The sequence below is a fragment of the Eschrichtius robustus genome, chromosome 11 (genome assembly GCF_028021215.1).
Source record: "Eschrichtius robustus isolate mEscRob2 chromosome 11, mEscRob2.pri, whole genome shotgun sequence".
Classification (NCBI taxonomy): Eukaryota; Metazoa; Chordata; class Mammalia; order Artiodactyla; family Eschrichtiidae; genus Eschrichtius; species Eschrichtius robustus.
In genome coordinates this window covers 60,322,171-60,392,022 of record NC_090834.1, presented here as the reverse complement: position 1 = coordinate 60,392,022, position 69,852 = coordinate 60,322,171, and the positions used below count along the sequence as shown (strand labels likewise).

The 69,852-nt window shown below is 52.5% G+C and overlaps 2 protein-coding genes across 2 annotated transcripts; one reads left to right on the top strand and one right to left on the bottom strand.

Annotated features, from left to right (window-relative positions):
- Positions 1–2,128: 2,128 nt before the first annotated feature.
- Positions 2,129–3,094, bottom strand: LOC137772201 (olfactory receptor 2AT4-like). Its single transcript, XM_068556081.1, has one exon. The coding sequence runs from the start codon at positions 3,092–3,094 to the stop codon at positions 2,129–2,131; it is 966 nt and encodes a 321-aa protein (XP_068412182.1).
- A 31,596-nt stretch (positions 3,095–34,690) lies between these two features.
- Positions 34,691–69,555, top strand: SLCO2B1 (solute carrier organic anion transporter family member 2B1). Its single transcript, XM_068555770.1, has 11 exons — positions 34,691–34,730; positions 37,663–37,902; positions 38,136–38,234; positions 40,992–41,182; positions 52,637–52,739; positions 56,953–57,310; positions 59,433–59,598; positions 64,446–64,609; positions 65,528–65,592; positions 65,916–66,036; positions 67,062–69,555. Exons 2-11 carry the CDS (start codon positions 37,668–37,670, stop codon positions 67,240–67,242), a joined length of 1,683 nt encoding a protein of 560 aa, XP_068411871.1. The 5' UTR covers positions 34,691–34,730; positions 37,663–37,667; the 3' UTR covers positions 67,243–69,555.
- Positions 69,556–69,852: the final 297 nt, after the last annotated feature.

Here is a 69,852-nt window from a genome sequence, read left to right as displayed (position 1 = left end):
CAGAACTTTACAACCAATGGGGCAGCTTTTATTGACATTATTCCATCTGGTCCTCAGAACAGTCAGGGGGGACAGGCAGCCCAAGAAGATGAAACTGAGGTCCAGAGAAGTGAAATGACTTACTGATGCTTATACTGATGTTTAGTATCAGAGCTGCAAGGCAGACCCGGGGCTTCATTCCCAGGCCTGTGCTCTGCATATGGGTAAGGGCATAGGGTCTGAAGAGACAAGTCCTGGGTATGAATACCAGTTCTAATATATTTTAGCTATGTCACCTTAGGCATGTTACTTAACCTCTCTGAGTCTGAGTTTCTCCATCTGTAAAATGGAACATAACAATATTACCCATCTCATAGAGTTTTTGAGAGGATTTAGGACGTAGTGAAACATGATTTTTTGAAAATGACTCCAAGGGTTTGGTTTGTATTATCTAGCAATAGCCAGAGGAGAGGCTGCCTGCATCTATTCTATTTCCCAGGGGACTAGTGATGTTCATCTCCTGCAGGAGAAGATACAACTTTCACGGGCTCTCGGAGTCTCTAGATGCCAAACAGCTGGCTTCAACAGGTACTACTGTCAACAGCTGGCATCTAAGCTTAGACTGCTTAGTACCCAGTAGTTAGTTTTTTCTGCTTATAAAGTTACTCTCTTGCTCCCTTTCCCCCCAGAAGGAAAGCAACAAGGGTCAGGGCCATTATGCCTCTATCTTAGGGTATATGTGTGAGAGTTGTTAGCAGCCAACACTCAGCTGACAGAGGGAAGACCACTAACTGTGTCTGCTATAGTCTATCCCTTGAACCTCTCGGATTCATTCACTTTTCACAAGTTCACTCCATTTGGACATAGGGTTTCCAGGATTCTGATTAGTCACAGTTTCAAGGGAAATTTCTAAGAGAAGTATTAGTTGGATTAACGACTGCCCTCGCTGCTGCAGTCAGTCCCAAGGCTGCAGGTGACACTTCATCATCCCTCTCCTCTGCCACCCATTCTAGATTCCCTTCCCCTTTCCCTTCACATTCAGTCATTTCAGTGGGTCTAGATGGATTCCCTCCTAGCATGACCCAGACCCTCATCCCTGACAGTTCTGAGCCCCTGTTTACTCTGCCTCATCAAGCTATAGTTGCTTTAATTGTCCACTAAGAGTTAAAGTTGGCAGAAACCAGAAATGCTCACTTGCCTGAGTGCTGACCTCCCAGCCCCCATTATGTAAGAGTGGTTTTACCTCCTCCTGAAGATCACGGTCAATTGCCATTCTAAATATGGTAACTCCTTTTTCTGACTGCTGGTCTGCTTTCACAGTGGGCTTAAAATGACCAAGCAGAAGCTGTAGCTTTAAATTTAGTGAGATTTACTGTGTCTCCTGGTGAATCCGGACTGCTTAATCCACAGAGGCCAGAATCGTCAGGACTGGAAGTACAAATTCCCTCAAATAGGTCACTGTGGGTAATGGTGGATGGAGCCACTCTAACTTCCACCCACTGGTTCTTGGCAGGAAGCATCACTTTTTAATGGGCATCCAAGCTGAAAATGGATCCATCCCATTGGATGGGAACATGGACCCTATTACCGCTCCCTGATTGGAGCAGCTAGTGGTTTTCTTATGCAAACATTTCCAGCCTCCCACCCATCTATATTGCTGATACATGAGTATTTGCTAACAAACAAGTGATACCAATGCCAAAAATATAAAAACTTACAGGAGAAAATTTTAACATTGAATCAAATGCTAACTTCTTGGCTCCCACAGCCCCCTTTGCTTCTCTCTGCCCTAGCACCTTATATTATTTCTCTGGGTCTGACTCCCCAGTTAAACTATGGATACCTTGAGGGCAGCAGCTATGTCTGGCTTATTTCTGTCTCTAGCAGTCCTAGTAAAGATTTTAAATATAAATGATTGGATGATCAAATTTTATTCATCACATTAATGACTAATGAAAACTGTGAAAACCAATTATTCTATAGCACCAGTGGGAAGACTTCTTGATCCAGTATTTGAGGACCGGTTTTTAGCTGTCTGCTCAACTGAATGAAGTCGATTTGGGTTGCTGTAATTCATTTAAAAATATTTATTGTGTTTATTCTGTGCTGGGCACTGTCATTTGTGTCCAGGGAGCTGAATAATTTGCATCTAAGGATTAAGGGTCCCAGAATTCCCTGGGCCCTGGGGACATGCCATTTTGGTGATGGCTGCTTTGACATCCTTGTTCCTCAGCGTGTTGATGAGAGCGTTGAGGATAGGTGCGAGAATAGCATGCACCACGTTGCCCATGATGTGGAAGTCGAGGGGTAGGTCAGCCCTGTAGGCCACGTAGGCTATGGCAATGGATGAGTAGTAGGTGCCAACCAGGAGGTGGGAGCTGCAGGTGGAGAAGGCTTTCGAGCGTCCTTCTCGGGAGCTGATGAGAAGCACTGAGGCCAGGATGTGGGCATAGGAGAGAAGCACCAGGAGAAGGGGCAGAAAGGACACCACCAAGGCGATGCAGAAGCCCATGAAGGTCTGGGACGTGTTGTCAGAGCAGGAGGCCTGGACCACAACCAAGTGGTCACAGAAGCAGTGGCAGATGTGAACAGTGTTGTCAAAAGCCATGTGTAACATCTGCACCACTGCTGGGATGGGCAGAAGGAGGGCAGTGAGCTGGGCACTGGCTGCCAGTGCAGCATTGGTCTGTGGGGTCATGAGGACAGGGTAGTGCAGTGGGCGGCAGATAGCCACATAGCGGTCATAGGCCATGACCACCAGGATGAAGGCTTCAGAGCAGGAGAAGCTGTGGAAAAGGTACATCTGCAGGAAGCAGGCAGGGAAGCTGAGGTAGTGGTCCTCAAGCAAGAATAGGGACAGCATCTTGGGGACAGTGGTTGTAGTGGAGAGGATGCCCAAGGCTGAGAGGTTGATCAGGAAGAAGTACGTGGGTTTGTGGAGGCTGGGCTCTGCCACCACAGACACCAGGATCAGCTCATTTCCCACCAGGATGAGCAGAGAGATTAAGAGGAAAATCAAGAAGACAAGGAGGAAGAAGGATTCAAGCAGAGAGGGGATGCCCACCAGGTAGAAGACAGGTGAGGAGTCCTTTGATCCATTACAGGTGGCTTCCATAGTGGGTCAGGGCTGGTTATTTGCAGACAGACACTGGAAACATCAGTACATATCTGGAAACCAGAACAACCAGGGGAACATTAACTAGAACATGCATCTTTTTGTTTCCAACATGGATCTCAATCCTAACTGTTTCTTTGTGCCTGGAATTTCATTGCACAACTAAGATGCTCAGGATAGTGAGTTGTCTAATGAGCAATGGTTAAAAAGCTGGTCCTGTGTGGTGGGCAAGAGGGGTGAACATAAACACCTGAAGGGCTGTCAAGGGGCAGGTACAACACTTACAAAGACCTGGGGCCAGTATTAGCAGCTCCAGGGACCCAGAGAGCCCCACATATGGAATAAGTTTCTTACAATTAGAACTATCCCATAAGGCAAAAGACTGGCTTGAGAATGAGTGAATTCCTTATAACTAGAGGTATGCAAAGCTGGGGTCTTTTGAGCTGAAATGGTGCACAGGAGGTTTAATATTTAAATAGGAGCTACATTAAAAACCCTTAAGCAACCTTCTGACCCTAGATCCATTGGTTCTTTGAAAAAAAAAAAAAAAGTAACATAAATGAACTACATCAATCAGATTGTGGAGGATTCCCTTTCTATGATATCTTGTTGATAGGAAGAGCTGCTTCCCCCAAGGACTGCTACAGAATGCAGTCTGCTTCAGCCAAGAGCAGCTCCCCTTTCTGTGCAGCTGCTGCTGGGACTCTGTCTGTCTCAGTCTAACCTGGGTCCTTGTATCCGGTCTATTTGTCATATCCAGAGACCAGTCATCCTGATTTGCCCAGAACCGCCTGGTTTTAGCACTGCAAGTCCCATGTCCCAGGAAATCCCTTAGTCCCCGGCAAACTGAGATGTCAGTCACCTTGCGAGGGCAGAGGCATTGTATATGCCTTTGGTAGGAGTGATTTCCTGAAAGGAATCCAAGTGGAAGATAGATTCTCCCCCTGATGGGAAAAAAACAAACTCCAGGGCACTTCCTGGGTCACTCCATGGTCTTTCCCCCTCCTGGCTGCTGCAGCTCAGCCGGTGTCACTGTTAAGCCACTTCATGCCCACTGCTCTGGGCCCCAGTTCAGAGGGCACCACAGAGAACTGAAAAGTCTCAGAACCAGTGCCAGGAGAGAAGACCAAGCACTCTTCAGAGAGTAACTCCGCTCCCAGGAGGCTGTTGAAGGTTACTGTGCGTGCACGGCAGCCCAAGACCCCCGAAGTGAGACTTCCAACCCCCAGAACTGAGCTGAGGGAAGTGTTGACTCGCCCTTCACCTTGACTAAGTGATCCAGGGTCAGGTTATGTTGATGTTCAGATCACTGCCTCCCTGCCCCAGGGACCCCTGGAGCAGATCCACTTGGTTTTCCAGGACCACCTCCAGCTTCTCCCTCTTCTAACAAACACTTCTCACGCCACAGAATACGTAAGCGTGGAAATGGCCTGCAGATGATTGAGTCCCTGACCCTTTCTTTCACAGATGAAAAGTCAGGCTGGGGAATTCCCTGGTGGTCCAGTGGTTAGGACTCTGCGCTTCCATTTCAGGGGGCGCGGGTTCAATCCCTGGTTGAGGAACTAAGATCCCGAAAGCTGGGAGGCCAAAAAAAAAAAAAGACAAGTCAGGCCGGGGTGGGGATGGGGAGCAGCCCCCAGGTCAACAGCTGGTCTGTACCAGACTTGGTCCTGGAAACCAGGCCTCAGGCTCTGGTCTTGGACTCTTTCCACCAAGCCAGGCCACCTGGAGGATTTGGAAGCTCTGGTTTCCACCTGGGGAAAAAATAGGCCAAAAGTTTTATTTTCCTCTCTCCATTTCTTAGGCTGATGTCAGAGACAGTTATGGATTTCTGTTTGGTTCTGAGGGCGTTTTCAAACAGTTTCAGATGGTCTGGTTACTAAACAGAGGCGCTACATGGCTAGAAAAAACATGCTCTTTTCAAGAAATGACTTAAGGAAGAGGTGGATTGGGCACATCTGCGTGGAAAAAAGTCATGACAATCAGGTCCCGTGTCCTGAGCAGAACGGTTGTATACCTGGTGCCTGGTAGTTGTGGCACATATACACAATGGAATATTACTCAGCCATAAAAAGAAACAAAATTGAATTATTTGTAGTGAGGTGGATGGACCTAGAGTCTGTCATACAGAGTGAAGTAAGTCAGAAAGAGAAAAACAAATACCGTACGCTAACACGTATATATGGAATCTTAAAAAAAAAAAAAAAAATGGTTCTGAAGAACCTAAGGGCAGGACAGGAATAAAGACGCAGACCTACTAGAGAATGGACTTGAGGACACGGGGAGGGGGAAGGGTAAGCTGGGACGAAGTGAGAGAGTGGCAAAAAACAAAAAACAAAAAAACCCTACAACTACAGTTTCAGTAGTTGTGGCTCACGGGTTCTAGAGTGCAGGCACCAGGCACCTGGTACCTGGCTCATAATAAACCCTCAACAAATATTTTTTAAATAAATGAATTAGTTAATGAAAGGGTTCACCTGAGTTAAACTGAACTTTTTCCCATAATGGACTAGTCAGCAGGGATTTTTCTTTTCTTTTCTTTCAACATCTAAATTGATAGAATGCACATTTCCGGGGAAGCTGCTGCCATTCTGAGATTCTGTTCCCTCCGCTGGCTGGGCCCATGCAAGCAGGTTTTGCAAGGTCTGCGGGGCAATCACAGAACATCAGCGCCAGAAGGGTCCTTAAAAGCAAGCAACGTAGTCCAATCCCCACAGCCCTCCTCCCATTTTTCAAATAAAATAACTCAGAGAAGGGAGTGACTTGCTCAGTCAAGGTCACACAAGGAGCTGGAAGTCAGTCTCCGGGCTCCCTGCCAGGTCTCCCAAGGGTCCACCACGGGAGAGGCGCTGAAGCGCCCCTGTCTGGCAGCCCACATCATTCTTGTATCCCTCACCAGCCTGAGGATTCCTTGGGGCTGGAGACTGACCCTGACTCCTTTCCTATAAAGCCAGGATCTCAGTGTGGCCCAGCGCCTGGCTTCTTCGTGTTTCCACAGAGCTGTCCTGACCACCTCAGGGCTTTCCCTCCAGCATTGCTGCGGAATCAGACACTTCACCCTGTGGAAAGCTTCGGCCCTGCTCCCCTATTGTTGCTGATAGGCAGGAGGGGGCTCAGAGAGGTGCTATGCCTGGCCAAAGTCACACAGCCAGTGAATCAGCAGCCAGCCTGCAATGCTATAAATTGGGGCAGAACGATTTTAGCCCATCTCCCTTCTCGTAGGGCCCCTCTCATAGTGGGGTGATGGTCCCTAATTGCCTGTCCCCTTAAACTGTGCCCTTCCAGAACCCTGTCCCTCCTTGGGCTCTGACAGGCTCTGGGCACTTCCTTTGCAGCCTTCATGCCTACATAAGAGGGGGCTCAGCTCACCTGCAACCCAGGCCACTCCAGCTGCCCCTTCCTCTCCCCAAGCCAGCGCTGCCTCAGTGGGGAGGACACGTTGGGGCTGAGACTGGTTCCATTAAAACCCCAGGCCCTCCTGTCCCTAACCTGCTGGGTCCTCTCCCCTGAGGTCCCTTTCTAACAGGGCCCTGTGTAATGCTTTTCTGAGGACTCCCAAGTGGCTGGTTAGCAGCTACCACTGGGCTTGGCTGATATTAGAACAACAAGATTAATAGTCCTCACTGGGGCACAGAACTCTGTGGTCTATGGAGGTTTTCCCACCTACTGAGCAACAGTTCACAGCCCCACGTGACAGGTGAGGAACCCAAGGCTCAGAGGTGAAAGGAATTGCCCAGGTCACACAGCAGGCCGAGGGCCAGGCAGGATGGGGGTCTCAGATTTGCTAACTCTCAGTGTAGCCTCTGAGCCAACCAACCACACAAATGAGACGAAGTTTGTGAAAAATCTCTATATAACTGTAAAGTGCTGTGCTGTTGGCCAGGGGATGGGGGTGTGGGGACCCTTCAAGTGTTTTGAAGCTAGAGGAACAAGTATGACAAAGCAGAGAGCCACTCAGGTTCCCAAATCTTCACTCTCTCTCACTCGTTTGCCCTCTCTTACTCTCACTGTTTCTTAGATGCCTTATAACTCCAAGCCCAACCTCCTCCAGGGAGCCTTCCGTGACTTATCTTCCTGCAGCTCCCAGGGCTCTTGCTCTCCTCTGGATTAACCAGGCTGACTGCCTATGCCATCCACTTTAAAGATTAGGAGGGGACTTCCCTGGTGGCGCAATGGTTAAGAATCCGCCTGCCAATGCAGGGGACATGGGTTCAAGCCCTTGTCCGGGAGGATCCCACATGCCACAGATCAACTAAGCCCGTGTGCCACAACTACTGAGCCTGCGCTCTAGAACCTGCGAGCCACAACTACTGAGCCTGTGTGCCACAACTACTGAAGCCCACGTGCCTAGAACCCTTGCTCCTCAACAAGAGAAGCCACTACAATGAGAAGCCAGCGAACCGCAATGAAGAGTCGCCCCTGCTCGCCGCAACTAGAGAAAGCCGGCGCGCAGCAACGAAGACCCAACGCAGCCAAAGATAAATATAAAATAATAAATGAATTTAAAAAAATAAAGATTAGGAGAACTGAGGTTCATCATTCATTCCACATTGAATGAAGCTGGCTTCGTGCTGGGTGCCTGAACACAGTGAACTGACAGTCTAGTGGAGGTAGCCTATGGAAAAAATTGACCACCAATCATATCCAGTGTGATCTGTACTACTATAGAGTTGAAGGGCTCAGAGGAGGGAACAAAGTAGGTTTGCATGATGGAAGACAACTTTCGGGTGGGTTGTGAATTATAAGCAGATGAGGAGAGCTCTCCAGGCCAATAAGGCAGGGACAAAGTGAGGAAAGGGTGGAAAAGCAGATGTGTTAGAGGGGCAGATAGAAGTGTGTTTGGGATGCAGTATAGAGGGAGAGACTGGGAGTCTCAAAAGATGAGGTCTGCAGGGGCCAGACCAGAAGGGTCTCGAATTCCAGGCCAAGGAATACGAAGCCAGCATGAGGACATTGGAGAACTAGGGGCAGCCTTCAGGCAGGGGGTTAACAGATGCTTGTTTCAGAAAGATCACACCCACTGCCACGTGGAGAAGGGATTCAAGCGGGAGGGGCTAGAGGCAGGGAGGCCAGCCAGGGAGATGGGTGGTGAGGAGAGAAAGAGGGTGAAGGAACAATGATAATGATGACAGAAGCTGCTGCCGTTTAGTGAGTGCTTACTTGTACCAATGACTGTGCCCTGGTGGTCACATACTTGGTTTCAGTTCTTCTGATCAGTGGTTTTTATTACCCTGGTTTTTATTATCCAATTGTCTTCAAGGTCCACGCTTCTTAACTATCAAGAATCAGATAGATCTTCAAGAGGCAGCATTGTCAGAATTTGATAACTGCATATGGAAGAGTGCGAGATGATGCTGGGCATTCTGGCTTGGGTGATGAGGCAGGTGGCGGTGATGTTGGCTGAGCTGCAGAACATGGCGGTGGGCAATGGGCAGTGTAGGTGAGAAGATTTTGCAGGGAGATGATGAGTTTGATTTTGGACATGTTGCATTAGAGGGACCCATGGGATATCCAAGTGGGGATGACCAGCAGGTATTGGAGGGTTTAAGTCTGGAGCTCAAGAGAGAGAGCTGAGTTGCTGACAAAGACTTGGGAGGGCTATGCTTTATGGAGCTAGGGAGAGAGTGTACAGTGAGGACAGAATCTTGGAGGAAACCAACATGAGACTGAGGCAGAACAAGAAATGTCTGCAAAAGATGCTGGGAAAAAAATGGCCAGAGAGAGTGAAGCAAAGCCAGGAGAGTATGATATCACAGAGGCACTCCAAAGGGCACATGTGGCCAGCAGCAGTAAAAGCTGCTGGTGGGATTGGAAGGATGAGAAGTGAAGAGTGTCCAGGAGATCCAGCAAGGAGGAGGTCAGTGGGGACCTCAGGGTGAACAGGTCCAGTGGAACGATGGGAGTGGAAGTTTGGTGGTGTGGACATTTGGGGGGTAAGTAGGGAGAGTGGATAACATTTTCAAGATGTGTGGCTGTGAAGAGACGTGGATGGTTGGAGGGCAATGAGGGATCAGGGAGGATTTTGTTATATTTTTAAATTGGAAATATTTGAGCAGATGTCCCACCATTTGTTGGTAGGAGATAGCCAGCAGAGAGGGAGAGGAGGAAGGGATGGTCAAAGAGGAGGAGAAGTGGATCTTCTGAGCCCAGGGTCTGGACTACTAGTAGGTGAGAAGGAGGTTTAAAAGAGAGAGAGAGAGAGAGAAAGGCAAGATTGCAGATTTAGTGGTACAGGGGTAGGGGGGCAACTTTCACTTAAGACAAGAGTGGCGGGAGAATTTCGTGAAGAGGCTGAGATTGCAGGGGAGTTTGTTCTCCATCGAATGGGTCTGAGGGGCCATATAGTGGATATGTGCTCAGATCCTGGTGCCAGACCAGTTTGGGTTCAAGCCTGGCTGGGAGCTCTCTGAGACTCTTGTTTCCGCTTCTGTAGAATGGGGGTTTGTTTACTGAGTGCAAGCTCTGTGCTAGTGCAGCACAGGTTGAGAAGAGGTGAAGGGTGCCAGCAGGTGTCAGAAGCGTCTTCTACCCAGGTTACACAGCCCTGTCCCTCTCTCCTGGGACCGTGGGGAGGCCCATAACATTCCCAGTCCAGGTCTCACCCACCTGAGAAAGTGGGGAGGTCCAGAAATGTCTCTAGGAGGCGTCCATGTATCTCAGGAACATTTTCGAGCTCAGAACAGAAGACAGGCTGGCCCTCTAAGTTCCGCCTGAGTGCAGGCGAGCTGCCTAAGCCACTCTGCCCTGGAAAGTAGTCAGTGACGCTCTGTCTCTCTCCGTCTCACCCCTGCTGCTCCTCACCTTCCCTGGTGTCAGGCTCCCACACATGCGAGAGGCTGGAAAAGGAAGGTGCCAGGGAGGAAAGGGAAGTTATAAATACGTCCAGGGAGAGATGGGGCTGCCTCCCGGTGTGGGCAGGAGGCTCCTGGAGCTCTGGGGAGGAGAGTCCAGAATCAGGGACCACGACGGGGGCCTCCAGCATGGAGGGGGACTCCTCATCGCTGTCACCATCCTTCCTGCCACCAGGAGGCAGTGTGGCATCAGCTTTGGGGGCCAAACTCACTTGGGTTCAAGTCCCAGCTCCTCCGTTTGGGCAATGATGTCACTTCTCTCTGCCTTTGTCTCCCCTTTGTGAATCGGGGTAATAGTACCAGCAATACTGGCTGGAATGAAGGTTTAGTGAGACACGCCAGGTGAGAGTTCTTTGCAAACTGTGAAGTGCTGTGAAGAAGTTTTCTATACCATCACCGCCATAGCCACTGAGAAGTTACCCCAGGATGTCTTCCCCTCTGAGGTTTTTCAGCCTGGAAAGCTGGGAGCAGAGGACCTGGCTGAGGAAAGTTCCCTGGGGTATGAGCAGTCTGTTGAATACTCGCTGATGAAGGTCATGTAGAGAACTAGGATATTATCCTGACCACAGCCATGTTCTTTCGGGAGCACAGTCAAAGGTGCTATACTCAGTGCTCAACTCTGCATAAAACCTCATGGCTTAGTGACTGATGGACAGATGACTGAGTCCTCAAACTAGTCCTTTGGGACAGTTAAGTGCCAAGGTTAGGGACATGAGCTCTGGGACCAGATAGTCTAGGTTAAAAACTGGTCTGCCAGGCTTCCCTGGTGGCGCAGTGGTTGAGAGTCTGCCTGCCGATGCAGGGGACATGGGTTCGAGCCCTGGTCTGGGAAGATCCCACATGCCACGGAGCAGCTGGGCCCGTGGGCCACAATTGCTGAGCTTGCGGGTCTGGAGCCTGTGCTCCACGACAAGGGGGGCCGCGGTGGTGGGAGACCCGCGCACCGCGATGGGGAGTGGCCCCCGCTTGCCACAACTAGAAGAAAGCCCTCACACAGAAACGAAGACCCAACACAGCCATAAAAAAAAAAAAAAAAACTGGTCTGCCTTTTACCTGCTGTGTAACCTTGGGCAAGTCTCCTAACCTCTCTGTGCCACCGTTTTCTCCCCAGGTGAGGGGACTTGTGGTCACGTGCGGTGTACCTGTGCACTGCTGGGCCGGCCTCCTATGGTGAGCGGGCTCATGGTATCAGCCACGTCAGAGCTCTACGTGCACTGCTTTCACAGCCCCCTCCGGGAGGGGACTTGTGGTCAGTGGTCACGTCTGGGATACATCTGCACTGCTGTCACAGCGTCCTCTGAGGGGGGGACTTATGGTGAGCGGTCAGGTCTTAAGTACAAGTGCACTGCTGTCACAGCCTCGTCAGGTGAGGGGGCTGTAGTATCTGTCACGTCAGAGGTACACGTGAATTGCTGTGAAAGCTTCCTCAGGTGCGGGGAATTGCAGCGATGGTTCATGTCTCACCACATGCCTCTGGCCTGTGGAGCTGTGACATCACTGCATGTGTATCGCAGACCTGACCACTCACTGCACAACACTAACCTGTGCAGGGTAGGACATGTAAGGTTATCATAGGTAGTTGGGAACATTGACTAAGTTGATACAAGTAAAGTACTTTGAACAGTGCTTGGCCTGTAATGAATGTCAGTCATAATTATTGCATTCATTTTATAGTCAAGGACACTGAGGCTTAGAAAAATGAAGTAACTGTCCAGCGCCACATAGCTCGTCGTTTGCTGAGCTCAGGCCCAAGGGACTCCAAAGAGTGGATTGGTTTGCTTATGCTGAACTGCCTTCCCTTGTGGCTATTTCTAGAGGATAGTTGATATTTCTCACTCAAGAGACAGGAGTCTCCAACCTAAGGACCCTTAGGAGGAGATTCTGTGGCCCTCTAGGCTCCTGGTCTGGGCCCACCTCTGATTCAGACACCACCGTGAAACCCGCTTGCTGGAGAGATCCACCCCTGCCCTTGCCAGAGCCCGGGCCTGCTCCACACGGGACACCTCAGGCCTGGTCTCTCCCCACCCCGAGGAAGACACGTCTATGTTCCACTCAGAGAACAGAAGAAAAGAGGGGGCAGGCATTTTAATAAGGACGGCACCACTTCAATGGTGAGAGAATTTTACACATGAGTGCCAGGAACAGTTGGAGTGAGTGAATCTAGGAAACATGTGTGCAGAGTGGAAGGAGTGGGCGTGCTTGGGGTGGAACATGAGAAGGAGAGAACCAAGCAAAATGCAAACTGACAATGCTCCAAATAAACAGCACTGAGGAAAACAGCTTAGCCTGTTCCAGCCCCTCCTGAGAGACTTAGAACAGAGGCAAGTCGGGTGTCCCACCCTGGCCCAGACTGGGCCCTACCGCCAGTCAGAACCCTCCTTGCCTGTACAGTTGTCACTGGAGCATTTGTGGAGGACCAACCTGGTCAAGGAGCAGCTGCCCGTGCTCAATCTGCTTCCTGCCTTCTGCATCTCCAGGCTCATAACCCCATCAGGTGAGGAAGTGACTCATCTTCCTAGGTGAAGCATGAGGCGTGCTTCCCCAGCAGCTGTCATAAACTCTGCCCGAGTCACAGAAATGAATCCCGGGCAGTGAAGGCCCTGGATGTCTATAGATAACCCCTGCAGTCCTGCCACACTTGCTTTCCCCCAGAGAACAAGATGGTAGTAATGTTTGTTGAGTACCTATTAACTACCTACCAGGCACTGTGCAAAGTACATCCACTCATTAGCCCCATCCTGCAGATGAGAAGACAGAGGCATGAGGAATTAAGTAACACATGGGTATGAAGTTTCGGTTTGGGAAGATGAAGAAGTTCTGGAGATGGATGGTGGTGATGGTTCCACAACACTGCGAATGTACTTAATGCCACTGAACCATATACTTAAAATGGTAAATTTCACGTTTTGGATATTTCACATACACATTTCACGTGTGTATTTCACATACACACCAAAACCCCCTACAAACAAGCGAAGAATTAACACAGCTACCAAGTGGAGAAGCCAGTAGTCCTGCCCCAAAGCCTTGTTCTTGTACCTTTTCCTCTCACTTGCAAGTGGAGATTCTGATCTGGCAGAAGACAGAGAGGTAGGGGGCACTCCATATCAGGCAGAGGGAGATGGGTTTATCCTGAGGGCGCTGGGGAGTGGGGTGGGAGCAGGGTTTAAAGAAGGGAGGGTCATGGTTAGATTTAAGGTCTGGAAAGTTCCCTCTGGCTCACAGGAAGATGGAGACCGGAGGTGGGGAGGAGGCTGGGACACTGCCCGGGCCAGAGCTGCTGGTGGCCAGGACCAGGGCAGTGACAGCAGGATGGGAAGAAGTGGGCCGGTTTGAGAGACGGGTGTGGAGGAGAGGGAGAGAGGGGAGCAGGCGGTGACTGCTCTCACTGGGGTCCTTCCAGCCTGTCCATTTCAGCCTCCTCTGACAGTCGTCCTTCCGGCCCCCTCCTCCTGGACTGGAGTCTTAAAGGCAGAGCCTGGGGCACCGACCTCCTCTCTGGCCCCCAGGGGGCAGTGTTACAAAGTCTGCAGGGCGTTGGGGCCCTTGCAGCCAGGGGCAGACGCTTGCTCCCCTTGGTCTCCACTCCCGGCCTCCGCTGCACCCCCTCCCCCATGTCCCCTCTCCCAGGAGCCAAATCATTAATAACCGTAATCCCTCATGTCCCGCACTTGACACTTTACAAAAGCAGTGGTACATCCATTAGCTCATGTTCCTTCCCCAAAGACGGGGGGCAGAGCAGAACGAGACCTACCCCCACCACTTTATAATAAGGAAACTGGGGACCAGGCAGGACATAGGACCTGACCAACGCCAGTGTGTTGGTGGCAGAGGCAGGGTTGGGAGCCACGGGCCAGCCAGTGCCCAGTCTGGACCCTGTGAGAGGGGACAGCCTGCAGCACCCACAGAACAACAGCTGTTAACAACTTGAGTGCCCTCCCACCTCAGAGGGCCTTCCCAGTGATTGAGTCACATGGGGTTGTCAGTGAGGTCAGAATGACCTGGCCTCTGATTTACTTCTATCGCATCCTCTGCTTCTAGAATTACAAGAGTCATCGCCATTACCATCGCCACCATGTTAATAATGGCTCATGTCTGCTCAGCTCTCAGACTTAGTAAGCACTAATCCATCAACTCATCTGAGCCTTAGGACAGCCCTGGGAAGGTATTTCACAGACAAGGGCCCTGAGGATCAGAGACGGCAAGTGACCAGCCTCAGATCACCCAGCTAGGTCTCCAGGGAGTTTACAGTCTCCTGGGAGAGCTACGCACATACAGAGTGAGATGAGTGAGATAGAGTGAGATGATTGGGTTTAGTGCAGCCCTGCCAGGAGGTTTCCCATCATCTCTACGGATGAGGAGACTGAGCCTCAGAGATCTTCTTAGCGGGTCAGGATTGAACCATCTGATGCCCACGCTCATGCTCTGTCTGGGCACAGGGCTGCCACTTTCAGGGAGGAATGTAGAGTTTCCAGCAGAGTACGTGTTCTCTCCAGGCTGGAGGGAGAGGCTGGTGGGAGGTAGAGGCAGTTGGACCCACGGGAAGGCTGCTGTTAGGGCAAAAGGGCTTCTCCAGAAAGAAACTCCAGACCGGGTTTAAGCTGCAGAGAGCACAGCATGGGCTGTGTAAGGCTGGGTGGGCTGGAGGAGCCAACAGCTGTGCTGAGCCATGGTGGGTAGGGCTGAGTGGCCAAGCCAGACACCTACCTGCCTGCAGACCCATGATTCTCCTCACCTAGTTGGGAAATTTGCTGCGTTCTGATCCAGGAGCCATGCCAACAAAGATGGGAAAGTCCTGAGCCCTTGGCAGGAGGGTGTCTGTTTCTCATTCACCAGAGGGAGAAACTGAAGCCCACGGAGAGACTGGGACTTCCCTGTGGTCACGACCCAGCACAGCCTGCCTCTCTCCAGCCTCAGTCTCCCAATCTGAAAAAGGGAGGGGATGGATTAAGTGAGCTCCAGGTTCCTTCCTGCTCTGACCTTCTGAGTACCACGGGTCCATCCTTGCTGTCCTTGGCTCAGACCCCAGCCCCGGCTGTATCCTCCACATGTAGCCCTAGGCAAATCACATGGCCTCTCTGAGTGTCAGAGTCCTCATGGGTGAAGTAAGTATGCACTGCCTTCCTTGGGCAGATCTAATGAGCCATGCATGAGAGCATGTCGGCACAGCTTGAGGTCTGACCCCCCAGGCAGCACCTGGGGGTAGGGATGGCTGAGGCTCTGACCGAGGCCATTACTTGTCTGCCTGGCCAAGGGCCCATTTATAGATATCTGCTCTCTGGCTGCCAGGCCAGAGGGAAGTAGGAGCAATGGTGCTGATGTGGCAGTTTAGAGCCTTTTTCAGGAAGGAGCCTCCGGCCACCCTTCCCCTTCCCCCACTGCCCTGCCCCCCCATCTTCTGGGCACCCTCACAGTGATCCTCAGAACAGTCCTGAGGGTGGGCCATTTGATATCACCATCTCCATTTAACAGGTGAGAAGACAGAGGCCCAGAAAGGAGAAAGGACGTGCTCCAAGTCCCACAGCAAGGTAGTTACAGAGCTGGGACCAGAATTGAGGTCTCGAGGCTGGAGCCCAGGATTCTCCCCTTGTAACCAAATTCCTCTTTTGCCTGGCTTGCAAAAAGGCATTTCCCCACGTGGGATGACTTGAAGAGGCAAAGGCTTGGGTTCTGTGAACGGCTTGGGGTTTCCAAAGCAGCATCAGGCTCGACACAAGACACAGGAGTGTGCAAACATCATGGGGCCCTGGAAGCTGCAGAGCTCTGTAAACTGTGCCAGGCTTTGCCAACGGTATGGGACTCTAAAAAGACATGAAGCTTTGCAAACTGTGGGAATCCACAGATGGTATTGCGATCCACACATATCATGGGGCTCTGTAAAATGCACAGGGCTCAGCAAACATCACGTTGGCAAGTGGCAAAGGTGGGGTGCAAACCAGCTTGGTTGAACCTCAAGTTGGGGCCACCCAGAGTGGAACCTCACTGCAGGATTAACCCAAGAGCTATCTGAAAGCCTGTTAGCTTAACTCCCAGAGGTCCCAGGGATTGGACTCGTGCTCTAATTCCACAGCTGAGTTCAGTAATATTCTTGACCTGTGTCAGCCTGGGGAGGCTGAGGTGATACATGAAGGCTGCTCGTGCCTGAGGTTACTGTATGTTCTGTGCCCTGTGGGCTGCTGTGCATGCTTTTACTCAAAGATTGGTGAAATGAACTTAGCCAGCCAAGCTGGTCCCAGCATCTTTCCATGTGCAGAACTTCTGCAGCCTCTGGGGCCAAGGAGGGGGCAAGTGAGCCTCCAGAAAGTCGAAAAGACCCTTCCCTCTCTCGACCATGCACCTGCAATTTGGAGTCTGGAAGGCTGCACCTCTGCCAATCTCTGTGAGGACTCACAGTGCCTGTCTGAAGGATTTAGAGAGAGAGAGAGCCAATTTGGTTTTCTCGAGCAGGATTGGGGTCTGGTTTTCCATCAACACAAGCCAGCTGTTGACCTTTCCCTGGGTGGTAGTCCTGCATTCCCATTTCTGGTCTCTCAGAGACTCACTCACGCTACGAGTATCTATCAAGGGCCTACTATGTGCCAGGCCAATCTGTGACTACTTCAGATACTCCCCCGCTTCCTTCTAGCATCCCATACAGCCACTGGGAGCCAAGTGGGGTTGACGTGTGTCTCTCTGTCGTTGCACCCCAAAAGCTGAACTCCAATCCCACATCCCTACATCATGCAAAAACTCTATTGGAACTAGGTCGGGTTCACTGCTGTATGCTGGATTTGGGGAAACCCAGAGGTTTTCCTCAGAAAATGCAGCCTGGGTAGAGGAAAAAGCCTGGTTCCTAGCATCAGAGGTTCAAGGCGTGATCCCACAACCTACTAGCTACGTGACTTCTGGGCAGTTACTGAGACTCAGTGCCTCATCTGTAAAATGGGAGAATAAGTACCCGGCCCACAAGGTCATTAGGAGGGCCAAATGGAAAGTGAAAGTGTGGAGCAAGGAGGAAGACCACGTTCCTTGCCCTCTCACTGCCCTGTTCTGAGACCCACCTCTGCCACTCCCTTCTCCGAGCTCCAGGCCTCAGCCTTGGATTCTTTTTCGCTCGCTGAACTTGCACAGCAGCCCTGCGAGTGAGGACTATCGTCCCTTCTTTATAGATGAGGCAGCTGACTCTCAGAGAGGTGCAGGGACTTGCCTAAGGCCACTTGACTGGCGAATGACAAAGCTGAGATGGGACTCAGGTCTGTCTGGCTCCAAGGCCTCCATCCTCAGTCTTCAGTGCAGAAAACTCTGGGAATCTCATATGTCCTCTTCTTCTCTCCACCCTCCCTCCGCTGAGACGGCCGTACTTTTTGGAGCTGCTACCATGGGCCCCTGCCCTCCCCCAGAGGCGCTGGCCACTGTGACTCCCAACGGATAGAGCCCCTCCTTGCTCTGGATCTGAGGAGCTCAGAGAGGAGATAGGGGGTCAGTGAGAGGGGGTGCGAGCTTGAGGGGGACAGAGGTTCAGTGAAGGAGGACAGTGGGGGAAAGTGGCTCTGTCGGGGGCTCCTGGTGGGTGAAAAGAGTTCGGTGTGGGAGGAGGCTCAGAGCGAGAGTGGGAATGCAGAGAGGAGACTGGAAAATCAGGACTGAACGACCCCAGGGCTGGGAGGGACCACCCATCCACAGTCCCTCCGCCCCTGACCTCTCCACTGCTGTAGGAGAAAATGTCCAAGCGCAATGCCAAGCCAGAGGCTGTGAAGGAGCGGGCTGAGGGGAAGCTAGCCAGCAGCCTCCTCCCATCAGCGGGGCTGGATCTAAACAAACCCATCCTCCTCCACAGCTCTGGCCCCGGGCTGCCCCAGCCAGAGATCAGAGGAATTCAGAGAAAGAGACAGAGACAAGGAACTAGTGACCAAGGGAGACAGGCACTTGGAGAGTGGGGTCAAGTCTGAGCAGGACTTCCTAACCCACCTGGAAGAGGTGGCAGCTGTCCACTGTGGCCCCCAAAGCATCGATCGACCCAGTGCCTGGAGCCCCCACGTTGGCGCATCCCTGCTGTGGTTCCCTGGCTGCTGTCTACAGAAGCCCCAGATAAGTTCTCGCTCCCTCTCTCCCACTAAGCTCCAGTCCTGAGATTGAAATAGGGGCTGAAGCTCACCGCGCCCCAGAAATCATGGGACCCAGGATAGGTAAGTCTGGACAAAGTCAGAAAGGGGCATTGGGAGGGAGTCTGGGGCCCACGTTCCCAGGGCGAAGGGTGAGGCTGTAGAGGTAACTTGTGCGCTCTGGGGTGAGGCAGGGGTTCACAGTTCCCTACACTGAGCCAGACACATGGCCAGACCTAGTGAGGGTGTGTTGAATGAATGAGTGAATGACCAGAGGGGCAGGAAGGGACACTGTTTACTTAGCTGGAGGCAGGGCACCCAGCCTAACCTCCCTGATGAGACAGAGAAACCGAAAGGGCAATGGGAAGGGAGGCCCCTGGACGCTCCCCAAGCCCTGTTCTCCCTTTGAAGTAGGCAAAGATAGAGACAGACAAAGCAGACAAAAACAGAGATAGAAGTATAGTCAGACACAGAGCAAGTCCAGAGATACTCAGAGTCAGACAAAGTCTGAGACAGAAGGCCAGAGACAGCAGGGGAAGACAAAGATCAACAGGTGTCAGCTGGAGCAGTGCAGGGACAGGGGCGACCAGCTCAGAGAGAGAGCTGCGGAAGAGACCAGGATAAATAGAGAGAAGCAGAGACAGTGAGAGAGAGAGAGAGAGAGAGAGAGAATCAGACAGAGACAGATCAGAAGAGAGACAGGCCTGCAGACAAAGAATCCGAAAGATCAGCACAGAAAAGAAACCGATTCAGAGAAAGACCTGAAGAGACCTACGTGCGTTTGTTGGTGGTGGGGCGGGGAGGAAGCGGGAGGGGAGGTGTCCCGAAGCCTTGAGAAGCCAAGTCTGGAGCGTGCCCAAAGCACCATGTGGAGAGGGCGGCGGTTCTGTGAACAGAGCGTCCTGCTGAGCTTCTTGGGCAGGAGGAGGAAGGTGGAAGAAATAAAGGGTCTTCAGATAGGGTGGCCCTCGGGCTGGATGCCCTGCAGCGATCACCTCTGGCCTTCTCCCAGCTGTCTGTGTGCCTCACACCCACTCAGGCAAGGCCGGACTTGCATCGGGGAGTGAGGCCTGAGGGCTTCCTGGGCTGAGCAGGCAGATGCGCGGCTGTGTCGCGGCCATGGCTGTGTTGCAGTCACGGCTTGAGGACGTGGCGTGGAAGGAAGGGTGGGGGTGGATGCCTCCTCTGAGGCCCTCGCAGGAGAGATGACAATGAGGTCAGATGTGAGTGAGTTGGTTTGCAGATGGGCCACTGACAAACCAAATACCCAGTCAGCCTTGGCATGTTATGGGATCTGAGGGTTGGTGATCCTACGGGAAGAAACTAGTGACTTTGGCTGTACTGCACCTGTCCCCCAACTGTTATTCTGACCCCTGCAGGGCTCGGCTCTGGAATATTCTCTAGCTGGCCCTCCGCTTCCCACACACACAGCAGGAGGCTGGCCCCAGCTTCTGCCCACTGAGGCACCCGAAGCCTCCTCTGACCTCTCTTCCTGAGCCCCAGTCTGAGCTATGGCCAGGCTTCCCCCATGCTCTCTTTCTGGTCTGAGGGATGTGGGGATGCAGCTGGGGCAGGACACAGAGCCTGGAGCCTGGTAAGAAACCCACACACAGCTGGCCTGAGGGAGAAGGGCCAGCAGTCCCAGCCAGGGGCAGACACCAGAGAGAAGAGTCAGGGTCAGACCTGACCGTCAGCCAAGTCCCAGCACCAACTCGCCACGTGCTTTTAGGCAACAGGCAGAGCTTCCCTGTCTATGGGGGAGACACTTAAGAAAATGATCTCCCCAGACCATGCCCATTTTGTGAGTTAGGGAAGCTGCTTTCCCACCTCTGCACCTTTGCTCAGCTTTACCTCCACCCAGAAGGCACCTGCCCACATCCCATTCTGGTGAAATTTGTCCTGTTTTCTAACTCCTCCAAACACCAACTCTTCCAGGAAGCCTTCCAGACTGATTCTCCCAGCTGGAAGTAACCTCTCTCCCATATGCTGTTTGACCCTCTCTTTGCAGTTTGTCCTTCCTTGTTCCTGGTACTGTTTCTTTTGTTCTCTCCAGTCCTAGGTTCAAATGTGGGCCAACCCAGGGCAGGGAGGTGGGGCAAGGGAAGGAACCAGGTTCAAATTGTAGCTCTGCCTCACTGGCTTTATGAGAATGCAGTGACATTCTCTCACCCTTTTTAATAAGTGAGGAAACACATGCTCAGAGAGGGCAAGTGACTCGTCCAAGGTCACCCAGCAAGCAAGCTGCAGAGTCGGGGCCAGAACCAGGCCTGTCCCATGCCAAAGCCCTTTCCGTTCTGTGCCATTGCCCTCGGGGCTTCCTCGTCCCTTCACACACCCCACGCTGGTGAGTCACCACCCACCTTGGGCACTTCTCCACTGGTTCCAGACAAAGCAAGCTGTTCTCTGGGAGCTACTGACTGGGGAGTGGGCAGGGGATTTATTCCCCTAGGCCGGGCCTGGTCCGACGTGCCAGATCTCAGGCAGCTGGGAACCACATGGCGAGCTTGCCTAGACCCCACGATCGGATGCCAGGTATCCACTGCCCAGTCCGCTTCTGTTCCTCTCTGGGACTCACTTTCTCCATCTGTGCAGTAGATGGTAGGGGTCGGCTGAGGTGGTCCCTTGGTCCCTTCCAGTGCTGAGAAGCTCAGTTTTCTGTCTCTGGAGAGAGCAATGGAGCAGAGGCCTCTTGTATGGGGCAGGCTTGGCTATCTCCAGGATGCAAGTCTGGGCCTAGCCACACCCTGGGGGTGGAGAGGAGGTAAACTTGGTTCCTGCTACCCCTCATGGGCTGCAGCCCAGAGCCCTAAGCACTGATGCTTGGAGTGATGGAGAACAATGCCCGCCTCCCCAGACTGGGAGCTCCCTGGGAATGGGGTCTGATCTGATCCATTCCTGAGGGCCCAGAACCTGGCCCAGGTGGGGCAGAGGTGGGGTATTGGGGAAGGCTCAGCGCAGAAGCTCTCCTCCGTCCTCCTCATGCCCCCAGCACCCCCTGCCCCATGACGTTCCTTCCCTCCCTCCAACCTGCTTTGAAAGCCTGCTCTTATTGAGGACTGGAGACTCGTGATAAGGAGTGAGGTGGGGTACAATGGGGCCCTTGGGGAGTAAACAGTAAAGCACAGAGAGTGACAAGCTGGGACTCTTGGCTGGGGGAAGCAGTGTGGCCTGGGCCAATGGCCACGTGTCTTTGGGGCTCAGGCTCTGTGTTTTAGGCCTAAGGAGGCCGGCCTGGATTCCCTGTGGGCTCAGGGCTCAGGGCCCACCCTCCATCCCCCAGCCCTCATCACTATTTTTAGGGTCATCTCGGGTCTAGATGGGGTAGTCAGGGCTGGAATCGGGAATAGAAATTCCCAGCACAGTGTCTCTGACCCAGCTTGGAAAACACCAGAAAGCAACAGCTGGAGGCCAGCAACATGCTATTGTCCTCCCAACAGACCACCCAAGGGTCCTGCTAGGAGGAATTTCCCAAAGATGACAGCCAAGCCCAAGGCCCAAGACTGCCCCCCCCCCACTTCCTGTCTGTGATTCTTCCCCTGCGGAAGCCTTGTGGGACCACACGGGGAACTGAAGCCCTCAGGGGTCCCACATTGCCTCCACCCCACCCCAGGCTCATGCTGCAGCCCCCCCGCTTCCCCAGACTCTCACACTCCACCCTTCTCTCCTCCCTCACTCAGTTTAACTCAATTCAAGAATCATGTTTTTAAGCCTGGCCTGGCCTTGAAAGATGAGAAGTGGTTTGCTGGGAAGGCAGGACACTCCAGGCTGAGGGTACAGCATGTACAAAGGCTGAGAGGTAGAAAAGAACAGGATGAGTTTGGGGAATAGCAAGCATCTACTGGGGCGAGAGAAGAGTGTTCACTAGGGGTGGCCTTGACCTCCTGGAGGCTGTGGCGTCCGTCTTCACGTGCTGCAGATGGGGTCCTCAACTCACCATTGTTGAGGGCCACAGTGTACCAGACAGGGCATTTTCCTTTAACCCTACCAAAAATGCTGTGTGCCCAGAGAAGGCGGCTGAGGCTTAGAGAGGCTAAATAAACTGCCTAAGATCACAGCCACAATGTGGCAAAACAAATATTTGAATTCAAAGTCTTCTGTCCCAGAGGATTTCAACAGGGACCCGATATGGTCCATCAGGACCCAGGAGAGGACAGCCTCTGCCCGGGGGAGTCCACTGGCTAATCGAGCAGATAAGAGGGGGTCATAAGTGATGCAGGAGGGCGACCAGCCTGGCATCCTAGAGAAAGGGCTGAGGGAACTGGACCAGGAGGGGCAGGGGAGGCTTATGGAGGGAGAGAGAGCTGGCGTGGGCTGCAGGAGCTAGGCCGGGGAGCCAGCAGGCTGAGGGAGCCCAGGGCAATCTAGGAGGTAGGAAGGGCTGGAGGCGAGGGTTAGCCATGAGGCTGGCCTCCTCCTACCCACACACCTCCAGAGAGAGGTATCTGGACAAATGGATTGCCCAGTGTCTGCGGCTGGGAAATCATCACAGCTCAGGCTGTGGCTGTGTGAGTGCTGGAGGTTGGTAGGTTTTCCGGAAACCTCCGGGCTCCTTTGTGACACTGCACCAGTCCCTCAACCTTGGCACCTGAACATGGTTCCAGGATGGGTTCCTCCTTTTGCTCTGTTCTCCTCAGTCAGGGCATATGGCGGAGGCTTCTCACTCTCAAAGGCAAGTTTGCCCTCGTGTGGCTTCTGCTCCCTTCTCTCCACACATGCCTTCCAGACTGAGAACCAGACTGGCTCTGGCCCGTGTCCTCTCATGGGCTGTCCTGGAGCCCACGATCTCCTAGGCGTCTTCCCCTGGGAGCCCCCCTGCCAGCCCAAACTCACATGTCCAACGCTGAGCTCACTATCACCCTACAATCCTGCCTTAAATGGTGGTACACCCAGACCCAAAGCCTCACCTCTCCCCACTCCCCTGCCCCCAGGGCTCCTCGGCCTCCTGCACTCCCCATCCACCCGCTTTTCCACCCGGTCCTGTCCTTTCCATCCCATCTCCCCATTGTGGTCCATCAGCTCATTACTCTATATCCCCACTGCCACCACCAGGCCCAGAACCCATCATCGCTCGCTCCCCTGGACCCCACTCCTGCACTCTCCCTGGTCCCGGCCCACAGCCTGATTTCTCCACTCTCTCCCAAGAGGCACGGAGGTCTTCATAGGAGGCCAAATGAGACCTCATCACTGGGCTCAGGACAAGGCCCAGCCCTCCAGCCTGGCGTTCAAGGGTGGTCATAGCCTGGCCCCTCCAACCACTCCAGCCTCACCTCCCCACCTTGACCCCAGTGCTCCAGTCTTGCTGGACTATTAGTTCCCTGAGCGGTCTTTGCACTTTCATACTTCTGCCCTTTACTCTGATGTTTCCTCCCCCAGGAAGCCTTTCAGAACCTTTAAATGTAGTCTAGGACCTCTTCACTATGTTTCTATAGTCTTGGAACTTCTTGTGTCACACAGTGAACACATGTTGTGATTCTGTATTAGATGTTTGCCCCGCCATCACACACACACACACCCACACACACACCCTGGTAGCTCCCTGAGAGCGGGCACCTGGGCTGCTTGCTTCCAAGACCCCGGCCACCTGCCTTGTGGAGCTGTCAGTATGTGTGGAAACAGTCTTCATTCTTACTCCTAGAACAAGCAGAGACAAACTCCATCCCCACCGTGGTGACCCTGGGCAAGTCATGGCCTTTTCTGGCCTTGCTGCCTCACCCTTCAAAGGGTTAACCCAGCCTTGGCTTCCTGTCCAGCAGACTCCTCAGGCCCAGGGTTGCTGTGGGTCACAGATGGGGAAGCCCACAGGCAGGTGAAAAGGGTCCTGAAGCGGGCCAGGTGGGCCCAAAGAGGCTCTAACAGGGCAAATTGCCACATGAAAGGCAAGCATCTTAGACCAGCTGAGTGTTTCCATATGGGAATGTGGGCCCAGTGTTGCCAGATCTGCTAATCTTTCCAGAAAAAACAAAAATCGGGAGTTTTGTGTGAAATTTCCTGATTTTTTAAATGCTGGCAACTAACTTAAAAACACTCAGTGAGCCAACATTGTACAAGCCAAATAAAAAATGTCTAGGAGTCAGATGTGCCCCCAGGCAGGACTGCCATCTGCCCCGCACAACTCCAGAGGGTGCCGTTCACTTCACTGCGCACAGCTTACGCAGCTACACATGGGGCCTTTGGCCAGGGCCCTCCCGTTGTAACCTCTGCCCTGTATTATCTCTCTGCCAGTTCCTCTGACCACCCTGGCAAAGCGTGTATGGTGGCAGGGGTAGGGGAGAGTCCTTTCCTTCTCTTTTTTTTTTTTTTTAAATTAATTAATTAATTAATTTTTGGCTGTGTTGGGTCTTCGTTTCTGTGCGAGGGCTTTCTCTAGTTGCGGCAAACGGGGGCCACTCTTCATCGCGGTGCGCGGGCCTCTCAACTATCGCGGGCCTCTCACTATCGCGGCCTCTCTTGTTGCAGAGCACAGGCTCCAGACGCGCAGGCTCAGTAGTTGTGGCTCACGGGCCCAGTTGCTCCGCGGCATGTGGGATCTTCCCAGACCAGGGCTCGAACCCGTGTCCCCTGCATTGGCAGGCAAATTCTCAACCACTGAGCCACCAAGGAAGCCCCTCCTCTCCTTCTCTTGCACAGGGAAATTATCAGGAAAAAAAAAAAAAAGGTCTTGGAATGCAGCAGGTGAGGATGGAGAGGGAAGGGAAGACAAGGAGACAGCAGAGGGAGGTTTCCAGAGGGTTCTGTGCCTCTTCAGGGATCAGGAGGAGGTGAGAGAGTAATGCTGGGGCTTAGTGTCCCACCGGAGGACAATAAGTTCTGAGGCCTGGAGATAGCTCCCTGGTGAGTTTGGGGCAAACACTGACAAAACTGACACTGTGCAGCATCTTAGAGTTAAAGGATGTTATCTGTGTGACCCTCGTGCAGGCTTGAGAGGCAAGGCTTATTATTCCTATTTTGCAGAGGCTCAGAGAGGTCTAATTGCTGGCCCGAGGCCACACTGGGTCTGAGTGACCCTAGATCGTGCTCTCTCTGCTGAGGGACAGGCTGGAATGTTCTGGAGAAAAAGTGCCCTTTCCTTGTCCCTCCTTGGTCCAAGCCCTCTTCCTCCATCCTCAGGATATGAGAACTCTCCCAGGCTCTCTCGGCATTTCTCAGCCCGTCCCTCCTCAAAGTTCAAATCTGGGCCTTGGTTATGAGTCCTGAACTTTCACCATACTCAGGTCCCCTGGACTGAGGGCCACATGTCCTTCTCACCATATTTCTCTGTCCAGCCTTGCCCTGACAGCGCTCTCTGAGACCCTCAGAAGAGGGTGTTGACTGACCAATGAACTGACTGACTGACCAGCTAAAGAACCAGCTGGTAGAAGGGCCAACTGTCCCCATACAACCACCTTTGACAATTAGCTGGAGGGAAGCCAGGCCGGAATAAGAAATGGCTACATGGCGATTATTTTTCATAGGTTCGAAGGCCATCGTTGGCAGCCACCATCTCATGGTTGCTGTTAGGGGCCCAGGTGTCAGACAGACCTGAATTCCAGTCCAGGCTTTGCCATTTACCAGCCCCAGGACCTGGATAAGCCCCTTCCCCTCTCTGTGCTTCAGTTTCCTCATCCACGTCATGGAGTCACAGCAGCTACCTCAACAGTTTGCTAGGAGGCTGGGTGAGTGTGCCCAGCCCAGCACATAGGGTAGCCCCAGGGGCAAACTCCTCCATCAGGCCACTTCCTGCAGGGGGAGAAGGTGAGCCAGAGAGCTGGGTCTCCCAGCCCCCCGCCTGCCTGGCCCTTCAGGGCTGAACTTTCTCCTGGTTCCCAAGTTCTAGATGTGGCAATGCTCCTTGCTGTCCCAAAGCAAGTATGAAGGCGGGCGGGGTGTTTGTACCTGACAGGGAAGAAAACAATGTTCACTGAGCACCTGCTATGCACCGTGTCGGTGCTGGTCCCCCACATGTTGGTGACACAACCTGTCAATAAGACAAAGTCTATTATTTACCGACATAAGGGACAACACCACTTCTCAAAGCTTTGGCAGTATCTCAGATTGGGGAGGAAAGGTCAATATTTGTTGAGAATTTGGAAGTTTGTTTTACAGCCAGTTCTTCAGGACGGGGAGAGAGGTGGGTGAGGGAGGGTTGACCAGGATTGGGTAAGAATAGTGATACCACAGTCCAGGGTTTGCTGGTAGAAACAGCAAGGTGAGGATCTGGGGGTCAGAGATTCGAAGAATCTGAGGTGCACACCCTGTTGATGGTTTCCCTTGAAGAGTCGCTCCGTCTTTTCGGAAGTTCCTGTCATAAAAAATCAAGCCATTTGCTGGGGCTGCTCAGTCGAAGAAGAGTAACAACTAAAAATGCTAATGAAGACAGTGGAATAGTAAAGTCAAGTTAATGTCATCGGTAAGGTGTGGTTTGGGGCTTCTAGTGTCCAGGCTGAATGTGGCGGGAGGGTCTTGTTCTCGGGGGGCGCTCTCGGCAGTGGGAAGTAGGGATTGCTGGCCCTGCGTTGAGGATGAGGAAGCAAAGGGGCCGCTGGTCTAAGGGATTAAAACCTGGGCGATTGCCTCCACAGCTAGTGAGTGTGCACGGCGGGAAGGGGTCCAGGTCCTCAGGCCTTGCGGTTGACTGGGGCTTGGATGGGAAAGAGAGAGTTGATCCACAGACGGAATAACTGGAGCTGTCAGAGGGAGGCGTTAACGTGGAGGAACCAGGGGTGCGTGGAAGGGAACGGGTTCAGGTGGGCCTGTGGCCTCAGAGGTACTTGAAGATTATCAGGAGAGGGGAGAGCATTGGCCCTCAGGAGGCCTACTGTGTGCCAAGCCTGAGCCACGTGCCCGAGATGCCTTACCTCCTTGAGTAGACGCTATATCCTCGCCTTACAGAGGAAACAGGCTGAGAAAGATAAAGGGGCACGTCCAGGCTCGCAACCCCATATCTGCCTGAGATGTGCTGTTTATAGCTGGGAGATGGCTGGAGTAGGCAGACCCCTGAGCCTTTCCAGGAAAGAACAGGCAGGGAAAATCAACCCTTCCTGTTGGGCTGCTCTCTGAACCTTGCCCCTCATCCCCCAGACTCAGATTCCTGGCCGTGGAGGGGGTATGGCCACAGCCAGGACCCCGTGCTTTGCAGACATCTGGAGTCTCTGACTGAACTGAAGGTCTCTGGCTGACAGACTTTTGGGGCAACTTTCTGACTGGCTTTCTGAGCAGCTGCTCTACAGTGAGTGGGCAATTGACAGCCCGCACAGACAAGTCTCCTGAAGGACAGTGGACTAGTGGACCAGTGACTTACCAGCTGATGGACATGAGTGCATGAGAAGCCGCATGACCCACCGACAGGCACACAGACCCCTTGCCTGCCAGCTCTGGAGCCGCGGGCTGCCAGCCCCTGGAACCACCTGGCATACCTGGGGCCCCCAAAACTGGCTACCCACCTAGGAGAGGAAGAGGCTGGAATTTTTTCCTGGGACCTGGTTCCCTGCCTCTCTCCTTATTCCTACAGGCCACCCCAGCCCAGCCCAGGGTCACTCCCTCAGCTGCCCTCTCTCCTGTCAGGGCTGGCCCTTGAAAAAGCCTTCACAGGACGGGAAGGGCCTCAGAGGCAGCAGGTGAGGTGAGGTGGACACACAGCCCCGGATTCGGGACCCTCCTTCCAGGGGGAGTTCTATCCCTTATCAGGGAGTCAGACTGTCTGCCGCCAGCCCCCCTATAGAGGCCTCCAGCCCACAGGAAGGGGTCAAAAGGGACTGACAACCAATCTGACCAGCCCTGTTCAGGGACCGACTGGCCACCCAACACACTGACTGGTGGTGGCTCTCAGGGGGACCCGGGGGGCCAGGGCCAGGGCTTCCCTCCTCCACCCAGAGGCTCACACTATACACCGGGCCACAGGAGGGCGGAAGGTTCTGAGCCAGTCCATTGACCTTTTGCCCCCTCCCTCATCCATCCCCTGGGTTTCTTTCAGAGCTGGGGATCCGGGTCAGTGACTTCTGCCCTTCCAGCCTCAGCTCCAGCCTCATCATCTGGTTGGCCTGGCCCCTTGGGGGCGGACACTGCTGCCTTCCAGGTGGCCTGGCTATAGGTTTGGTTGGGCCAAGACAGAGAAGAACGTTGTGCTTCTTCCCCTCATCAAATCTGTGCAAGGAGCACCAAGTGACACTGAGATGAACACCTCGGCTTGTGTTCCTGCACCAACGTGAGCCAGCAGAGCTAGTTACCTGTGAGCCTTGGTGTCCTCATCAGCAGCATAGAGATCAAGAAAGCACCAAAGGTGTGGGGTGGTGGAGATGCTTCACGAGCATGCAGGATACGCATGCAAGCCTTTACATAGAGGGACAGCATGTAGCGCAGCCTCTGTGCTATAGTAGGTGACTGGTCTCTACTGGTGAGAGGAACTGGGGTTCAGAAATCATCCTGTCAATCTCCTCTGGTTGAGTTTGCTTGGAACCCCCTCACCTTCTCTTCTCCTTCAAAGTGACCTCCACAGAGCCTCGCCCCAACTTCCCTTATCTAGGCCAAGCCCTTATCTCCTCCCTGTCAGGTGTCACTTTTGTTTCAGCATCTCCTTGTTTCCTCTGAGTGTTCATACCCCACAAAAGGGACTCCTTCCCAGCCACACACACTTCCATTTCCTCAACCAAATTCCTCAAGCTATTTGCTTTTGTTTTTAATTAATTTATTTTTCAAAATTTATTTATTTTTGGCTGTGTTGGTCTTTCGTTGCTGCGCGCAGGCTTTCTCTAGTTGCGGCGAGCAGGGGCTATTCTTTGCTGTGGTGCGCGGGCTTCTTATTGCAGTGGCTTCTCTAGTTGCAGAGCACAGGCTCTAGGTGCACGGGCTTCAGTAGTTGTGGCACATGGGCTCAGTAGTTGTGGCTCGCAGGCTCTAGAGCGCAGGTTCAGTAGTTGTGGCGCACGGGCTTAGCTGCTCCGTGGCATATGGAATCTTCCTGGACCAGGGCTCAAACCCGTGTCCCCTTCATTAGCAGGTGGATTCTTAACCACTGTGCCACCAAGGAAGTCCCTCCTCAAGCTATTTAAATAAACATTTTCCCAAAGATATGGCCAGTAAGCAATGAGAAGATGCTCAACATCATTAGTCATTAGGGAAAATCAAATCAAAACCACATGAAGGGGGCTTCCCTGGTGGCGCAGTGGTTGAGAATCTGCCTGCTAATGCAGGGGGCACGGATTCGAGCCCTGGTCTGGGAAGATCCCACATGCTGCAGAGCGGCTAGGCCCGTGAGCCACAATTACTGAGCCTACGCGTCTGGAGCCTGTGCTCCGCAGCAAGAGAGGCCGCGATAGTGAGAGGCCCGTGCACCGCGATGAAGAGTGGCCCCCGCTTGCCACAACTGGAGAGAACCCTTGCGCAGAAACGAAGACCCAACACAGCCATAAATAAATAAATAAATTTTAAAAAAAAACAAAAAAAACCACCACATGAGGGTTATTTGTAGTGAGGTGGATGGACCTAGAGTCTGTCATACAGAGTGAAGTTAAGTAGAAAGAGAAAAACAAGTACCTTATGCTAACGCATATATATAGAAATCTAAAAAAAAATGGTACTGATGAACCTAGTTGCAGGGCAGGAATAAAGAGGTAGACATAGAGAATGGACTTGATGACCCAGGGGTGGGGTGGGAGGGCGAAGCTGGGGCGAAGTGAGAGTAGCATGGACATAAATACACTACCGGATGTAAAATAGTTGGCTGGTGGGAAGCAGCAGCGTAGCACAGGGAGATCGGCTCCGTGCTTTGTGATGACCTAGAGGAGTGGGATAGGGAGGGTGGGAGGGAGGCTCAAGAGGGAGGGCATACGGGGAAATGTGTATGCATATGGCTGATTCGCTTTGTTGTACAAAAGAAACTAACACAGTATTGTGAAGCAATAATACTCCAATAAAAGTCTATTAAAAAAAAAAACCACATGAGATATCATTTCACACCCATGAGGCTGGCTATAATCAAAGAGACAGACAATAATAAGTATTAGCAAGAATGTGGAGAAGTTAGAACCATCATCCATTGCTAGCAGGAGTGTAAAATGGTGTTAGAAAACAGTTTGGCAGTTCCTCAAGAAGTTAAACATAGAGTTACCATATGACCCAGGAATTTGACTCCTGGCTATATACCCAAGAGAACTGAGAAAAAAAAAAAAAAAAAATATATATATATATATACACACACAAAAATTTGTATAGGAATATTCACCATACCTGAAACAACACAAATGTCCATCAACAGATTAATGGTAAACAAAATATGGTTGATATATAGCCATACCCTGGAATATTATTCAGCCATTAAAAGGAATGGAGCATAGATACATGCTACAACATGGATGAACTTTGAAACATTATGCTAAGTGAAAGAAGCCAGTCACAAAAGACCACATATTGTATGATTTCATTTATATGAATGTATATGAAATATCCAGAATAGGCAAACCCAGAGAGCCAGAAAATAGATTAGTGGTTGTCAGGAAATGGGAGGAGGGAGGAATGGGGAATGACTGTTAATGGGTGCAGGATTTCTTACTGGGGTGATGAAAATATTCTGGATTTAGATAGTGGCGGTAGAGTATGACTTTTTGAATGTACTAAAACCACTAAATTGTATACTCTGAAAGGGTAGGTTTTATGGTGTGTGAATTATATCTCAATTTTGAAAACTTCCTTAGGCTCCCAGGTATCTTGTGTGAGGAGCACAAAACCCTCACTGGCGGTGGCAGGCCTCCGTAGCCCCCTCCCTGAGTTTGCCTTCCATCTTCCTGGAGAAGGGGTGAGAGGTCCCACACACCCTCTCTGGGTCAGAAGTGTCACACACCCTCTCTGGGTCAGAAGTGTCCTCAGGGCAGTTTTCAGGCTCCAGAAGGAGCTTGTTGAATGAGCGGAAACTCCTGCCAGGTTGAGAGGCATCTGAGACAATGGAGTGGCTTCTGCAGGAAGCGGGACCCCAGAAGGGGCAGAAGGCCAAGGAGGCCTGGGCTGCCAGGAGGTGCAGGTGGTTTTCATCGAAATGGAGGGGTGGAGTCTCCCAAGGCCAGGCTTCCAGGCTTCTCACTGAGATTAAACGTCAAGAGACCCGGAGAGATGCCTCTGAAGGGACTGCAGTGAGTGGGAGACTGACATGGTTACCATGGTTACCATGGGAGAAAACCAGACACGCGTAATGGGGCCAAGAACCCAGGTTCTAACCTAGCTCTACCTCCTGAGTCATCTCTACACATGGGGCCTCAGTTTGTCCAGGGGTAAATGAGAGGGGTTAAATGGGATGACCTCTTAGTGCCCTTTCTGTGCAGACCAGCCACCTGGTTCATGTACGATTTGGGCATTGGGGTGGTTAGTTCTGTGATTATAGGCAGGGTGGTGCCCTGTGGAGGTGTTTGTATCTGTTCCAAACTACCCCCAGGAAAAGCCTTTATGTCCGGACTTTGGACAAAGACTTGACCAATCACTGGACCCCAGACCTCTGATCCTAGACTGAGCCAGACAGACACAGACCCAGACCCAAAGTCAGCCTCCAGGAGCACTGGATGTCTCACAGATATAGGCCCCAGGGGGGCTAAGGCTGTGCATTTCTACACCAGGGCCACAGCTTAAAGTTTGTGTGGCAGCGTCAGAAAATTCTCCCTAGAAGGAAGATTTACGCTGGGAATGGAATGAAGGTGTGAATAGGTGGTCCCAGTGGGATCTGACCAGCATGGGCACATGGAGCACACACACACCCTCTTAGGAAGGGCTCTTTCAGCACCTGGGACGTAGGAAGGCTGATGGTGCTTTGACTCAGATTCTCACCAACCCCTGAAACACCTTGGGCTACACGGTCAGGGCCATTCTCTGGGATTCCATCTCCACTCTCATGCCCTGGCTGTCTGTCCCACAGGGCCGATTGGTGAGGAGCTCCAGGTGCCAGACAAGGACACCAAGGCCATGGTGGGCACAGAAGACACACCTGGAGGCAAAGCCAGGCCAAATCCTCAAGATTTGCGGCCAAGTGTGTTTCACAGCATCAAGGTACCTCTCAGGGCCTGGCAGGAGCAGGGCCATCCAAGCCCGAAAGAACAGGCTCTGCCACTTACAGGCTGTAAAATGCCAAGCAAGTTGCTGCCTTTCCCTGAGCCTCAGCTTCCTCATCTGTAGAATGGGTAGTTGTGATCTATAGAAGCACTTAGCTTGGTTTCAGGTACGTGTTCTCTCCTTCCAGAGAGGCTGCTCTGTGGGCAGTGGGTGACCAGTCTTCTTGGCTCCTGTTTTTCTAGCAGGAAAGAGAAGGACCCCAGGGATCCTGAACCTGTATGAATACTGGGAGTGCTGGCTCCACCAAGCGCAGCCCTAAACATCCAAGCCTCCACCAGCACCTACAGGGTGTCAGGCCCTGTGCCAGAAGCTGTCCCCACATGGTCTTATTTAGTTCTCATAATAACCTGGGGAGGCAGGGGTGTCTTCCTTGTTGCACAGATGAGGAAACCGAAACTCAGAAGAACAGACACTCTATTTTTTAAACTCTGGCATAAACACCCTATTTTTAATTCTTTGAAGCAAGCTTTTTCTTCTCTTAGGAATTCTGCCAGTTTTTCAGGAGGAATGCAGGCAGGCGGGGTGTTTGGGTGAGGCTGAGTGAGGTGGGGTGGGTAGCTTGGGGGTTCGCTGTGTGCAGGTGGTCTCCCAGGGGAGCTCCAGGGGAGGACTGGGTGGGAGCTTCCTCGGGAAAGGGGCAGGGTGGTGGAACACGGAGCGGGGTGCAGTCCAGCCTGGGGGACCTCTGGGGGTCAGAGGGGCTCCTGTCATCCGTGGCCCCATGAAGACCCTACTCTCAGCCCCGTGGATTCCAGGTCGCCCCCAGACTCCTGGGGTACCCAGGACAGCTTTCCTAGTTTTTAGGCCTGTGTGAGAATCCATGCATTACTCCAGTATCTCTCTCTCTCCTCTTGTTCTGGACTCTTCCTCTCTTCCTCTGTCTCCTCCTGTGTGACTGTCTCCTCTGACTCTGTTTCTCTATCTCGTGGCCTCACTTTCCCTCCCTCTCTCCAACCCCATCTCGTCTGTCTACCACCCACCCGCCACGATCTCCCTGGCCCTCCGCCCACCCGCTGCCATCACCGCGGCCCCTCCGACAGTTCTTCGTGCTGTGCCACAGCCTGCTGCAGCTGGCGCAGCTCATGATCTCCGGCTACCTCAAGAGCTCCATCTCCACGGTGGAGAAGCGCTTCGGCCTCTCCAGTCAGACCTCGGGGCTGCTGGCCGCCTTCAACGAGGTACCGGCCCCGGCACAGCCGCAGGGGGGGACATTGAGGGAGACTCACACCCCCACTCTCCCTCCCTCACTGCCCCAACATAAACCCTTCCCCCCCAGTGCCACATGCAGCCCCATCTTAGCTCCTTCCTATCCTGCCCTTGGGGGGCCCTCTGTTGGGGGACGCGGAGGATTTTAGAGCTAGCCAGGGTCCCCATGTCCCCCCATTCTCCTTTTGGTTCCTTCCCCTTTTCAGGCACCCGGCTATTGTCCGCCCCAGGAAGGAATCAGAGGAAGCCAATTCAACAGTAGTGAGAGAGGTTTAAATTAGATCAAAGGAGAACTTTGGGACCTTGGTGTGGTTGGGGGAGGGGGTGCTTCCGCGGCGTGGAGTTGCCCCGGGATCCACAGGCCTCTGCCTCTGGGATGACAGCCAGACAGCCAGGAGTGGACAATCCGCTTTGGGTGGATTGGGAGATCAGAGTCCAGCTGTGCCCAACCCCTTCCCCACCAGATGTTTTCACCCTCAGAAAAGGCCACGGTCCTGAGAACACTCTCTTTCTCCCTGACCCCCAGTAGATTTCTGTGAAATTCTCTCTCCCTTGGGTGATGTGTCACATTCCTCCCAACCCAAGGCCTGTGGTCTACACCGCGTCCCCAGGTGCTCCTTAGCACTCCACCCTCGGATCTCAGAGGTGGGAAGAGAACGTCATTACCTGGAGTCTTGGGCAAGTCACTCCCTGACTCTAGGCCTCAGTGTCCCATCTATAGAATGGAGTGACTGTCCTTCCCAGGATCAGTCCTCCCACTGACCTTCCGCTGATACCGCCCCCCTCCATCGGCAAGGAGGTAAGGGGTAAGTGCCTCACCCGCGGTCACCAACCAGTAAGCCGCAGAGTGGAGTGCACACCCAGCTTCTGACAGCAGAGCCGCCCTTCCCTGCAAACTCTTACGTCCCCTCCAGCTCCCACATCCGAGGGTTTTGATTCTAAGGCTCAAAATCCAAGCCTTAGTCCGCTGGCTTTAGACTTTCTTTATTTGTTTCTCATTCATGACTTCCCAGAAGTTCTAACACGGGGCCCAACCCACATTCTAGAATAAAATGGAACTTCTAGCCCTGTCCACGCTGCTCTTATTTCTCTCCTCTAATGGGACACTAGGGCCCTTCCTAGGAGGACCCAGAATCTGTATTTTTAAGACGGACCCAAATGATTCTTATTCAACCAGCTAGTCCATTCTACAGAAGGGAACACTGAGATTGGCGAGAGCGACAAGGCCGGCCCTCTGCTCCACTTTAATGGGTCCTCTCATCCCTTTGCAGGTGGGGAACACAGCCCTGATCGTGTTTGTGAGCTATTTCGGCAGCCGGGTACATCGGCCCCGCCTGATCGGCTATGGAGCTATCCTTGTGACCCTGGCAGGCGTGCTCATGACTGTCCCCCACTTCGTCTCAGAGCCGTACCACTACGACCACACCAGCCCCGGTAAGAGCAGGAGGGGCTGGGCTGAGGGTGTACATGAGCTGCCGCATTACTGTGCACATGGCCCATCCCCAGGCCTCCAGCGGTTAGGATGGACCCAGCTTCCCAGAACACCTACTACTCCTCCCCCCCGCCCCCACTGCATCCTTCAGCTGCAGCCCGGGCGGGTCCCTCTGGCAGCCCTGGGCAGTGGGGTAGTGGGTAGTCCTGGGGCAGAGAGGTGAGGCCCTCTGGGCATCTCTTGGTGAGGGCCTGTTTGTATGTCACTGCTTTTATTTTTGAGATGGAGGTGGGTTTACAATGCAGCCCACTTTAGGGCCTGGCCTGTGTGGGTCCTCAGGAAATACTTATGGATAATAATATATAATAATAATATATAATATATAATAATTTGTATATAATAATAACAGTATCACACACCACTTACTAGGCACCACTGTTCTAAGCACTTTATGTGTCTTGATGCATTTAATCCTCACAAGAAGCCAAGACATTGATGAAAGAAAGAATGAATGAGTGAATGAACAAATAAAACCATGAAAGAATTTTGGACAGGAATAGTGAAGCCCCTGTTGAGCCCAGTGGGATTTTGTTGAGAGTCAACTTGACAGATGGATGCCTGTCCCTTGGAGAACGACTCAAGCAGCCTTCCCTGTCCTATCCACCTTTCCACCCATTCACCCATCTATCCATCCAATCACCTACCCATCTACCCATCCACCCATCCATCCACCAACCCCTCAACAATCCATCTGGTGGTCCACCCAAGAAACCCTTAGCGCTGCCTACTTTGTGCTGGACCCTCTCAGGGGACTCAGTCCTTGCCTACTGGGAGCTCCCAGTCTGGGAGAGGAAACAGACAAACAATACCTCCCTTTTCCTCACTCATTGTATCAATTGTGTGAGGAAGGAAGAACAGGACTGAAGGAGCCCAGGGAAGGAGCCCACGGCCCAGCCTCCATCATGGAAGGCTTCCCAGGGGAGGAGCGCTGTCAGAAAGCATCCTTCCTCCCTTGTCCTCCCATCAGCTCAGACCCCGAAGCTCCTACTCTGTGCCAGGCCCAGGGGTGGAAAGATGGAGCAGGTACAACCAGCCCCGAGAAGCTGAGAGGGAGCGTGGGTTGGCGTGAGCGTGGGCAGCTCTGCCGCAGGCCAGAGCGTCCAGCACCAGACAGCCAGGGGGAGCCGGTAGAGCCCTGAGCAAGGGAAGGATACTGGAGGCTGGAGTGAGCTGGAGGAGGTGGCAGTTGAGAGAAGGTGGGCATTTCAGGTGGAGGGAACCTCACAGGCAATGGCTGGGAAGTGGGGAAAGTCCAGGAAGAAAGCAGAGTGGTTATCTAGGCCTGAGTGGAGAACCGTCAAGAGGCCTGACTAGGATGCTGAAAAGTTACACTTCCTTACATTCCTCCGTCCAGAATCTTCACTTTAACAGAGATTTTCCTGTGCAGGGTCACACACAGTCTTCATCCTCACTGCCATACAACACCCTTCTGCTCCCCATGAAACCCCAAGCAAACCGCTTCTCCTGCCTGAGCCTCAGTCTCCACATCTGTCCAATGGGTGGGCCAGACTTGGTGACCACCAAGCACCCACACTGCTCTGACATACAAGGCTATTTCATTCACTCGTTCCTCCTCATTAATGAATTACTTATCATTAGTATTTATGTGCCAGGCCCTCTGCTAGGTACTGGGGACCCAGGGGTGGAAAAAAAAAGATCTTATTAAAGATCCCCATAATAATCCTCATATCTAGTGTCTAGTAGGCACTGTGCACAGGCACCAATCATCACTCCTAATGCTTACAACCCTTTGAGCAGGTGTTATCATTATCCTATTTTATAAGTGAGGAAACAGGCTCAGAGAAGGAGGTACTTCCCCAAGGCCCACAGCTAGTAGACGTGCCCTGGTAGCCTGTCCCTAGAGCCTCTGCTCTGAACTACTGAATTATTCTGCTTCTGAATTCCATATTTGTGTAGAACTTCCATCCTAGGGGGCTTGTTCAACAGATGACGAAACCGAGCCCAGAGGGGCTGAGGGCCTCTCTGCCAAAGTCTCACCGTCTTCAACCCAGGCAGTCTTGGTTGAGGGTCCAGGTCCTTGACCTTGGTTCACATGGCTTTTTCCAGCCCTAAAGAGTGGCTCTCTGGGCTGGGTGGACATGGCTCAGAGCTCCCAGAAAGGGCTGGGCCAGCCGCAGAGAGAAGGCCACTTCTACACCCGCATTCGGGATAATAATAGTATGAGGGTCTTCTTAAGTTTGCTCAGCAAATATTGGTGAGCTACAGGAAACAAATGTCTGGTACTAATTTAAGAAATTTCCCTTTATTGCACTCTGCATCTGTGTCCCGAGATGACACCTAACCTCCCCATAATGAAGGTCAAGGGCACTAGAGCCCTCCACAGCCCAGGCCCAGCGTCCCCTCTCTTGCCTGGCCCTGCCTTCAGCCCTGGCCTTGACCTTTACACTCTGTGAGCTAGCCATGCTGAACTTCTCAAGCTCCTGGTTTTGCATGTGCTGTGACCTCTTTCTGGAACACCCCCCTCCCCCACCTTCCCTTTCTGGAAAATCTTGTTTGTTCTTCTCCACCCAGTTCAAACTCCACCTCCTTCGACCGCCCCACCCCTCCAACCTAAGAGCCACTGTTGCCATGGCACTTCCACATATCTCTGCTCAGAGAGGTGACACAGGGCAGTTTAAGAGCATGGACTCAAAGCTGGACTGCCTGGGTTCCAATCCTGACTCTAACCCTTGCTAGTTGCTGTCTGAGCATCAGTTTTCTCATCTGTAAAATGGGAGTAATGAGAGCACCTCTTCCCTGGGTTTGTTGTAGGGGTCAGATGACTTATAAACAGGGCATTTAGAACAGTACCTTGCATCAGTAAGTGCTATATAAGTCTTAGGTATTGTCCTAATATTTTTTATCATCTCTCAGCAGACATGCCACAGGACTTTGAGGCCTCCCTGTGCCTGCCCACCACTGAGGCCCCAGCCTCAGCCCTGGCCCCATCCAACAGCAGCTGCTCAGGCTACACAGAGGTCCAGCATCTGGCCGTGGTGGGGATCATGTTCACCGCCCAGACCCTGCTCGGCGTGGGCGGGGTGCCCATTCAGCCCTTTGGCATCTCCTACATTGATGACTTTGCCCACCACAGCAACTCACCCCTCTACCTTGGTGAGGACCTGTCCCACCCCTCGGGCTCTGAGGGAGGGCCTGGCCCAGGTCGGGCTAAGTATGAATCCCTGACCTCTGCCCCATGTGGCTGGTAAAGGTCCGGAGAAGCCTTGGAGAGCTCCCTGGCCCTGACCGGGGAAGATGGGCTGCTCTTGCCCACTGGAGGCTGGGCAGGCACTAACCTGCAGAGGGAAGCCGGGCTAGAGGGGTCTAACCTAGGCTTCCTGTTGCAGGGGTCCTGTTTGCAGTGACCATGATGGGGCCAGGCATGGCCTATGGGCTGGGCAGCCTCATGCTGCGCCTTTACGTGGACATTGATCGAATGCCAGAAGGTGAGCCTCAGAGCACACAGTTGCCCCCAGGGGCACGTAGACACAGCTGACTGACCACTGGTCTCATAGGAGACACTGAGCCAGGGGACCCAGGTTCAAATCCCAGCAACCCCATGACCTTGGACATGCCTCTTAACCTCTCTGAGCCTCAGCTTTCCCATCTTTGAGATGCTCTCTGTCCGGCCCACCTCCCAAAGCTGTAATCAGAATGCAGTGAGAATGTGGCGATGAGCTATAAGGAGGCGTCAGAGGGAGAGTTATAGTTGTTGTCACTATTGTTGCGTGTCTTCACCTAGTTCCACCCCTGAGCTCCCCCGGGCCCCCAGCCCCCTGCTCAGATACGCTGTGGAGCAGACAGGGTCACGTACTCTTCTTGGCCTGTGGGGCACTCCCATCTGTCGGGGGACAAGCCTCAGGACACAGAGAGGACACTGGCATGCTGGAGAGAACTTTGGAGCAGGACTCAGCTACATTGGCCATCTCAGATGGGAAATCCACTGGGTGACCTCTAAGGACCCTTCCAGCTCTGATCACCTCAGAGCCTGACAACCTGTGCTGAGGGCACCGTTTGGGGAATAGCGGTCTCTGATCCAGGTAGTGGTCAGGGTGGGCCAAGGAGTGGAACTGAAGCTGGGTCCGAAGGCAGCCAGGAGGGAGGAGTGTTGGGGATCCCAGAGCTCTGGCGCTCTATGAGGAGTGGGAGTGGAATTTTTTTAGAACAGGTCACTGCGGCATCTCAGCTGCCTGCTGGTCACACCAAGTAGCTCTGAGCCCCCAGCTCTGCCTTCTGCCTCCTGCTGCTCAGATGTCCCATCCGTCACCTGGAGATTTTCCAGCAAGCCCCAGAAGCCTCAGGTGACACATGTACAGGTAGATGGACAGGGAGATTCTGTTTCTTGTTCTCTGGCTTTTGCCCAAGGGTGCCTCCAGTCAGGACAGGTCTGGGCAGCTCTGAACGAGAGTCACTAGGGAAAACCCTGCCCCACCTCCCTTCCTTCTAGAAAGCTGGACCAGGAGCCAAATGTGGACTCTGGTTGTAACTCCTCTCTCCCTCAATGGAGCAGTCTTGGGAATCAGGAGTCAGTTTCCCAGATGCACCCCAGCTCAGGGGATGGGGGTATGTTTCTGGCTCTGTTGACATCATCCTGGCAGCTATCCCACCTTCACAGGCAGGTGTGGCATTCCTGTGGACCAATGTGCCACCTCCTTAGTCCTTCTTTCTCTCTGGGGGATTGCATGGGTTGGGCGGGTCGTATCCACTGCAGGCACAGACTGGTATGTGAGAAGTGGATCTGAGATGTGTGTGTGAGTTCCCACCAGCCTGGCACAGAAGCCAGGGGAGTAATACGTGGAGGAGGGAATCAGTGCAGAAGCCAACTTTGCCCCCAGTTTTACAGATGCATTTGCTGAGTGCTGACTGTGTACTCTGGCTCCTGTCCAGGAGGAGCTCAGGATCAAGCACCTGGGAATCAGCCCTACTCATGGGGTTGGTGTCATCATGCATCTGTATTGTTAGAAAGTGTTTGCAGACGCTGTGGCAGTTGAAGGAGGAGGTACCCAACTCAGCCTTGGGGTCAAGAGGTCTGATGGGAGAGGTGGGCACTCCAGTCAGGAAGTACACCTGGGATAATCTTGTCCTAATTACACCTGGAGGGGGATCAAAATCACCTGGGGAATTTAAAAAAAAATTTTTTTTATTGTGGTAAAAGTCACATAATATAAAACATACTATTTTAACCATATTTAACTGTGCAGTTCAGTGGCATTAAGTACATTCACATTGTTATGCAACTCTCACCATCCTCCATCTCCCGAATTTTTCACCTTCCTAAACTGAGACTCTGTCCCCATTAAACACTGACTCCCCATTCCCCCTCTCCACCTCCCACTCCTACCCTCACCCCTACCCCCCAGCCCCTGGCATCTACCAAAGTACTTTCTGACTCTATGAATTTGACTTTTCTAGGTACCTAGTATAAGTGGAATCAAACAGTATTTGTCTACACCTAATGTATATTGGAAGGCATTTTTAAGATTAACTTAATATATGTCCTGCAAACAGATTGTACCTTCTTTTTTTTTTTTTTTCTTCCTGTGCTATACAGTAGGTGGGGAACTTGTTAAAGGCACAGATTCCTTGGTCACCTTCCCACCCCATCCTGTGGCAGTTCTAAGCTGGTCATGGGTAAGGCCAGGTTTTTTTGACAAGCACCCCTTGTGATTTTAATCATCGTGCAGGTCTGAGAACCACAAGAGTCATCCTAGCCATCAGTTTCGTAATAATAATCACAGTAGTAACAGTAAGCAAAGAGAAAACACCCATGTAGACATTCTATGTGCCAGCACTATTCTAAATGCTTTACACGTATTAGTTTCTATGATTCTCACATCAGCCCTATGATGTAAGTGCTACTAATATCTGTACTTTACAGAGGAGGAAACCGAGGCACCAAGAGGTTAAGTAACTTGCCCAAAGTTATGTTAGTAATGGAATTCAGACCAAGCGGTCCATTTCCAAAGTCCGTGACCTTGACCACGACACACATTGCCTTAATAGTTGAAAAAGTTGAGGCCCAGGAAGGGTCAGGGACTTGCCCAAGTTCACACAGGATATACTAACAGGCAGAGGCACAACTGGAACCCAGATCTCCTGACTCCCAGCACAGGCCACTTCATGTCTCAGAGGCCGGTCCCAGGGTGGTGGCCAAGCAGTGACAGCCCATCCTGACCCTAATATCACATGGTCTTCTCTTCCAGGTGGCATCAGCCTGACCTCAAAGGACCCCCGATGGGTGGGTGCCTGGTGGTTGGGCTTTCTCATCTCCGCTGGCACGGTGGCCCTGGCTGCCATCCCCTACTTCTTCTTCCCCAAGGAGATGCCCAAGGAGAAGCGTGAGCTTCGCTTCCGGCGAAAGGTCTTGGCAGTTTCAGACCCACCTGTCAGCAAAGTAAGCCCCCTGCATGCCCCACTCTAGTCCAGGCTCCACCCCCAACCCACTTGTCCTCTTTTATAACTTTAAACTCCATCCCTCCTGGGCACTGCACGTCACAGCTTACAAAGCCATCTCCTCAACATCCCTGCACAGTGTGTATTTCCTGCCCCTCCACAGCTGAGGAGCTCGAGGGCCAGAGATGGAAGTGACCTACCCAAGATCACGAGACCAGCAAGGACAGTGCTGGAACTAGAACCCAGTCCTGTCTGAGCCTTCTCCCCTCATTCTAACCACTACCCTACCGCCTCTCTGCTTGTTGCTTAAAGCGTTTGGTAGATTCTGAACGTGCTATGGCAATGTTGAGAACTGGGAAGAGGTGGAGGGTTTGCAGGAGGGTCTGGGAAGGCTTCTCTAAAGAGAGGGGAGTTGAACAGGACAATGAAGGACGTGCGGAAGCATGGAAAGGAAAGGGAGGGGCATTCTCGGTGTGGAAACAGTCTGGGCAAAGGATTTGGCTATAGAAATGAACCTGGCCTTTTCAGGGACAGTGAGGGGACAGACATGTACAGAGTGCCTCCCTGGGGCCAGGCGTCAGGCTGGACCCTGGGGCTCAGCACATGGTCTCCACCCTTACTTAAACCAGGCACAGCCTAGACTCTGAGGATGGAGTCTCTTTAAGAGACAGATAAGTTGTTAAGTAATAACTGGCGAGGTACCGCAGGGGTATTTCACTGAATTCTTCTGCTCGGCTCATGGTCTTTCCTCAGAGGACAACCCTGAGGCCCAGAAGGTGCAAGGATGTGCCCAAGGTCACAGGTGGTAGGAGAAGGCAGGACCATGTGAGGCTACTGGGCAGGAGAGATGATTCTGGGCCAGGGACCTCTAAGTTTTCCAGAGACCCACAAAAACACAAGGCCCGAAAAACAATAAATTGGCTCTAAAATACAAAAGAAGACAAAATAGAAATGTCTTATAGAAGCTCAATTGTATGTCATTAGCGTCAGCTTCATTAACTTTTCTTTAATTCTCATACACATTTCATTACATTCTGAAAATTTGTGCATTAGACTTTCTTTTTTCCCAAGTCTGGGAGTATAAAGGAAAAATACTCCTGTTTTACCTTTACCTGTCCCCACGCAATATTTCTGTGGATTTGATTGTTTGCTGGAGTGGCTAACAGAAATCAGGAAAACACTGACTTATGTGTACCAGTTTATTACATAATAAAGGATATGGTAAATGATACAGATGAACAGCCAGATAAAGAGATACATAGGGCGAGGTCTGGGAGGGTGCCGAGCGCAGGAGCTCTGTCCCTGTGGAGTTGGGTACATCACCCACCTGGCTGTGTTCACCAACCTAGAAGCTCCCTGAACCCTATACTATAGGGATTTTTTATGGAGGCTTCATCACGCAGGCATGGTTGATTATTAACTCCCTTGTAGCCTCTCTCTCCTCTCTGCAGAATTAGGGGGCAGTGGTGGGCTGAAAGTTCCAAGCTTCCAATCATGGCTTGGTCTTTCTGGTGACCAGCCCTCACCCAGGAGCCCACCAGAGTCAGCTCATTAAAACAAAAGATGTTCCTATCACCAGGAAATTCCAAGGGATTTTGGGGCTCAGTGTCAGATGCTCTTACCACTCAGGAAATTACAAAGATCTTAGGAGCTCTGTGTCAGGAACCGGGATCAAAGACTAAATATTAGATCAAAAGATTCTCCTAACACCCTTATTTACAAGAGTTTTAGGACCTCTGCGCCAGGATTTTGAGAAATCACAAACAATCATAAATTAAGGAAGTTAGTTGTTGCTAAGTAATTCAATTTCAAAGGGACAATTTATAAAAATCCTGTCAAATATTTTGCAGCAAGAATAATTCAATTTAATGTTGCAGGTTGGTGCATTTGAATATGTTTGCTGTAATGTGAGATAGTGCCTCATCCTTAGAGCAAGAAAATTTAGGCCTAAGAGGAAGGACTGAAAATGCGTCTGCCTGGAAAAGCTGGGACTTGACCCCAAGTCATTCTGACACCACACCTGGCTGCCTTCACCAGCCCATCTCCCACCCCCTGCTGCAGCAGAGGCTATATACATGGGGCTGGGGGGACCAAAGAAAATTGATGTTGGGACAGCCAGCAGGGGCCAGAACAGGAAAAGTCTTGCCTGCCAGCTTCAAGAGCAGTGTGTAGCCCTGGAGGGAGTCCCATGGCTTTAGCACCAGGTGCTAAGTACAGAAGGGATTGGAAGGGACAAGGGAGTGTGCAGAGAGCAGCTGGGGGCAGGGAGATTGATGTGACAGCTGTGGTGTTGGTCCAGGCAGGAACCAGTGCATTGGCAGTAAGGCAGGGCGTGGGGATGAGCCCAAAGAACCACGCAGGAGGGGGACCACACAGACCTGGATCTTGCTCTACTATGGGACGGGCATCCCAGAGACAGCGAAGGGCTGATGCTGGCTCAGAGGCGGGCGAGGCAGGCGTTGGAGAGAGACCAGTTTCAGGGGAAGAAGACAGCTTGGAACCACAGATGGTCCTTCCTGGTTCTGCTTAGCTCATGCCAAAATATGAATGAGAAGAAATTCCTGGAACTTGGGGAATTCTTAGAAGCAAGGGTGATCACAGAGGAAGGAAGGGAAGAGACTGGGTTGCCAGTTATGGGTAATCTCCAAGCTGGGTCTTGCCACAGAGAAGTGGCACTTCTCTGTTCTGAATTTGATCAGAGAAGAAGTGCCACTTGAGCCACGGGGTGGAAGAGGTGGAAGAAACAAGGGTGAGCCTCAGCTATGCTGGGCTCAGTCATATGTCAGTCATGTGACCTTGAGCAAGTCACTTCCCCATTCTGTTCTGTTGTGTACGATGCTGAGTTTAGATTCCTGGAGCAGTGTTCTGTGTGCCTCGGATTCTGAGAATGCACTATTCCTTGAGTCGAAGCTGCTGTGATGCAGAGATTCAGATTTTTAGAGCTGTGTCTCTGTGATGACTTGAAACCCTGGCTCCCTCGCTGTGAACCTGTCTGGCTGTCTGGATTCATTCTCTCAGCACATCGGGGATGGAGAGTGAGGAGGGAAGGCGGTGAGAGGTTCTTAAAAAAGAACCGAAGGCTGAGAACATGATGATCTGCTTCCAGCAGCATTCAGGCAATAAATATTGATGTGGGAGGAACTGTTCCCCGCCTCCTGAGGCTGCCTAGGCTGGGTCTGCTTGCAGTTTCTTGGGCTGGCCCAGCCCACTCAGGCCACTGATGGGGAGGGGGATGGACCAGGAGGAAGGGCCCAATTAGACAAAATTGGCAGCCAGAAAGTCCAGGTCCTCATACGTGGGATGTGTATCTTCCATGGGGAGTAGGAACAGGCAAGGGGAGAAAGTGAAGTGGGGGGCTATTTCTGAAGTCCCTTCAAGCACCCCCTCCCAGGCTCAGGGGTCCTCTAAATACCCTCCTAGAAGTAAATGCAGCTTTTACCGGTATCCAGGAGATAGTGGTATATTATATAAAGATTGCGTGACCCAGAGAAGGTCTCTGGCCTCAGTCTCCCTGTCTGCACAATACGCAGAAGACTGGACAAAGTCTGCTAGCTCTGGCAGGTTCATTGGTGTCTCCTTTAAATGGCTCCCTGCCTATGGGGCAGTACATGAGCACTTTTACAGGAGGACCGAGGGGTGTATCCCACAGCCCTTGCCCCGAGGAGCTCTCAGGTAGTGAAAGAAGGCCAGGAGCAGACAGACGGAGGATGACTGGATGACAGCTCAGGTTTCTCCCATGGCCAGTGCTTAGCGTTCCCTGCCAGCGGGGAGGGGACTAATAGTCTCCACAGAGAAGACTGTGAGACGGGGGATGGGGGAGGCCATATCGGCATGGGAGGGGCAGGAGCTCTGCTTCCCTGCCTTTGGCTCTGTCCATGTGTCTGTGACCTCAGAGCTCAGGTGGCCACCCAGACGTCTTTCTAGAAGTGAACCAGGGCAGGCCTCACCTCTCTCAGGCCTCAGTCTCCCTGTCTACCATTAGCCAGTTTCTAAGGTCCTGTCAAGCCGCCGGGCTCCTGGCACATGGCTCTGCAGAGCCCATAGAGTAAAGATGGTCTCTTAGGGGCTCCCTAGCAGGTCAGCTGGGCCCGTATAGCTTTGTGGCTGTAGGATCCCATTCAGCCAGCAGCCCTCCTGTGCTCTCCACGCCCTTAGGCCCTTCTGAGCTACCCTTCGGGCTGGACCAGGGGCTGAGAACAGATCCCCTGGAGATCCTGTGTCCCCACCCAGACTCTGAGCACCACTGGCCTCTGTCATATTTCCCAGCAGCCTCAGTGTCTGTTATTCTGGGGCATCTCCCAGAGTCTGGGATGGGAATATTACCTGGTTTTAAAGTTCTATGTTTCTAGTAGTTGAAGATTCTCGAGTATTTATGTTCTATTATTCTAAGATTCTGCACCTCAAATGCTGTGTGACTCCCAAAATTCACATTTCTAAGTAGCTACAATTTTGGCCTAAGAGTCTATGAAATCCATTGTCTCCTGGTCATTAACCTCGATGCGCTTCTTTGGGAGAATGTTCAGGGATGGGGACAGGAGCGGGCAGTGACAATGGCCTTGAAAACCTAGGACTTAGGGCCCGTCTGTTGGGGTCTGCCCAGGCGGAAGGCCCCTGTTCCCCTGGGACTTTGTGCTCCCACTACAGCCCCTGTGAGATTCAGGGTGACACAGGTCTTCCCTCTGCCTGGAGTCTCTCCCTTGCTGGCACTGCCTCCAGAGCCCTCCCAGCCAGCTTGGGAGCCCTCTTGTTTCCTTCTCCATCCCAGGTGACCCAAGCCTTGTGACTCCACCCTCACCCCACCTCAGCTCTCTAAGGTAGAAGGACCTGTGTGATCATCCAGTTCAACGCCCACTCCCTCTTACAGACAGAGGGATTGAGGCCCAGAGAAGGTCAAGGTTGTGCCCAGAGCTTGGCCAGCACCACCTCCCCCTGCACCCGTCTGTACAAGGCCAGGTCTTGGCCCCAAAGGGCTGAAGAGAGCCTTCCTCTCCCTGGCCTGGTGCAGATCAGAGCTTCCTCATACACTGGGGCTGGAAGGCCCTTTGGAGTGATCTGCTCAAGTGGTTTTCAAACTGCACCCCATAGAACCCAAAGGGTGCCACCACAGGGAGACTGAAGAGAGGGGTTCCCCAGCAGGACTAAGGGCCTTCCTCTCCTACACACACACACACACACACACACACACACACACACACACACACACACACACACTTCAATCAGACCAGTTCTACTTTTCGGTGTTTTTCTACCAGTCTTTTGAGTGAGATTTCACTTGGGAAAAGGGTTCTGTTGCAAAAACCAGTTTTAAAAACATTGGTCTAGTCCAATACCACCAAATGATAGAGGAGGAGACTGAGGCTAAAGGGAGGAGGTGTTTGGTAGCTGATCTGGCCCATGAGGCACCATGTAAGCGTTTCCTTAGTGTCTGAGTTGGAGGCATTGCTTAGTGGCAGGGAGGAAGGCCAACAGCAGCTTTGTCTGCACCACCTGACCTGGGTATGAATTCTGACTCTGTCACTTACTAAGTCTGAAATCTATAAAATGGGTATAACCATACAATCTATATTTTGGGGGGTTTGTAAGAAGGAAATGAGGCAAAGTGGTGAGGTGGGTGGTTCAATACCTGACATGCAGGCTCAGTAACCAGGAGTGCTTGTTCTTAGCATGGATTAGGCCAGCTCTTAAAAGGAAAAATTACCTTTTTTCCAATATTCTTCTTAGATGCTTTTCTATATCCTACTTCCACTCTGTTCCATAAAAGATTTGAGACAGCTCACAGCAAATACATGTACAGTACTAGTAAGAGAGTGAGAAATTAGGCCAATATGTACTGTCTACTCTGTACCATCCACTGTTCTAAGCCCTTTGTATTAATTATCCCATTTAATCCCTGTAACCCACCTATGAAATAGGTTCAGCTATTACCCCCATTTTACTCCCGAGGGACCGAGTTACAGAGAGATTAAATAACCTGGTGGAATGGCTAGTGAAAGGTGGAGCTGGGATTCAGGCCCAGGAAGAACCATCTCAGGGCCTGTGCTGAGTCACTCAGTCAAGACCAAGACCACTCGTTGAAACACTTATTTGGTCCTGAGCTTTCTGGTAGCCACAGGGAAAAGAGGCACGGCCAGTTGCAAGAATCCCATTGTAAGAGAGCCAGAAGCACACGGCTCCCTCAAAGAAGCTCAGCTGTCCAGGACCTCTGCTACAAGACACGATCTCCCTCCCACAGAGGATAGGAAGTTAAGCAGATAACCCCATCCCTGTGGCTGCTTCCTGTGGCCAGATATGACGGAAGGTGAGGGCTGGCAGAGAGTTCCACATCACCCACCAGGGTCAGCGCTGGCTCCGTGGGGCTGGGATCACAGCCCTGGCCCAGAGCCTTCAAGGAACCCAGCTTCCTCTAAGGACAGCTCCTGGGCCCCCTGAGGCCCTTCAGGCAGTGGGACCTTCCTCGTGCTGGACCACACACAGCGTCCCGGGTCCCACGGGCTGCAGTAGTCAGCACACAGCCCGAGAGGGGAAGTTCTGACCGGCTCCCTCAGCCCAGACCTGCTGACCTGGGCAAACCACAGCCCAGATTGGTCATACTCTGAGCCCCACTCTGAGCAGAGGCTCGATGATTCCTGTTTCTGGAGCCCACTATTAGTCGGGAGTCCTCAAAACAGATGTGGGGAGAGAGGCGGAAACTTCTGGAGAGCACAGAGACAGGGGCTGGAGGTCAGTGTTCCCAGCACCCACAGAAGAAAGCCCAAGTCCCTCAGCCTGGCCCTCCAAACCGCCCTGCTCCTGCCCCGAGAGGCTCTTGAGAGGCTCGTGGCTGTCGTCAGTTGGTTCCTCCCACCTCCCAGACACCTCTCTTCCCGCCCCTGCCTTTTCGCTAGTATATGTCCCTGTTTCAAATAACCGTTTCCTTCCTATCTCTCCAATCCCAGAGCTCACCTCTGCCTGGATGCCCTCCTGACCCTGCAATCCCTGAACGTCTGTCCCTCCCCTCCCGTCCCCAAAGCCCAGAGGTCAACATGGGCACAGTGGGTGGTAATAAAGCCTAGTCTGCCAATTACTCCCTGGGTGACACTTGGGGGTCTCTGCCTCCTCTTCTGTGAAATAGGTGCAGTAATAGTCCCCACACCAGACTGTTGTGGGGATTAAATGACAGGGTGGATGTGAAAGTGCAGTGTAGACCACATAGGGTTATACATGTGGCAGCAGATGACACTGTGGTTGTTTTTACTGTTTACTTGGGGACAAGGAACCCCAGGCAAGGAACTCACAAGATGTTGCCTGTCTGAAGGGCAAGACTGCCTCTCCCTGATAGGAAACCTAGGAAGTTGTCAATCTATCCCCACCCTTCTTACTTCCATTCCTGGGGCAGCTCCCCTCTCCCTCCGGGACCCTGGACCGTCCCACACGCTCTCTCGCAGCTTGGCTAGGACTGAGAACAGAGTAAGGTGAGTCTCTAATTCTCCTTAAGGCAGCGTGTCCAAAAGAAATATCATGTGAGCCACAAATGTTGTTCTAAATGGTCTAGTAGCCGCATTCAAAAGGAAAAGAAATTAATTTTAAGAAGAATTTTCTTTCATCCTCTATATTTAAGACATTCTCATGTTAGCATATCATAACTACAAAAAACTCACTGTGAGATATTTTCCGTTCCATTTTTTCATACCGAGTCTTTGAAATGCAATGCGTATTTTACACTTACAGCCCATCTCAATTTGGACCAGCCGTAGTTCCAGCGCTCAGCGGCCACATGCGGCTGGTAGCTGCATCCAACAGCACAGCTCTGAGGTATAAATGCATAATAGACCCACAGTGCCTTACCCAGAGAAACAAGACTCAGATTTCAGGCCCCTGCACATCACCCCACAAAGGTGCCTCCTAATTCCACCAGTCCTGCGCCATACTTCTGATTCACAGGGCTTGGTGGATAAAGCGTAAGTGTTCGACTCGGGCAGGCTTGAGCTCAGATCTTAGTTCTGCCACTTGCTAGTTGTGTGGCGTTGTGCAAGTTACTGCCAACTGAAAAAAAAAAGCACAACATGAGAGTTGTGAATTAAGTTTTATTTGGGGCAAAATGAGGACTAGAGCCCGGGAGACAGCATCTCAGATAGCTCTGAGAAACTGCTCCAAAGAGGTGTGGGGGAAGGTCAGTATGTATGTGATTTTGGTGAAGCTGGGGAAGGAGGTGTGGTACATGCAATCAAGCACACATTCTTGTAGAAGGTTGCTGCAAGTCACGAGGAGCAGACGTCACCAGGAAGGATTTTAGTGCTTTTCTAGATATGAGGAGATGCACAAACTGGGCTCATAAAATCTTCTCCTGAAAATATCTAACTATCTGAAGGCCTGTTCTGCCAGTTTTTCCCAGAGCGCAGCGTGTCTTATTCCCGGTCTCCACCCTGAACTCCTTTCAGGGGATGCTGAAGGTCAGCGGTCACAGCGGCTTGTGATTTAATCCTTGTAGAGGCAGACGGCAAGTGCCAGGTTTTAGTCGGCATTACCTAACCTCACAACTTATTTGCTCCTGTGTGGTGTGTAAGTCTCCTTCCTTTGCAGGTCCCAGTGAGGCTGGAGCAGGAGCCACCAGCCCACATACCAGTGGCCTGGCATGCCTGGAGTCTCCGTTCTGCTAGGCCCTGGGGGCTCAGTGTGGACCCTTTGCCCGCCCTTGAACCAGCAGCCATCTCTGAGCTTGCTGCCAGCACAATAGCATCTCCTGTTGATGTTCTCATTTTCCTTCCAAGAGCCTGGCGTTGCCTGCACCCACTGCCCGTGGGAGCCATCTCTTGCACTCCTTCTTTTCATAGATGTTTCACAGACATCCATTATTTCACTCCAGGCCCTGTGCTAGGCATCAGAGTTTCAACAGAGAGCAAGGTAAACGTGGTGTCTGCTCTTACAGAGCTCAGAGTTCAGCAAGGGAGAGACACTGAACAAGGTTTTACTCAGACCCTAAGTGTGTATAAGATAGATAGTTATTTTCTCTGAAAATCAACTTAACTTCTACTCTGAATGCCCATCCTCCTGGCTCAGTAGGAAATTCAACTTCAGCCTTTCTCAGGGCTCCCCCACCAAGGTGAAGCAAAGGTCCTGAGGTCTTACAGGGTGTCCAGGCACGAAGGAGGTCCTATTCTCACCCCCACTGCACCCCTAGCAGGTATCAGCCTCAATCCATCCTGGTCCACGCGGTCCCCCTTAACCTGCTAGGAGCTGAGAGGCTCCGTGTGGCTGGGAACATGGGGACCCAGCCTCCTTAAGTCATTCTGCCGCCTGCCCCTGAGAAGTGAACTGCTTTCCTGGGTACTGTCGCAGAGGCTATGTGGCTTCCTGCTTCTCAGGGAACCCCTCTCTCCTCTCCCTCTCCTCACAGCCCCCCTCCCCACCCCCCAAAACACCCAGAGTAATCTTCTCAATGGTATCAGGTTTTGGAAACAAAAGCCAGAAAGGAAAATCTTGCAACAATGACTTTCTGCCCTGCCACAAACCTCCCCTGAGGCCAGGAAACCCAGAGCCCAGTACCTGCTGGAATAAAAGTAGAGACGAGGAAGGGAGAAGCCCACGGGGGCCAAACACACTTGAACGGATGTTTGAATGAATTTCCCTGCTGGGGCAGGGCCAGCCTTGAGCCAGCCAACACCTGGAAGTGAGGTGGAAGAGGCTTGGAACAGGGCACTCCCAGGGTGGGGGCCCGCATGGAGGTCCTGAAATGTGGGGAGATCCAGTATCTGCTCCTTTAAAAAAAAAAAAGATGGGAGACAGAAGAGAAGGTGTCAGACACCAGCCAGAGGGTGAATCTTATGGGGACCTCACAGAGGCTCTGTGGGGAGAGAAGAGGCAGAACCAGAGACCTCAGATGAGCTCTCCAGCCCAACCCACCCTTCCCCATGGTATATAGCACCCTAGACCAGGGGGAAGTCAGTTTGTGCTTGCATGCTCCTAGTGATGGGGAACTCACTTCCTCAAAGGGCAGCCTCATCCAAGCTGCTCGTCACATTGGGCTTCAGTCTTTCTCCATGGAACTTGTTGCTTCTAATCTTGGTCTCGGGCTGCACAGAAAAGTGTAGTAAAATCAGACCCCACTTGATCACTTATACTTGAATGACCCTGTGCCAGAAGCAACTTCTCTAAGACTTAGTTCCTCATATAAAAAATGGGTACAGTAATAGTACCTGCCTGAAAGCACTGCTGTATTGGAGTAAGGCAGGCAGAATACTCAGCACTTAGTGCTGGTTCACTCAAAGCCTTGGTTCCCCCTGCCCTTAGGGTGAACCAGCCAAATGCACACAGGCCCTGGAGTCAAGCTGTCCGGGTTCAAATCCTAGCCAAACCACTTACAAGTTGTGTGACCAGGCAGGTTACTTCATCTCTCTGTGTCCCAGTTTTATCTCCTGAAAAATAGGGATTATAATGGTACCTACTTCAGAAAGTTGCTGTGAGGTTTCAATGAGTTAACGGATTTGTCATTAGAACAGCGCTGGGATGGTAGTTAAGTGCTCAGTAACCATTAACCATTATTTATCCTTATTTCCTTCCCTCTTTGGTGCAATCAGAAGACCGTAATTGTATCACCCTTAGTCTTCTCTTTCCTGGGATCAGAGACCTTTTTTTCAGGCGTTGCACAGAGGCCATCCTCACCCTGGCGGAGGGGCACACTACAGGGTAGCCATGTGCTTCCTCATAGTGTGGTCGCAGGGCTGAGCAGTCCCCTCTGGGTGTGGTCTGACTCATCCAAAAGGAGGAGGGGACTGTTGCCTCTTGGCTCTCCCAACCCAGTTCCCTTCCTGGCACAGCAGACAGGATGGAACAGGATGGGCGCTGGAGGCTCCTGCTCCTGGTGACTCTCCAGGTGATGACAGCCGTGAGCGATACAAAACCGAAGGTAGCGGTGTGGTGATAACCTTGGATAGAGGTTGGTGATGCTGCTGATGGCGGTGAAGACAGTGGTAGGGGTAACAGTGATGTGAGAGACAGCGATAGTGATATTAGTGGTTCCGATAATGATGTTGTTGCTGGTGATTCCGAAGGCTCAGGTGACCGTGATGATGTGATAAGGATGGTGTGATTGTGCAGGCAATTAGTGACCTTGACAGAGACAATGACAGTAGTAAGGACTCTATTGGTTGTTTATTCATGATGATGTTGGTGACGTGAATGGGGGTGATATTTAAGGTGATGGGAATAATGAAGATGATGGTGGCTACGGTGGGAATTTTCATGGTAGTGCTGGTTATTACGATGTTAATAATGGTGATGACAGAGTGCAACCATTGGAATTTCATCCATTTTTTCAAAAACCACTTAAGTATCTACAGGGCCAAGAACAAACGGGACACTGCTGGCAGTGGCAGACCCCCGCCCTCTCCTCTCCCAGACCTCCCTTCCCCAGCCCATAGCATCTCTGAGCAGAATGCCTGGCATCCAGCTGACTGCCCTTGGCCATGTGTCTTCCCAGGGTGAGGACGCCTCCTCCGAGCGGAGCCCTGGGGAGTCCCCAGAGAAGAAGGATGGCCTAGCCCAGATTGCCCCAGACTTGACTGTGATCCAGTTTATCAGAGGTAAGTGAGCTGAGGCCAGAGGTGGGGCCAGAGGGGCACATGGGACTGTACAGAATCCAGCCCTTCCTGCCTTTCTTGATTCACGTCCCACATGTACAGGCCCTTCCTGAGCACCATATATTCCTTGTCAGTCTTTGCTCAAAGGGTCCCCTTTGCCTGGCGCATCATTTTTTATCGCTATCTATTAAAATCTTTCTTGTTCCTCTAGGTCAAACCACTCTGTCCTTTCCCCAGCCTGTCTCTCTCTCCTCTCGTCTCTCCGAACCTCAGGACTCCTGTGTCAGCTCAGATCTGTACTGTCCAACCCTTCTACCAAGCAGTGAGCTCCTGAGGGTCAGGGCCTGTGCTGGCTCATCTGTGACCCTTCTTCTCCTCCCACCGTGGAGCCTGCAAACAGGAGACTCTCAGTAAATTTTTTTTTTTTTTTTAAAGTCCTTGGCTGTGGCATAGGCGAAAGGAGCTCTGGGCTGAAGTCCAGAAATCTAGGCTTTTGTCCTGGGCCCTTGCTCCTCTCTGGGCCTCATTTTCTCCATCTGTACAGTGAGAGGTGAGATCCATGTCACTCTGACCCTGAGACTATGAACTAAATTGATCAATAACCAGGGTCCATGTTATGACCACGCCATCCTTTCTAAAGAGTCTGATCCCACAAACACTGAGTGCCTGTGGTGTGCCAGAGCACTGGACAGCAAGTCAGAAGACCTGGTTTAGAGGCCTGCCCCTGACACTGACCAGCGGACAATCTTTTAGAAGTTACTTTCCTCCTCTAACCAGAGTTTCCTCATCTGAAAGATTGGGTCAGTAATCCTTGCTCTGCCTCTCTCAAGGACTGTTAGGAGACTCAAATGGGATGATGAATGGAAGGTCCTTTATATGGATTTAAAAACTGTGCTTGTATTGATATGATACAATTATTCTTTCAGTCATCACCCCTGCCCCCCTGTTATAATTCTGACCATATCCCAGGACAGTAAATTGAGTTGCCTGTGGTTTAGGAGGGTGATAACCACAGGGTTTGCTTGAACCACCCCCCCCATCCCCAAGGAATTTTGCAATAGGAAGTTAATTAGGCCCACTTCTTGGGGCCTAAGTTTTGATGCTGGGGTGCCAGTGATCTAGCCCCTGGTTCTCCAGTACTCTCAGGGACAAGAGGCTGGGCCTAGAGGCAGGGGCTTAGACTCCCTAACCTCAGGTCACCCCCAGCAGCTAGAAGGCCCTAGTGTGCTGTTCCATGGAAGAGCTTGTTAATCATTGCTTTGGTTTCAGCCCAGAGGAAAGCTGGGGCCAGTCGCTGAAACTGGATCCTGGAGCAGGTGTCCTGGGCCACATTATCTCTGATGGTTTCAGCTCCTACATGATCCTAGGGGAGACCAAGGCACGGCCGGCACAGGCCCTGTGGCTGGTCAGCCACCCTGGCTTCTGGGCTTTCTGCTGAGCTCCAGAGGTGCCAGTCTGATCCAAAGTCTTGGCCTTGACCACCTAGGACCAGTGGGGAGGCAGAGGGAGGAGGAAACATGGTCTTTCTGCTGGAGGAGTCCTAAACTCAGGGGAAGACAGTCTCTGAGCTAAGGAAAGGCTATCTGATGGGGGAGACATAGTCCCTGAGCTGGGAGAGGCCCTGTTTGATGGGAGAAACACAGGTCCCTGTCTGATGGAGGGTACACAGTCCCTCGCTGAATGGAGGGAGAACTTGTCTTGTCTAACAGAGGAGACCTGGCTTCTTTGCTGGAGGAGGCCCCTGTCTGATAAGGGAGACATAGTCTCTCAGTGGACAGAGGCCCTGGCTTGTCTGATGGGAGGAGACATTGTGCTGACCTAAGGGGAGCCCCTGTCTAGTGGGAAAGAAAGTCTCTGAGCTAGAGACAGCCCTGGAGTTCCCCTTCAGGCATCCTTATCTAAACTAAAGGCATAGCCCTGCCCTCCAGAAATTTTCCATCTGTTCTAGGGGCAGGTTGCAGATGCTGAAGAGAGATAGAGAATGGGGACAAAGTGTACTGCAGTGATGAGCACAGGAGAATGGGACGGAAACAGTCCATGAGATGGAGCCCTCTGGAGTCAGGCAGCCAGAGGCACAGGAACGCAGGATGGGGTGGGAGTGGAGGGATAGAAGGGACAACGACCGTTACACGAGCAGCCAGGAAGCTCCCAGCAACTCCTGGCCTGGCCCAGACCTTCCTAGATGAACTTGGGCGAGTCCCTGCCCTCTCTTGGCCCTACCTGCATCACCCGTACAGCTTGGGCCAAGCCCAGGCTACTCCTCGCCAGGACAGCTCAAGGAGGGAGGGAAGCTGGAGCAGCTCGCTGGGGTGAAGGCCCGGCGTCACTCCCTCCCCACTCCCAGTGCCGCTGAGTGCACTGCGTGTGTGGCAAGGAACTGAGGGCAGGAGGAAGGCCTGGGACAGGAAGAGGGGGAATTCCACAGCCCCAGCTCCCAGCCACCCCGCCCAACAAAACAGTTCTTGGCCAGGCCCAGGGGCCTAGGGAACCAGCTGGCTCGGCTCTGGCCATGCTCTGAGGACAGACAGAAACTCCCTGGCCCTGCAGCTGCGGGGACAGAAGGGAGCCACGCCCTCACCCCCACTCAGCCCAGAGGAGCCCATGGCCATCTCCCCCCACCAGCCCAGCCTGGCAAGTGTTTAAAGCTCCTCTGATGCCTCTTCTTTTTTTTTAATTTATTTTTTATTGGCTGCGTTGGGTCTTCGCTGCTGCACTCGGGCTTTTGTCTATTTGCAATGAGCGGGGGCTACTCTTCATTGCGGTGCCCGGGCTTCTCATTGCGGTGGCTTCTCTTGTTGCAGAGCACTGTCTCTAGGCGTGCGGGCTTCAGTAGTTGTGGCACGTGGGCTCAGTAGTTATGGCTCGCGAGCTCCAGAGCGCAGGCTCAGCAGCTGTGGCACGCAGGCTCAGTTGCTCCGCAGCATGTGGGATCTCCCCGGAGCGGGGATCGAACCCGTGTCCCCTGCATTGGCAGGCGGATTCTTAATCACTGCGCCACCAGGGAAGCCCCGATGCCTCTTCTTAGAAAGGCCTTTCCTCCTCTCTCCCTCACACCTTATGTCTAACTTCATCTCGCCTCCTGAGGGCAGAAACACGTCTTTCTCTTTTGTTGGTGGTGGAGAGAGAGTCCCACAAAGCCTCTGGTCCATCCCCTCGGCTGCCCCTGCTGATGAAGGCCCTGAAGCCCAGAGTTCGGAACCAACCCAATGTCATGTGCCCTTCAGTTTAGCAGATTTGCAAGGAGGGAGTCCTGTACACAGGCATTGGTTTAGGAGGCAGCAAGGGAGGGGAGGGCTTCAAAGCCAGAGCCGTCTCATCTGTTCTTGTTTCCATGCTTTTGCCCCGGCTGCGCCCCTATAGGAATTCCTTCCCCTCCACCTCTCCAGATCCTCTCGTTCTTCAGACCCTACCTCTGTCCTACCTCCAAGAAGCTGCCCAGCACCAGGCCTGCTCAGCTTCCACCTTCTCCGGAGGTTTTAGATTCTGCTCCAACATTTTGCTATTTGATCACCTATTAGGCTGTATGTCCATTCATTCATTTTCTCTCACTCATTCCGTAAGTATTTTTTGAGTGCCTACTATATACCCTGGGCTCTGGAGATTCAGCAATTGACGCAACAGATAAAAATCCCTGCTCTAAATGAAGCTTACATTCTGGTGGGGTGACAGTAAAATGGCTAAATGAGTAAAATGTGTAGTATGTTAGGTAAAGTGCTGTGGAGAAACATAAACTAGGAATGGGGAAATCAGGGGAGTGGGTGCTGTCCCATGTTGGGGACACAGAAGGGAAGACAAAGGCCTGGGTTGGCTTGGAAAGAGCTATTGCAGGACAGGATGGAAAGGACTGAGTGGGGGTAAAAATGAGATGAATAAGTAGAACAGAAGATATGAGATGGGATGAGATGAATGAGATAGACTCAAATGAGATGGTATAGAAGGGAACTACATGGAATCGCATTTTGAGTAGAACTGAGTGGAAGGAAATGCAATTGAATAAAATGCAGTCTAACTCGATGGGATGCAAAGCAACCGAATTTCAAAGATGGAATATTATTAAATGGAAAGGACTCACATGTAATGGGATGGAACTGAATGCAACAGAATTAAGTGGAATGAGATGGGATGGAAGGAATGGAACAAACTGAACAGGCAGGAGGGGACGGAAACGCATGGCATGGCCGGCCCACTCTGACCGTCCCTCCCCTCACCCCAACAGTCTTTCCCAGGGTCATGCTGCGGACCCTGCGCCACCCCATCTTCCTGCTGGTGGTCCTGTCGCAGGTGTGCATGTCGTCCATGGTGGCAGGCATGGCCACCTTCCTGCCCAAGTTCCTGGAGCGCCAGTTCTCTGTCACAGCATCCTACGCCAACTTGCTCATAGGCTGCCTCACCATCCCGTTGGCCATCGTGGGCATCGTGGTGGGGGGCATCCTGGTCAAGCGCCTCCGCCTGGGCCCCGTGCACTGCGGCACCCTTTGCCTGCTGGGGGCTCTGTTCTGCCTGCTTCTCAGCACGCCCCTCTTCTTCATGGGCTGCTCTACCCACCAGATTGCAGGCATCAACCACCAGCCTGGGTGAGTATGTGCAAGAGCCTGTGAGTAAAAGCTGCAGGAGGGTGCCAGGGCCACGGGAGGGGGTGGCCCGGATAAGGCCAGGTCAGTGGAGCGCCCCCCCCCCACCTCAAATCTCCCCTCCCCTCCCCTGCCCTGGCCGCTTGGCTCAGTTGTGAACAGTGGGACTTGTCTCCTGAGGGCTCCAGTGAAGGTGTCAGGCACCACTAGGTAGGGATGGGACTTCGTGGGCAGGACAGCTCAGGCCGGCCTGGGGCGGGGTGGAAGATGAGGCAGGGCAAGGCCACTTGTGTGGACGGCACAGGTAGGAAGGCCCCTATCGGGAGTGCTGCAGAGGGGACTTACGCCCTGGGAAGGAGTTGGCCTGGAGACTTCAGAGATCCTTGGTCCTTAGAGGCTGGGAGCTAAAATTCTGCTGTTCCATGACCCTAAAACTCCAGAGATCTTTTCCACATCTGTGGGGCAGCACCTGCCTCTGCCCTCCAGGGGGAAAGCCTCTGATGCCTGTCTCCCTTCTCCTTCCCCCGCCCCACCCACAGTCCTCCACGGACACAGACCCTCTCCCCCGGGAACCATCTTGGAGAGAGTGTTGGAAGTTCCATTGCTGCCCCTTCTCTGGAATGATTTTGTTTTTCCTGGGGAACTGCTCCAGGCTTAGGTTGGCCCAACACCCACAGCTAGAATCCCCCAACTTGCTCTGTTCTCTCCTCTCCCCTGGCATCTCCTCCCTCCACCCAGGGGCCAACTTTCCACACCCGGGGCTCCTTCTGTGCGACTACGGGGGCCTCAGCCCAGAAATGCTCAGCCCGTGCCCCTTCTGTCCCAGCTCCCACCTCGCCGACCTCTCCCCCATCTCCCTTCCCTCTCCCCTCCTTCCCTGTTCCTTCTCCTTTTCCCAAAGGTCCAGGGTGGGTCCTTCTGTCTGCAGAGCCTTGTTCTAGGCACCGAGGTGGGGCTTCAGCCAGGCCCTCATGAAGCCCCTGGTCTGAGGAGGGAGCCAGGACCTTTTCATGATTTTTAGAGTAAAAAGTAAATGAATATTTTACCACAATTTTTAAAAAAAGCAAATGGGAAAAAGTGAGCCTACCTCACATGCCCCATTTGTCTCTTCTTCTGAAGCCTCTCACCTTGACCCTGACATCTCATCTCATCCAGGTTCTCATCTATATTCTTGCAATTTATTCAGCTTTGGGTTATAATTCATTGAAGAAGCCTTTGGGGACCAACTGAACAAACTGAGAATTTCTCGTACTCCAGCACAACTAATGGTACCAACAGCTGCTGAGAACTAAGGGTCTCCTACACGTCCAGCTCCTCCCATATTCCGTATTATTAAACCCTCACGGGATCTCTGGGATGGGTCCTACCATTCTCCCCATTTCACAGATGAGGATAGCAAGGCTCAGAGAGGTGGAGTCGCCTCTCTTCTGATCTCCTGCCCCTGGGCCCCCCTGGCCCCACTCAGGCTAGAGCGGAGTCACTCCTGGGACTTGGGGGCAGGCCCCCAGAAGGGAGTCAGGTGGGTCTAAAATGTGCTCTAGACAGTGAACAGGGCAGTGAGAGTGAGGGAAATGTCGTGAGACTGCAGGATGGCGACGGGAAGGGGAACCTGCAGAGCTGACAGAGAAACTGGGGCCAGAGAGAGGCAGGAACAGGTTGGAGATCCCACAACTACTCAGGTTCCCTGACTGGGCCCCTCACATACAGTTCTAATTTGCCCAGAAAAGGAAGCAATCCAGCTCATTGAGATAAAGGCACTTTTCATCTGAGACTAAATTCTGAGAAGAATTTATCTTATGTTCCCTAAAAGAAAGGGTCACTGAGGAACAGAGATGTTTGCAGAAGCAGCGCAAAGACTTGTAGGGTCTTGGGGCTGGAAGGGGGTCTCAGAGCCTCTGGTCCAGACTCTGCTCCCCCCTTCTCCCATTGGAGGCCTCCTGCAGCTTCCACTGCAAGGGGCTCACCGTTGCCTGTCATGGAGCAGCTCTGACAGTGAAAAACCTCTGCGTGGAGCTGAAATCTCTGACCATGGCCGTCAGGGGAGGTTCCAGGGCTGAGGGAGCCCTGGCTCATGGCCTGAGGGAGGGAGAGCCAGGCCAACCTTGCCGGCCTTCTCTCCCACCAGTGGCCAGCCTGGGCTGGAGCTATTTCCAGGCTGCACGGAGCCCTGCTCCTGCCCGTCAGACGACTTTAACCCTGTCTGTGACTCCAGCGCTCGTGTGGAGTACCTCACGCCCTGCCACGCAGGCTGCGCAAGCCGGGTAGTCCACGAGGCTCCGGACAAAAGCCAGGTGGGTCAGGCCTCTGGCCGCTCCCTCTGCCTCCCACGGGCTCTGCCCTCCCCGCCTCTGTGCGCCTGCCCCGCTCCCAGCTCTGAATGGTCTCACTCTGGCTCTTCTCTCTGTCTGTGTCATCTGTCTCCTTCTGCTGGCAGATGTAGAACTTTATTCTTTCGATAAGCTTTCATTGCCAGCCTGGGCCCAGCCGTGTGCCAGGGCTCAGAGCACAGAGGTGAACCAGATCTGGCCCCAGCTGTCCATGCAGGGGAGGTGCAGAAGGAAGTAACTCAGGAATTCCAGGGGTGGTGATAGGCAGGAGAGGTGGTCCCCACAAGTACAGACAAGGATGCAAGGAAATTCATCCCACCTGGGAGGGTCCCAAAAGGCCTCACGGGACGTGGCATGTGTGCTGGATCTTCAAGCGTGGGCAGGCAAACTAGGGAAGGGCTCTCCAGGCAGGGAGGGCACATCACATGGTACACACACACACACACACACACACACACACATATACACACACAAATACAGTGTTTCAAGAAACTGCAAAGAAATTATTGGAGCAGAAGCATAAGGGTTCATGGAGGGAAAGCAAAGCCCAGACAAGGAAGTGCCTTGAATGCCAGGCCACGAGTGGGGCCTTTATCTGGAGAGCAATGCGGAGACTTGGATGGGTTTTAAGCAGGGGAGTGACAGGGTCAGACCTGTGTCTGATCACATTTGAGGCCATAGTGCGGAAGAAGGTGAACAGAATGCAGGCCCGGAGACAGGGAGACCAGTGGGGAGGCTGGAGCAATGAGCCCATTCAGTCAGTCAGTCAGTCAGTCAACAAACCTTCGTGGAGCCTCTCCTTTGTGCCAGGCCCTGTGCTGGGGGCTGAGGACAGACCCAGAGCCAAGGGTCCCTGCTGTCAAGGAGCTCCCGGGGGTGGGGTTGTGGGGGAGAGGAGGAGTGGGCAGCGTAACTAGCAGCAGTGCGTTCTACGTGAATCTTAGAAGGACCACCAAGACCAGCTGGTTCCTCCTCTCCTTTCCTCTCATTGCCCCCAAAGAACAAGTGGGGACAATGCTCACCTTCCTCAGGGTCCCCAGGCTGGAATAAAGCATGTGTGTGTGGGTGTGGTGTCAGGCTGTTTGTTATGACAACGCCTCTCTCTCTCCCGGAGACCCCCACTCCCATCATGCGGAACCCCTGCCGTTGTGTTCTGCTGGGCATCCGCATCTAAGCCCAAGACTCCTACAGGGAGAGACCTGGACCCCACGGGCTGGCGCAGAGTAAAGCACCTGGTTGATGATATTTCAGAAACCAGCCAGGCGCCACCTGAGCTGTGTAAACTGTTTTCATTTGGAATAATCGCAATCCAGGCTTTCGAGCCTCCTAGCGCTTACTGTCCTGACTTGGTTTGATCTCCCTGAGACCCTTCCAAAGTCCCCCAGGCCCTGGCAGCTGGGGTTGGATCCCCGAGGCAACAGTGAACTCCTGTGGATAGGGGCCTGTGAGCACTGAGGCCAGGCCACCTGGTTCAAATCCCTGTTCCGCCTCTAACTGGCTCTGTTACCTTAGGCGAATTTTTTAATCTGTGCCTCAGTTTCCTGGTCTGTGAAATGGAGGTGATAGTATTGAGTGCCTACTATATACCAGGCACTGTGCTAATGTTTTACCCGTATAAATTCATTAAGAGCCACATGACATAATCCATGAAAAGCACTCAGCATGGTGCCTGAGGAGTTTTAAGCATGCAGTAATACACACTTCTATTATGCCCATTTTACAGATGGGGAATGGAGGCCCAGGAAAGGACCAGGCATTGCCCAAAGTTTTTTTTGTTTTTTGTTTTTTAAATTTTATTTACTTATCTATTTATTTATTTATTTTTGGCTGAGTTGGGTCTTTTGTTGCTGCGCGCTGTCTTTCTCTAGTTGCGGCGAGCGGGGGCTACTCTTCTTTGTGGTGCGCGGGCTTCTCATTGTGGTGGCTTCTCTTGTTGCGGAGCACGGGCTCTAGGCGCGTGGGCTTCAGTAGTTGTGGCACGTGGGCTCAGTAGTTTTGGCGCACGGGCTTAGCTGCTCCGCGGCATGTGGGATCTTCCCAGAGCAGGGCTTGAACCCGTGTCCCCTGCACTGGCAGGCGGATTCTTAACCACTGCGCCACCAGGGAAGCCCTGCCCAAAGTTCTAATGCCAGAGCTGGGACTAGAGCTGAGGGCTCTGGCCTCTGAGCCCAGCCCCCTCTCCAGTGCATCCTCAGAGGTTGTGTTGGGTATAGTATTTGGAGGAGGGTGTAGCTGAGTCCTGGTCAGCACTCACGAACTGTCACCCTGGCCTGGAATTGTCTGTTGGCGAGCCTGCCTCCTCAGGCCAACCTGAGCTACTCAGCCCAGAGATGGATCAGTCAGTGTCCAGCACAGCTGCGCTCAGTAACAATTTATGAATGAGTAAAGGCCCAGGGGAAAGATGGGAGACGTGGATGGCCGGCAGCATCTAGGGCTCAGGGGGTGGGGTCCTAGGGAGTGAGAATCAGAGGCAGCTGGAGAGATTAAAGTCATTCATAAGACGAACTTCCTGCCATGGAATTAGATGAATATGAATGAAGGGCTGGGAAAACCCCAAGAGAAAGGCCTCTAGCTTTTTTATCTCTCCCAGCAACCTTCTGCCTCCAGAAAAAAGAACAGGATAATTCTCTTCCAAAAACCTGGCCTTGGCATATTTCTCCACTTACCTGTCCCTTCATTGCATCTCCGACCCAGTGGATTGCTCAGCCCGTGGTGAAGGTCCAAACAGTGTGTGCTCAGGGGGGCAGGCACATATGGCAGCGTAGCCTTGTCGTGCAATGGATGGAGCACCCAAACACCCAAGCTGGAATCCTAGGTCTCCAATCTCTCCTCTCTCTCTCTGTCTCTGTCTCTCTCTCTCTCTCCCCGTCTCTTTCTCTCTCACCTTGCCCTAATTCCACCTTCTAAATATCTCTCAAATCAAAACCCTTTTCTCCATCCCCCTTCCCCTCCCTCCTGCCTCTTTACCAGCCTCTCCAATCAGGTCCATCCTCTTGCATCAGCCAGAGCAGCTTCTGTGCTATCAGGTCTTGTCTCTCCCATGCTTAAAATCTTTCCAAGGCTCCCAGCATCCATCTCAGGGCTTCCCAGCCCTTTTCACATTGGGAAGAGTCTAAAGCTGCCAAAGCTGGAGGTGAAAGGCCCAGAGAGTTCCAGCTGCCCGGAGTTCACCAGGTCACCCCGAGGGCTGATGGGTTCCCTGCACGCCTGTCGCTCAGCTGAGGCCGAGGTCTCTGGGGCACACGGGTTGGGAAACTGTGATCTAGGGGCAGAAAAGAAAAGCCAGGTCTTCCTGGCTCAGCTTTGCTCCTGTTGAGGCATCTGAGGACACTGGTGGTCTAGACCAATTCTGAAAGAATCTGGGGGTTTTCCAGGCCAACTTGGGGCTGGGAATGAGGGTTGCAATCAAATGTGAGCCTGAGGACATTTCATTGCACTTTAGAAAAGGGTCAGCTTTTCCTCATTCTTCAGCCTTTGGTGGGGCCCCAGTTTTCCAGGCGTCTCCTATTAGACTTTTCACCTGGCAGGAAGGAGGGCTAGGACTCGTCCTCTGGCCCTGTAGCCCCCAGCCTCAGAAAGCTGTGCTCCATTGCACAGGGTTCTGCAAACACCTGGCGGCCAAACCTTGTTTCAGGCTTCTGCTCGCCTCTCTGGGTTTGCCTCACTTAGTACTGAACCTGAGTATTTCTTCCTTCCTGCCAGCTCATAGATGCTCTCAGGACATTGTTTTCATTGTTTTATTTTATCCATCATTTTAGGTTGCTGTCACCTAGTCCACGCTGCTTCTGGAAACAGCAGTCATGTTCTCTTTCGTGTCCAGGGTTCTTCACAGTGTGGCCCCAGCACACACACACCCCACCCCCATGCAAAGAGAAGGCAGAGAAGGCCTCCCCTCTGCCTTCTCTTTGCATGCATTCTGCTCCCGACGGAAGGAAAGATTTGCTGGCTTTTTTCATGCCACTGTGATTTTACATTTAGCTTTCCCTCTACTCATTCCAGTTTTCCTCTTGGTGAACTCCTATTCATTCCTCAAGACCCAAATCTAACACCCCTCTTTGGTGAAGCCTTCCTTGCGCCTCCCTTACCTGCTGAACCAAGACTCCCACTGATGCTATCTGCCCCTCTCCATCCTGTGCTTGAATCTCTCCTTGAGAATCCACTCTAGAATCCAGTGCCCTGGAAGACCTCAGTAAAGCGGGAAGGGGGAACACTGAACTGGAAAATCTCAATTCCTTCCTCAAAATACTTTGTTGCTTGAATTCCTTGCACAGACAGTCAGGAATTTGGAACATTCTGACATCACCAGGTGAAAGAATGAGTGAGTGTATGTGGTGTGTGAGTGTGTGTGAGTATATAAGTGTGTGAGCATGTGTGTGGGGTGTGAGTGTGAGTATGTTTGACAGTACATGTGTGTATATGTAGTGAGTGTGTGTGAGTGTATGTATGTGTATGAGAGTGTGAGTACATAGGTATGTGTGTGAGTGTGTGTGTGTGTGTGTGTGTGTGTGCTATGTTGGGAGTGACTCTCTTCTAGTTCCCTCTCCCTGTTCTCTTCTCCACGTCCCCTCTCCCCACAGCCTCAGCCCGGGCTCAGCCCATTTGTGTGCAAACAGCCTGTGTCCAGGTACCTGTCAGGTTGCTCAAGCCATCCTGACTCAGCCAAGGGGTCAGAAATCCTAGCATCCAGCCAGCTCTGCCCCAGTTTGTGCGTGTCTATGGGTCTCTCATAAGCCTCCTGGGGCCTCACCCCTTGGCCAGCTGCTTGTCCTTAGAGGTTCCTGAAGGCTCGTCTTCCCCCCTCCCCACCCTAGGTCTTCTACACCAACTGCAGCTGCGTGGTAGGGGGCGGCCCTGTGCCAGCAGGCTCCTGCGACTCAGCCTGCAGCCACCTGGTGCTGCCCTTCATGATCCTGGTCAGCCTGGGTGCAGCACTGGCTAGTGTCACCCACACACCCTCCTTCATGCTCATCCTAAGGTGAAAGCAGGGGCGTGCTGGAACCAGTGGATACAAAGAGGTTCTTGGTCCAAGATCTTTCTGGCTGTTGTCCTGAGGGTGCCTGCTGGGACTGACAAATTGTCACCTGAGGCCATAAGAGGACCTCAGAGCAGGATAATTCCAAATTTTCGTTATGCTGGGATTACTTTATTCCCCATCTGTTTTCTAGAAAATTAGAAGGGGGATGGAGCCCCTTACAATATTAGAAGGCATGTAGATCCATAAAACAGGCTGGCTGCAAGAGCAAAAGCAGAGGAGTCAGATGCCCCAGCAGGCAGGCTGATTAAGAGAAGTTCACGCAGGCAGTGTATGGCACAAATTCCAACCCTTGACAGCCATCAGCCGTGGGGTCTTGGCCAAGTCACTCAACCTGTCTAAATATCTGTCAGTTTCCTTACCTGTAAAATGGGCCTAATGCTATACCTACCATATGGGGGGGGACGTGGGGAGCGCAGTACAGAATAACTGAGCCGTAGTAAGCACTCCACAAATGCCAGCTGCTGGGATTACTTAGGAAGAGGAGCCAGTGATTGCCAGGGCACCCCAGGCTGAGACATCATAGTGATCAGGGAAGTTAAATGGCGTGTCTGGCTGCCCAGCTCCAGGTTTTGCCAAGTGTAGGAGGAAGGGGAGAATTTGGTGGGACCAGGGGGTGGGGAGAGAGGGGTGTCTGTGACCGGCAACACAGGGAGGTCAGCACAGGGCCCTGATGGTCAGCGGGTATAGCCGGGACCTGGCTCTGCAGGTTGAAGGGAGTGTGGGGCCTGAGCCCCGCTCCCCAAGAACCTCAGACTGGGGGCAGGCTGGTGCTGGGTGGTGGGAGAGAAGGGGATGGTGAGAGCCCCTTGAAGGCTGGAACCCTCTCAATCCTCATGTCACCCTGTCCCTGCTTGTTAGGGGAGTGAAGAAAGAAGACAAGACTCTGGCTGTGGGGATCCAGTTCATGCTCCTGAGAGTTTTGGGTAAAGAATGTGCTGGGGACCACTGGTCCAAGGCCTGGGGGGCACAGGGATGAGTGGGGCCCGGTCCCTGACCTTAGGGTTCACTGGCCCACAGGGTCACAGACCCGACCTAGGTACCCTGGAGGTGGGTGCGCAAGCAGCTAAACAGCCCATCAGGGAGACTGCATCCAATACCAGGGTAAGGGGTGGGCTTGAAGGCTGAAGACTTAATGGGCCAAGAGGCCCTCGGTGCCTCAGAGCCCTGAAGAGTTATATATGCCAGGGAGTGGGCAGGGGAGGTACCGGGGTGCTGGGTTCCATTGTCCCCTGAACACCTTCTCCAGCCTGGATGCCCAGCCCCGTGATCCACGGCAGTGCCATTGACACCACCTGTGTGTACTGGGCCCAGAGTTGTGGGCGTCGGGCCGTCTGCCACTACTATGACCACGACCTGCTTCGAAACCGGTAAGACCGGGGGTAGGGGCTACCAGGGGGCTGTGAGAAAGCTTCTAGAAACACTCTTGGGGTCCCAGGCAAGCCACCAGCAGGGAGGGGAGGTCCACTGGCGTCCACCTGCAAGGTGACCGGTGCTCTATGCAGTGCTGGTCTCACCAGTCCTGCAAGCTAGACCTTGTCTCCCCCTTTGATGGATGAGGAAAGTGAGATTTAAGTGAGTGGCCCAAAGTCACACAGCTGATAACTGGCAAAGCTGGGCCTGACCAGTCTGTGCTGGCTGAGTGAGGGGAGAATCAGGGGAGCGGCCCAGCTGTGAGAGAAACAGGGAGTTGGGGTGGGTTAGGAAGATGGCTCTATCTAGGACATAGGAGACCTAGGATGCAGGCCCTGCTCTGCCTCCCTCATGGCGAGACCTGCCTTTTTTGGGACTTAATCTTCCCATCCATACAATGGGGAGCCCAAAGGAACCTGAAGGCAGAGAGGCTGCAGGCCCTGGAATGGATGGACAGCTGGGGGGGCGGGGAGGGACTTACTAGCAGAGCTGGGAGCAGAGAGCTGTTCGCTTCCAGCTCTGAGGAGTGCATGGTTCCAGGAGGGCTTCCTAGAGGAGGAAAAGTCAAGAAGAGTCTTGGTGAATTAGACAAACAGGAGAGGGAATCCTCCTTTTCTTGTGGCAAGTGATGTGATCCAGAGTTGCACCTGTCAGGCCCCCTGAGCCCTTAGAGAGACCCAGAGGGAGGCAGGGCCAGCCCAGGCCATGAGGCAGTCAGCACAGGGCAGGGAGAATGCCCAGGCTTCTTTGGAGCCTTTTCCCCCTTCCAAGGAAGGACCCCCATGGGGGTCAATTCTAGGGGTTCCCAGCCAAGGCCATGGTGACAGGGTCTACTGCCCTGGGGCTGGAGGCCTATCCCCGCCTCAACATCTCCAACTACATAATGGGTGATGATTGCTGACGCCACTCTGCTTCCAGCCCAAGCACATCCAAGCCCTGAACGGGGAGGTCCTGAGTTCAAGGGTCACTTGCTCTTTCCCAGGTTCATCGGCCTCCAGTTCTTCTTCAAGACAGGCTCGCTGGCCTGTTTTGCCTTGATTTTGGCCATCCTAAGGCAGCAGGACAAAGAGGAGGGGACCAAGGCGACCATACCCAACTCTGGCCTACAGCAGCAGCTGTTAGCGTCAGGGGCAAAGAAGGAGCCTGAGGAATCCAGAGTGTGAGCTGTCCCAGGGCCCCCGTTCTGGCCAGGACTGGCAGCCACGGCGAGTACCTCCTCTGGGCCCTTTGCCTGAGATTGGGGGTTGGGAGCCTTGTTTTCCAATTATGAGTCCTCCACTAACTTGCTGTGTGGCTTTGAGCAAGCCACTGACCCTTTCTGGGCTTTTGTTTGCTCACCTGAACCAAAGAGGTACTTGCGGGTTTGTTGTGTTGGCCACTTCTGAAGCTTGAGGGTCTTCCCCCTCTTCTCCCCCAGCCACACGGGCTGACCTGAAACCAGGCTTTCCTGGGTGGAAGGACTGCATATCTTTCCCCCAGGGCCCGAGGATAGAGAAGTGGACGATAGTAGGCCAGGCTGCCCTGCGTACTGGGTCCTGGCCCTGCTCTGCTGCTCACCTGGAACACCCTCTCTGAGCCTCAGCCTCCCAGCCTCCATCTCTGTCAGGTGGAAATGAACTTGTCAGCTTTCAGGCCCCTTCAGCTGCGACCATCTGTGTGGCCAGGACAGACTCAGGTCTCCTCCCCAGCCCCGCTCAGCCTGGACTTGGGGCCAGTACAGCCTCTGTTGAGAAGTGTCCATTTGGCGCCCCCTGGAGGCAGAGCCCTGAGCTTTGGGGAGACGCCCTGGGGAGGGAACTGGTCCCACTCACGACATCCGGGCTAGGCAGGGCCTTCAGGAAACCTGGTGTGAGGGCCCCAGGGGCCTTGGCTGTACAGGGAGACTCACTCTCTGGAGTCAGGAAATCCCAGCCCTTGCCCTCAGGCAGCCACAGTCTGGGCGAGGCCTATTCTCTGCCTGGTGGAGACGGGGACCCAGGTCCCAAAGACCAAACACACTCAGCATAGACTCACTGGTACCCATGCATTGCCAAGATTTCACACATTTGACCTGGGCCCACCAAAGCCACTTTTTGACTTTTGTGACTAGTAGAATCCCAATTTCACCATTTCCTCCCAGGTGCCTGATTCTGTGTCACCTGGGGTTGTGTAGACAATGTCTGGTTCTGTGACACCCACATTTTGGGGTAACATCTGGTTCTCTGTGATGCCTGGGTTGGCGTAAGAATCTGTTCTTTGTGATGCCCAGGCTTGTGATCTGGAAGCAATAATGCGTGGCTCTGTGTAATAAGTGGGTCTATGGGATGCTTGGGTCTGAACAGACAAGGTCTTGTCTGTGTCAGGCCCTGTCTTGCCTTGTCTTGTTTTATGGCTAGTCTTATCTGGCCTGATTATCTCCCTGGGACGGGGAGAGAGTTTCCCAATCTGCTTCCAGCCCAATCTGGTTGCTTGGGAGGCAAGAGACAGGGAGTCATCAGCAGGAGCTTCCCAAATCCGTGTCCAGCCCTGTGCTGTGGGCCAGGGGAGAAGCTGGGACTCTGGGGGCAGACGTGGCTCTGGCCCTCTGCTCAGCTCTCGGTGGCAGGGCTTTGAGGCTATGCCACATGAAAGAAGAGGGAAACAAAAGTTCTAATTCCCATTTTTGTTCTGCTGGTTGATACCTTTAAATGTCTAACAAATATCTGAGCCTGAATTTATCAGTGCCAAGAGTTTCAGAGTCTCTTCCAACAAGAAGAGGCTGTTTGTATGTCCATCTTCCTCCTCCTTCCCTCTCATTTCCCAGGTTTTGCAGAAATAATCTGGAATTATAGATATAGCTTATTATTCAATTTGTTCTTGCATAATGTGTCTCTGTTACAAAAATCCTTTCTTCCAAACTGTATTAAGGTCTGCAATAACCAGATTATTTCCAGTTATTTAGATTTAAGTTTTACTGGATTCATTGCTCACCGTTATTTCTTGTATATTACATCTTCCCCTACCTGTATATCCCAGTCTAATTTTTGTTCAGCTCGACTACTTCCTCTAGTAATGGTTTCAGAAGGGGAATAAGGTCACAAGGCTTTCCAAGTCCTCACCTGTCCAAACGGTCATTCAGGTTTTACAGAAGAGGAGATGGTTCAGGAAGAATAAGCAACTTGCCCAAGATCACACAAAGTAAATGCCAGAGCCAGGATTAGATCTAGATTTTGTGGGAACTGACGCTTATACAATTTGGGGAGTCCTCTTTAAGAAAAAGAACACAAAATTAGGGAAGAAGGTGAATATTTACTTAGAATGAAAAAAGAAGTCAAAACAAATACATCTCACAATTCAGAAAAATAGCATAAGATTTTTTACTAACTGCTGTGCGTACCTCCAAAATTTTCCCCCTAATGGTTGGAAATATTTTCTAAAGACTAGCTTCTGGTTCTATACATTTCAAACCTGTTTCTCCTCTATTGCCCATATACTTCCAGGGCCAGGCAGGAGAAAACACTTTCATGTCACAAGATGACCTCTGGATATGACACCTTGATGTCACAATGCCAAATGAGTTGGACTGTGGGTAGGATGATTCCTAGAAGCCATTCTCTGTACAGAGGTAGCTAGCAATGATTTATCTATTCATAGAGGTGACTGAGAACCACATAACTATATCCCAATGAATCCAAATTAAATTGATCCCCAACTCCACTCCCCCTTAGCCATATTCCAGAAATGCCCATGCCAACTGCTTCACATAAAGGGAAACTGGGACACAAGGAAACTTGGAGTGGAAAGAACTAGCAATC

Coding starts and splice junctions, on each gene's coding strand:
- SLCO2B1 (XM_068555770.1), top strand. CDS start 37,668: ATGCCACAGGACTTTGAGGCCTCCCTGTGCCTGCCCACCACTGAGGCC. Junction 65,593..65,915: donor CATGCTCCTGAGAGTTTTGG/GTAAAGAATGTG, acceptor CACCTTCTCCAG/CCTGGATGCCCAGCCCCGTG. Junction 66,037..67,061: donor CACGACCTGCTTCGAAACCG/GTAAGACCGGGG, acceptor GCTCTTTCCCAG/GTTCATCGGCCTCCAGTTCT.
- LOC137772201 (XM_068556081.1), bottom strand. CDS start 3,094: ATGGAAGCCACCTGTAATGGATCAAAGGACTCCTCACCTGTCTTCTAC.